This window comes from Neolamprologus brichardi, chromosome 2, assembly GCF_056152115.1.
Source record: "Neolamprologus brichardi isolate AB-2024 chromosome 2, ASM5615211v1, whole genome shotgun sequence".
Classification (NCBI taxonomy): domain Eukaryota; kingdom Metazoa; phylum Chordata; class Actinopteri; order Cichliformes; family Cichlidae; genus Neolamprologus; species Neolamprologus brichardi.
The window spans coordinates 14,625,001-14,685,225 of NC_142105.1; the positions used below are offsets into that span (position 1 = coordinate 14,625,001).

At 45.6% G+C, this 60,225-nt stretch overlaps 6 protein-coding genes across 11 annotated transcripts in view; 3 read left to right on the top strand and 3 right to left on the bottom strand.

Annotated features, from left to right (window-relative positions):
• Window positions 1–1,007, top strand: part of selenot2 (selenoprotein T, 2) — a 19,089-nt gene extending 18,082 nt beyond the window's left edge. Inside the window, exons 5-6 of the mRNA XM_006781920.3 lie at window positions 254–383; window positions 763–1,007. Coding sequence (XP_006781983.2) covers window positions 254–375 — 122 coding nt within the window. The 3' untranslated portion in view covers window positions 376–383; window positions 763–1,007. The remainder of the gene's footprint in view (window positions 1–253; window positions 384–762) is intronic.
• Window positions 1,008–1,671: 664 nt separating this feature from the next.
• rnf4 (ring finger protein 4) lies at window positions 1,672–17,024 on the top strand. Of its 3 annotated transcripts, none has more exons than XM_006781916.3 (9): window positions 1,672–2,659; window positions 4,247–4,339; window positions 4,449–4,590; window positions 4,658–4,732; window positions 5,497–5,585; window positions 5,702–5,714; window positions 5,806–5,917; window positions 6,000–6,051; window positions 16,657–17,024. In XM_006781916.3, exons 2-9 carry the CDS (start codon window positions 4,328–4,330, stop codon window positions 16,804–16,806), a joined length of 645 nt encoding a protein of 214 aa, XP_006781979.2. In that variant the 5' UTR covers window positions 1,672–2,659; window positions 4,247–4,327; the 3' UTR covers window positions 16,807–17,024. The 3 variants fall into 3 exon arrangements, with proteins under 3 accessions (XP_006781979.2, XP_006781981.2, XP_035766035.1); XM_006781918.3 differs by having other exon boundaries at window positions 4,256–4,339; XM_035910142.2 differs by lacking the exon at window positions 4,658–4,732 and having other exon boundaries at window positions 4,256–4,339.
• An 827-nt stretch (window positions 17,025–17,851) lies between these two features.
• Window positions 17,852–20,582, top strand: sqstm1 (sequestosome 1). Its single transcript, XM_006781913.3, has 8 exons — window positions 17,852–18,241; window positions 18,546–18,641; window positions 18,721–19,049; window positions 19,128–19,272; window positions 19,520–19,588; window positions 19,726–19,862; window positions 19,992–20,181; window positions 20,266–20,582. Exons 1-8 carry the CDS (start codon window positions 18,079–18,081, stop codon window positions 20,421–20,423), a joined length of 1,287 nt encoding a protein of 428 aa, XP_006781976.1. The 5' UTR covers window positions 17,852–18,078; the 3' UTR covers window positions 20,424–20,582.
• On the bottom strand, window positions 20,509–24,900 carry mrnip (MRN complex interacting protein). The gene is made up of 6 exons (XM_006781914.2): window positions 24,786–24,900; window positions 22,710–22,769; window positions 22,250–22,356; window positions 21,988–22,164; window positions 21,020–21,074; window positions 20,509–20,907 (listed from the first exon to the last, which is right to left on the bottom strand). Exons 1-6 carry the CDS (start codon window positions 24,843–24,845, stop codon window positions 20,626–20,628), a joined length of 741 nt encoding a protein of 246 aa, XP_006781977.1. The 5' UTR covers window positions 24,846–24,900; the 3' UTR covers window positions 20,509–20,625.
• Window positions 24,901–26,132: 1,232 nt separating this feature from the next.
• On the bottom strand, window positions 26,133–41,214 carry tbc1d9b (TBC1 domain family member 9b). 4 transcript variants are annotated; one of them, XM_087847418.1, is made up of 24 exons: window positions 40,402–41,214; window positions 38,542–38,652; window positions 37,332–37,450; window positions 37,024–37,255; window positions 34,734–34,992; window positions 34,433–34,640; window positions 34,092–34,289; window positions 33,871–34,017; window positions 33,642–33,792; window positions 33,346–33,560; window positions 33,047–33,164; window positions 32,729–32,931; window positions 32,541–32,623; window positions 32,332–32,461; window positions 30,273–30,371; window positions 30,090–30,158; window positions 29,266–29,506; window positions 28,995–29,060; window positions 28,720–28,872; window positions 28,577–28,645; window positions 28,279–28,332; window positions 27,940–27,978; window positions 27,764–27,855; window positions 26,133–27,455 (listed from the first exon to the last, which is right to left on the bottom strand). In XM_087847418.1, exons 1-24 carry the CDS (start codon window positions 40,517–40,519, stop codon window positions 26,850–26,852), a joined length of 3,780 nt encoding a protein of 1,259 aa, XP_087703544.1. In that variant the 5' UTR covers window positions 40,520–41,214; the 3' UTR covers window positions 26,133–26,849. The 4 variants fall into 4 exon arrangements, with proteins under 4 accessions (XP_087703544.1, XP_035766273.1, XP_006781974.1 ...); XM_035910380.2 differs by lacking the exon at window positions 28,720–28,872 and having other exon boundaries at window positions 28,279–28,329; window positions 40,402–41,213; XM_006781911.3 differs by lacking the exon at window positions 28,720–28,872 and having other exon boundaries at window positions 40,402–41,213.
• A 4,259-nt stretch (window positions 41,215–45,473) lies between these two features.
• rnf130 (ring finger protein 130) lies at window positions 45,474–59,873 on the bottom strand. Its single transcript, XM_006781910.3, has 9 exons — window positions 59,335–59,873; window positions 58,903–59,199; window positions 54,162–54,353; window positions 51,161–51,411; window positions 50,275–50,346; window positions 49,511–49,587; window positions 49,254–49,350; window positions 47,163–47,349; window positions 45,474–46,933 (listed from the first exon to the last, which is right to left on the bottom strand). The coding sequence occupies exons 2-9, from the start codon at window positions 59,168–59,170 to the stop codon at window positions 46,821–46,823; spliced, it is 1,257 nt and encodes a 418-aa protein (XP_006781973.1). The 5' UTR covers window positions 59,171–59,199; window positions 59,335–59,873; the 3' UTR covers window positions 45,474–46,820.
• Between the last annotated feature and the right edge of the window lie 352 nt (window positions 59,874–60,225).

The following is a 60,225-nucleotide window of genomic DNA, read 5'->3' on the forward strand; positions in this document are numbered from 1 at the left end:
TCAATGAATCGTGCTGCCTGCCTCTTTAAAACTGTGGATGATGACGAGCTCAGAACACAAGGGGAAGTAAGAGCTGCGGCCTGCCTCTGGATGTTGTAGTTTCACCATACGAGTCTGAGTTACCTTCTCCTAAACAGGAGGTGAGAGGTCATTTTTGAACTGTACAAACACTCCCAGGTTTCCTTGTGGAGATCAGGTAGGGACATTCCTCTGACCTCATTTCCTGGTGTAACGCTTTCTGTTGTCCCCTCAGATGTGCCCCTGTGGTCGAAGCTTCAGTCTGGTTACGTCCCAAACATCCAGGAAATGTTTCAGATCCTCGACAACCACATGAAGATGAACCAGGTGGATCACATGACCTTCACCTCCACTTAGAGCTGCAGGTGAATGCACATCAAGTTAACTGCACACAGTGACGAGACTCACAGGAAGTTTGTGTGAACTCGGCAGGTGCGATCAGATTATCAGCTTAACCTATCTGTTAGATTTTCCTTGTACTGATGCACGGAGAAACACCTGACAGGTACAGACTCACCTGTGACTCCAAAGACTGAATTTAGTCAATTTAAGAGGAAGAAAAATTCGGCCCAGTCAGTCCAGAGATGGGTGTGACACCGAGACAGGTGAGGCAGAGGCGGGGCCAGAGTTTGATTTACAGAAAGAAACATTTCTTTAAGTGCTTCAGGGAGTATGTTTTGTGAGATGGTCTCAGCTGTGCTGTATTCAGGTGTGTCTCTCTCTCATTACCTGTTCTGTGTCCAGTTGCTCCGGCTTGCTAGGCATTCTCCTGATGGCGTTCATGAAGGGCGGGCCTTAAAACATATTCTGAAGGGCCCGGCTGGATGTTCCTCGCCATGAACTGAGCACTCCCTCTGCACCGGCTCACCTTCAGCACTACAATACCAGAAAGCACTGCTGGCAGCCTTGTGCTAATTAGCATGTAGACAGGAAGTAGATGGCTGTTTGTGTGAAGCTTTTATTGTGAAAATAAAATGTTCAGTTCTGTTTCCTGCCTGTTTGTGGTTTTGCAGGTAAATGCACATGTGCATGCAGATCGAGCCTTTTATTCACAGCATGTTTTCAGTGTGGCTCATTTATGACCATAGAAGCAGCCATGACATCCCAGAATTCATAGCAATGCACTTTCACTCCAGGAAAAGAAACCTTGAAGATGGCTGACAAACTCAGGTGATAGATAGGTATGACTGACACAACTGATTCCTGTCAGGACCTCGTCAGAGGCTTGCTGTGATCAGGCAGGATTCACATGGCTTCATTTTTACTTCAGTCACAGAAAGTCTGGGAGGGGGTAGGAACTCCAGGCCTCGAGGGGCTGCAGGTTTTAGATCTTGGTACACCTGAATCAAATGATTACTTCATTAACAGGCCTCTGGAGAACTTCAAGACATGTTGAGGTCATTTAGCCATTTAAATCAGCAGACACGTCTAAAACCTGCAGGACGTTGAGGCCTGGAGTTCCCCACCCCTGCTCTAGATTGCGTCTGCAGCAGGAACGTAGCAGAATGATTTTGGGGTTTTTTCATTTTACAGTTTTTATGTCTAATGAGGACAGTTTCACCTGTTCTCATTTATGTGACCTGCTGGAACATGCCAACATCAGTGAGGTGAAGTGAGTTTAGTTTGTGGATGGGAATATGATCTGTCTCATGGACGCTGTTTCCATCACAGTGTTACTGAGTCCACAGAGCAACAAACTCCACAAATGCTCCTTTTTTTGTCACCTTTTTTATCAGATGACATTAAAAGTGGTGAAATGAGGTCATTTCTGCACTGAATCCAAAGAGGCCACAAAGGTGGAGCAGGCATGTGGTGATGATGTGAGCTGATCATCACTTCCTGTTTGGAGACATGAATCATCTGAAATGTGAAGGTTCATCTCCAGGCTCTTTGTGACGGGTCTGGATTTTCCTACATCTGAGTTTCAATGGTTCAGGTAGACTGAGCGGGTCGGGCTTGACACAGTGGAAAGGTTCCTTGTGTCTCTGAGTTTTAGTATCCTCATCAGTAACTACAAACAAAATAAATACAGTCATGTTTAAAATAAAACAAGATAAATGTCCCAGGTCACGTTCTCCTTTCAGGTGTTACTAATCCAATCCAATGTAACTTTGAGGTGAATATAGTTTGATTTCAGCGACTGACTGAGTTATTTAAACAGTTTCATTTGAATGTCCTGTTTTTTTATAGCCTTTTTCCCTGCAGTAACCACACAGTACTTTTACTGGAGTACTTTGAAGTACATGTCAGGTAGTTCAGTCTGAGTACATAAAATAAACTGTAAACAAAACCATAAAGATATACAAAAAGGTCTTCCCTTCAATCAGTGGACGCTGCGATGCACGCGTGAGGCAGCAGGGGGCGCCATTGAGCCGGCGTTTCTGAACACTTCCGGTACAAAAGAAGCGGCTGTGAGACGAACAGTAGCTAACGGTAGCCTCTGCAGTACGTTTATTCGACTTAATTATTTTTTTTACTCTACTAAAATGTTTGAGGCCGGAAATCTGTCGCTGACACACACGCGAGCTTCACGCTAACGGTAGGAACCACAGTGACGAAGAGAGAGGTGCTAACGACTAAAAGTGAACTGCTAAGAGGAGCAGTGACGGTGACAGCGGAAGCTAACAGTTTATTGCTAACAGTAAGTAAAGTTTAAGCTCAACTGCACACATGTCACGTTTAAAGTATCGGTGCGTCTGAATCTACTGTTTAAATCTTGAAGAGCCAGGCCGTGTTTCTAATTCTTGTAAAGATAAAACTCCATCATCATCGGTGACAGCAGGGTCACTGGGTCACCAGAAGCGTTTCTTTCGGCTCCTGGTGACCTTAGTGTGATCCCTGTAGCTCCACGAGTTTAGCTGGTCCTGGCTTTATGCATCAGGCTCAGATTAGGAACTCTTGACTTTCTGAACAGAGACGAAGCAGCTTCTGGTACGGAGAAAAGGTGCGAGTTTCAAAGGTCCCTCCTGTTTCCTTTTCCTAACCTCTTTTACTTGCCCTCGGTGGAAGGATCATTGAGGTAAAGGAAAGGTGGGTAGGAGACGTACGCTGAGGAAAGGAACGGCCTCACACTCGTTTCTTTTAACAGCGTGACACTGCAGAACATGGACTACAGATTTATTTTCTTTCATCCAGATCTCTTTTATCTAAATTCCATCGCTGTTTTTAGAGAAAAAAAAAGAGTAAAACCTGAGTTTGCGCTGGGTTATTTTGGTTAGCAGCCTTCACGCTTCCTCCTTGGGAGTCACTAATTCAGCTGCTTCTGCTACCTCACAGAGTAAATTTGTCCCATTGCATATAATATCCAGATGCTGCTGTCGCAGCACCTTTTGAGGAGGAATTCTGCGACTGCATTAAATTTCCTCTATCACCACTGATTCCAGCTGACCTGAAGTAAACACAAACCCTACAGTACAACAACAAAGGACATCATTAATGAACACTGATCATACAGAACTTTGAGCATACTTTGTTCATATAGATCAGGGGTAGGCAATGCCAGGCCTCGAGTGCCGGTGTCCTGCAGGTTTTAGATCTCACCCTGGGTCAACACACCTGAATCAAATGATTAGTTCATTACCAGACCCCTGGAGAACTTCAAGACATGTTGAGGAGGTAATTTAGCCATTTGAATCAGCTGTGTTTGATCAAGGACACATCTAAAACCTGCAGGACACCGGCACTCGAGGCCTGGAGTTGCCTACCCCTGATATAGATCATAATTTTAGCTCGTACAGCATTCTTTGTGCAACAGTACCTCAACAGGAAGTAGTTTTTATTCCAGCAGTGTGATGCTCAGCTGTGAGTTTAACCGCTGCTGTTCAAAACTATAAATCTATCAGCGGGGTATGGATGAAATGGAAAATGGAGTCAGAAGGAACATTTACATGATCCACTTTGGTCATGTTTGTTTTCATGCGTAGTCAGATGTTTTTTCCCCTCCCCTTTCATAAAGGATGCTCCAGCATCTCTTATGCTAAAGGAAGCAAGATACCTGTTCCCCTATGAACAAGGATCAGATGGATTCATACACACCTGGCTGAGGTGTGTATGAAACGTGTGGGACTCTGTTCTTCCATGTTTATTTAGTTTTATTTTCTTAAATCTCACAGCATGGATTCATTAAAAGAATTACCGAGGGTTGTTACTGATTGGCTGCAGGGTATCGTCACAGGTGGATCAAAGCAGACTGATTCATGTCTAAAACTGACAATCAATAACACTCCAGCTGTTACAGGTGCAGGTACCTGAGCTGTTTCTCTGGTCTCCATCCTCACCTGTGCCGTGAAGGTGAATCATTAAGTCAGAGATGAGCAGCTCTGTAAGTCATCTTCTTCTTCTGTGGTTTAACCTGTTCAGCTGTCACACTGTCAGCTGGTGTTTACTTGGTCAAGTGTGTTAAGCTCCACCTCCTGCTGTTCTGTTTTCAGGTTCAGAGGAAGAGGCGGAGCACACAAAGTCCTCCGGTTTCTAGACACAATGCCAAGAGCAGGAGAGCTGCGAGTACCAGGAGGACGGCGAACGCCGACAGTGATCCCACCCCCCCAACAGAGACCATTGATGTGATGGACGGTCAGTCCCGATCAGTACACTCAGTTTCCGACTGATCGAACAGTCATTGATAGGCCTGCATCTACAGGTGTTTTCAGACCAGACCTGACTCATCTAGACACACTCAACCTCTTGGCCAATCAGAGAGCTGCTTCTTTTCGAGGTAAAACTGAAGGGAAAAACATGTTCAGACCTCACTGGAACCGATGTAAGTAGCAGGTGAGCTGTTTGCTGAAGGTGACCTCCCACACCTGAAAATACAGTCAGTGGGTTTCCTGGTGTCTCCTGATCACTGACACACCTGCAGCCCAGAGGAAACAAAATCCACCTGACAGTTAGAAATTCATCAGAGGTGTGATTAACACTTAACTTTAACACCTGAAACTCGCGACCACACGTCTGACACACAGGTGACCAAAAACGGGACAGTCACAGCTCTGTGGGGGACCTCTCTGCTCCTTAAAGTCGTTCGTGCTGGGCACCGCCAAATGGAGCCACTTTGGGTATTAAGAACCACAAGCTGGCCACAAGAATCCAGATGTTTGACAGTGTTCATGCCCATTTATCTCGATCTGTTTACCTGATTATTGGTTATCGATAAAATCACCAGACTTGGAGATGAAACACTTTGATCGTAAAGATGGAGCCGCGTTACATCACTGATGTTGGGTAACGTTGAGAATGATGAATGGTTGAATCTTCTCATCTGCTTCGCTTGGACTGCTCGCCTCCTTTTTTTTTTTCTTTTCTTTTTTTTTTAAAATTATCTGACTGATGCAGGCGTACAGTGAATCCATTTCATCGCCACGCTGTGACACCGTTGGATGGAGACGGTGCCGCATGTCAGGCTAACACAGGCTCCTCCCCTCTGTGTAAGTGTGGGCAGAGCATCTACACGAATCTGAGTTTGTGGTTGTGTGTATTCAGGTGAGGAGGAGGTGGTCGTGGATCTCACCTGTGAGAGTGGAGCAGAAGCTGCTGTGGTCGACCTGACTACCAACAATGACTCTGTGCTGGTAACTCTCTCTCTCTCACTCACACACACACACACACACAGAGGAAGTGTGCTAATGTCTAATTCTTCTTCTGTGTTTGTTTTTTTTTGTTTTTCCTGCTGTATCCACAACTTCAGCTGGTGGATGAGGGTAAGTCAGACTTTGTGTTCCAAAGACTAGATTGAGGCCTGAGCTCTCACTAAGGAAGCGGTCTAATGCCTGTGTGACTGTTTTCACTCAGGTTCTCAGAACTGGAGACCACCTGTACAGAGTTATCTTGTTAGCAGCGATGAAGATGAAGACACACCCCCCGTCCTCAGTGCCACCCTCCTGCCACCGACAAACACCTCCAGGTGATACACCAACCCCTACACACTTATGCAGGTGATACACTGACCCTGTCAGTGACCTCACTCAAATGTTTTTGTGTTTCAGGTCAACTCCAGGGACAATCAGCTGTCCTGTGTGTCTGGACGGATACTCAGAGGTCAGTCGTGTGTGTGTGTGTGTGTGTGTGTGTGTGTGTGTGTGTGTGTGTGTGTGTGTGTGGACTGTTCAGCATGAATAAAGCAGAAAAATGAACTTTATTGACACAGAGTGCCAGCAGCGAGGTTCTTTCTTTATCCTGCTGCACATGCTCAGTGTGAGCTCCGAGGACGCTTCCTTCAGGGTGAGCGTGCTCAGAAAGTCTACAAACATAACATCCCTATAGAATATGATGTAACACTATAGATCAACTTACCTCAGAATATATAAAGCGTATAAACAATTACAACAATATGATGCAACAAACACAGCAGTACTACTAATCCAAAATACTCAAAGCTTCATAGAACTGAAACAAACATTTATTTTTAGCTCCATTCTGCTTCTGATACCTACTTTAGGTTTCTGAATATTAAACTTGTTGCTGCCTTTCATAGTGTGTAACTTGAAGGCCCTGAGTACTTTCTCACACACTGAAAACACTGGAATGATAAAATTATTTGAACATTACCTAATAAGACTCATGATTCAGGACAGACAGTTAGTTATGTTAAACTTTTCTAGCAGTCCTTCACAAACAGGGAACAGTCTGTCTATTCTCTCCATCTGTCAGCTGCTGCTGGCTCTTCCTCCTCCTCCTCTTCCTCACACACTGCTGAGTTTGTCCTGGTGGATCATCAGGGGTGCAAAGCCTCACAGATGATGTGCAGCAGTGGGTCCCTCAGTCTGTCCTCACTCTGGACACTTGCAGTTGTCACACATGGAAGCCAAATGTGTGATAAGCTGCAGGATTCAAACTTATAAATACATGTTCATACTTTTATTACACAATCAGAGAGAAAGAAACGGAGAGAGAGTGCAGGACAGACAGACAGGTGACAGTCTCACACTGCTACACAACAGCACAAGAGAAGGAGGATTTAGTGTTTGTGTTATTACGAGTGCTAAACAAGAAGAGTTCCCAGATGGTACAGTGGACACATGTGACTGCTGTGATTAAAGCATCTTTCTTTCAGCTTAATGAGTGAAGTCGGCTCGTTCAAACACACGTTAAAGTCCGTTTGGCTCGACACCACCGAACAGAGGCAGCAATATAACATAGTTAACATTAACAGTGCAGTGAATCCTGCTTGCGCCGTGATATTCAGGACTGCAAACCGAGCAGCATTCACTAGCTGTGTCCCAAAACCTAGGCCGTATCCTCCTGAGGCGGAATTTGAACGACGTGAGGTAGGCTGTCCCAAATTGAAGGCTCCTCCAAATGCGTCCTTCATTTTCCCAGATTTTGAAGGATGGGTTGGGTGTGTCCTTCGTGGCCCACTGTATCCCAGAATTCATATCGCGGCCCAGTCAATTCCAGTTGCCAATAATGGCGGCCGCTACTTAGTTTTAATATTACTCTTATTAATCTTTCTGGGTCACAAAATAAACTTTTAAAATATTTTCAGGCGAGAAAGTAGCTGTGTAAAGTTCAAATATCTGCTTTATCAAGATATCGCATATTTGCAAAAGTGCAACGTTTTTGGAGATGTCTGTTACCCGCTAGCCGGGAGGTTGAGGCTCACTAGAGAATAGCGGACACCCGGCACATCGTTATCAGACCTGCCGCCGTCTTTGGCTTCTCAGGTTAAACATGGTGTGTGCGTGCGTGCGTGTATACACGTGTGCGTGCGTGTATACACGTGTATATGTGTATAATATGAGGGATGGGTACCGGTATCCGGTGCCATGATGGCACTGGTTCTGACATAAACGGTAGTAACCACACCGAAAAGCAGCGCACATTTCGGTGCTTTTTTTTCCTGAGATGTCATACACTTTAGACTCTTTTTCTCCAATTAATCTTTCTGAGTTAACTTCAATAATTACTTCCTCCAAACCATCAACGTGTCTTTTAGACCCCATTCCTACAAAACTGCTCAAAGAAGTCCTGCCATTGATTAATTCTTCGATCTTCTATATGATCAACCTATCTCTAATAATCGGCTATGTACCACAGGCCTTCAAGGTGGCTGCAGTTAAACCTTTACTCAAAAAGCCATCTCTAGACCCAGCAGTCTTAGCTAATTATAGGCCAATCTCCAACCTTCCTTTCATATCAAAAATCCTTGAAAGAGTAGTTGTCAAACAGCTAACAGATCATCTGCAGAGGAATGGTTTATTTGAAGAGTTTCAGTCAGGTTTCAGAGTTCATCACAGCACAGAAACAGCTTTAGTGAAGGTTACAAATGATCTTCTTATGGCCTCTGACAGTGGACTCATCTCTGTGCTTGTCCTTCTTGACCTTAGTGCAGCATTCGATACTGTTGACCATAATATCCTATTAGAGCGATTAGAACATGCTGTAGGTATTACAGGTATTGCACTGCAGTGGTTTGTATCATATCTATCTAATAGACTCCAATTTGTGCATGTAAATGGAGAGTCCTCTTCACACACTGAGGTTAATTATGGAGTTCCACAGGGTTCAGTGCTAGGACCAATTCTGTTTACATTATACATGCTTCCCCTAGGCAGCATCATTAGAAGACATAGCATACATTTTCACTGCTATGCAGATGACACCCAGCTCTATCTGTCCATGAAGCCAGATAACACACACCAATTAGTTAAACTGCAGGAATGTCTTAAAGACATAAAGACTTGGATGGCCACTAACTTTCTGCTTCTTAACTCAGATAAAACTGAGGTCATTGTACTCGGCGCTGAAAAGCTTAGAAATATGGTATCTAACCAGATTCTTACTCTGGATGACATTACCTTGGCCTCCAGTAACACTGTGAGGAACCTTGGAGTCATTTTTGACCAGGATATGTCCTTCAACGCACATATTAAACAAATATGTAAGACTGCGTTCTTCCATTTGCGCAACATCTCTAAAATTAGAAATATCCTGTCTCAGAGTGACGCTGAAAAACTAGTTCATGCATTTATTACTTCCAGGCTGGACTACTGCAATTCATTATTATCAGGATGTCCAAAAAACTCACTGAAAAGCCTTCAGTTAATCCAAAATGCTGCAGCAAGAGTACTGACAGGGACTAGAAAGAGAGAGCATATTTCTCCTGTTTTGGCTTCCCTTCATTGGCTTCCTGTTAAATCCAGAATTGAATTCAAAATCCTGCTCCTCACATACAAGGTCTTAAATAATCAGGCCCCATCTTATCTTAATGACCTTGTAGTACCATATCACCCTATTAGAGCACTTCGCTCCCGCTCTGCAGGCCTACTTGTTGTTCCTAGAGTATTTAAAAGTAGAATGGGAGGGAGAGCCTTCAGTTTTCAGGCCCCTCTTCTGTGGAACCAGCTTCCAGTTTGGATTCGGGAGACAGACACTATCTCTACTTTTAAGATTAGGCTTAAAACTTTACTTTTTGCTAAAGCATATAGTTAGGGCTGGACCAGGTGACCCTGAATCCTCCCTTAGTTATGCTGCAATAGATGTAGGCTGCCGGGGGATTCCCATGATGCATTGAGTTTTTCCTTTCCAGTCACCTTTCTCACTCACTATGTGTTAATAGACCTCTCTGTATTGAATTATATCTGTTATTAATCTCTGTCTCTCTTCCACAGCATGTCTTTTATCCTGTCTTCCTTCTCTCACCCCAACCGGTCGCAGCAGATGGCCGCCCCTCCCTGAGCCTGGTTCTGCCGGAGGTTTCTTCCTGTTAAAAGGGAGTTTTTCCTTCCCACTGTCGCCAAAGTGCTTGCTCATAGGGGGTCATATGATTGTTGGGCTTTTCTCTGTATCTATGAAGCGCCTTGAGGCAACATTTGTTGTGATTTGGCGCTATATAAATAAAATTGAATTGAATTGAATTGAATTCTAGCCAATCATTTTACGTTTCCGAGGATAGTAGGCGGGCCCAGGTTCGTACGTTCTTTTACAGCAGAGCTACAGATTAAAAATGCCCCAGGCGAAGCGGTCAAAAGTCTGGCTGTACTTCACAGCAAAATATGCAAACTCAACAGCCTGCAACAAGTGCTTTAAGCTGATACTGTGATACTGTCAAAGGAGGTAACACCTCAAATCCGATGAAACACCTGGCGACGCATAGCGTGTTTTTTTTTTTTTTGTTTTTTTTTTTTAAAAGCCGAGAAATGCACCGTATTTGATAGCTTGCTGCGAGACCTCACTCCGTGCACATCTACTGCGGGTGTGGTGCCTGTTATCGGACCTGGAGTTAGCAACATCCCCCAAAAACCCGAAGAGTAGAGTCCTGGCCCCTAGCCCTGCCAGTGTAGCAGAAGTGATGATGGCAGCAGCAGCCGTTCTTCTCTGCATGAGTAGCTTAATGTTGTTCGTCTGTAATTTACTTTGAGTAGGCTAACCACATTATTAAATTAATACAGTAAGGTGAACTAGCAAACACCATCATTGCTACATGCGGCTGTCTTCTTGTTTCATGGCAGATACTCCCTTCACCCTGGCCAAAAAGGCTAAAATGACCAAAGAAAAAGTGGAAAACGGTTAAACATGAGAGGTTTTTGGACAAAGTTTGTCTTTTTTCCATTGATTAAGTACTGCTTCCAGCCAAGAGTGATACCATATATGCCCCATAGCTGTAGAAAAGGCTAACATTGTTATCTTTTTACAAAAAAACAGCTGAACATGAGAGGTTTTTGGACCAATTTTGTGTTCTCCATTCTTTAAGCACTGGTTTGAGCACCGTTTAAGCACCGGCACCGTTTCAAAAGTACCGGTTTGGCACCGGTATCGGATAAAACCTAAACGATACCCATCCCTATATATAAGTCACTCAGATAACTTAAATGTTATTGTTTGGCTTTTTCACTGTTTTATTTGTTCCTAAGTAAATCGGTTTAGCTGAGATTAAAGTTATTAGATTAGATAAAATAAAACTTTTATTAATCCATCGGGAGGGTTCCTCTGGGGTTTTCACACAGCTGAATAAACGTCAAACAGAAAACTGATTAAACAAAGTGCAAGATTCAAGATCCAAAGTGTTTATTGTCATGTGTGCAGAAGAAATAGCTTTTCTCTGTGCAATGAAATTCTTCCTTTGCTGTCCATACAGAAGATGGTCGAGATGATTGAGAATTTACTCCAGTGTCCTGTTATATTTTAGATAGCAAGGAGCAGATGGCTAGTTTATTCATGCCCATCGAGATGGCTGGTGACACAAATCTGAAGGCTAGATCGTCTCATTTCACAGCCTCTCACTTCTGGCCTTCTCTATCTTCGGAGGACCCAGCTCACGTAGACCACGAAGCCCGGGTCCCCCAAAGGATGCGGCCTAAGAATTGGGACACAGCTAGTGTGAGCTCTGAGTAACCTTCAAGATCGACTTTACAGCCCTCAGCTCGCTGCTGATTTAATGCAGAGGACGTTTCCTTCAGTGTGAGCGTGCTCAGAACAAATTGGTGTTGGTGACTCGAGTGTGCCTAAAAATAGTCCAATTCAATTTTATTTATATAGCACCAAATCACAACAAATGTCGCCTCAAGGCGCTTCATAGATACAGAGAAAAGCCCAACAATCATATGACCCCCTATGAGCAAGCACTTTGGCGACAGTGGGAAGGAAAAACTCCCTTTTAACAGGAAGAAACCTCCGGCAGAACCAGGCTCAGGGAGGGGCGGCCATCTGCTGCGACCGGTTGGGGTGAGAGAAGGAAGACAGGATAAAAGACATGCTGTGGAAGAGAGACAGAGGTTAATAACAGATATGATTCAATACAGAGAGGTCTATTAACACATAGTGAGTGAGAAAGGTGACTGGAAAGGAAAAACTCAATGCATCATGGGTATCCCCCGGCAGCCTACATCTATTGCAGCATAACTAAGGGAGGATTCAGGGTCACCTGGTCCAGCCCTAACTATATGCTTTAGCAAAAAGTAAAGTTTTAAGCCTAATCTTAAAAGTAGAGATAGTGTCTGTCTCCCGAATCCAAACTGGAAGCTGGTTCCACAGAAGAGGGGCCTGAAAACTGAAGGCTCTCCCTCCCATTCTACTTTTAAATACTCTAGGAACAACAAGTAGGCCTGCAGAGCGGGAGCGAAGTGCTCTAATAGGGTGATATGGTACTACAAGGTCATTAAGATAAGATGGGGCCTGATTATTTAAGACCTTGTATGTGAGGAGCAGGATTTTGAATTCAATTCTGGATTTAACAGGAAGCCAATGAAGGGAAGCCAAAACAGGAGAAATATGCTCTCTCTTTCTAGTCCCTGTCAGTACTCTTGCTGCAGCATTTTGGATTAACTGAAGGCTTTTCAGTGAGTTTTTTGGACATCCTGATAATAATGAATTGCAGTAGTCCAGCCTGGAAGTAATAAATGCATGAACTAGTTTTTCAGCGTCACTCTGAGACAGGATATTTCTAATTTTAGAGATGTTGCGCAAATGGAAGAACGCAGTCTTACATATTTGTTTAATATGTGCGTTGAAGGACATATCCTGGTCAAAAATGACTCCAAGGTTCCTCACAGTGTTACTGGAGGCCAAGGTAATGCCATCCAGAGTAAGAATCTGGTTAGATACCATATTTCTAAGCTTTTCAGCGCCGAGTACAATGACCTCAGTTTTATCTGAGTTAAGAAGCAGAAAGTTAGTGGCCATCCAAGTCTTTATGTCTTTAAGACATTCCTGCAGTTTAACTAATTGGTGTGTGTTATCTGGCTTCATGGACAGATAGAGCTGGGTGTCATCTGCATAGCAGTGAAAATGTATGCTATGTCTTCTAATGATGCTGCCTAGGGGAAGCATGTATAATGTAAACAGAATTGGTCCTAGCACTGAACCCTGTGGAACTCCATAATTAACCTCAGTGTGTGAAGAGGACTCTCCATTTACATGCACAAATTGGAGTCTATTAGATAGATATGATACAAACCACTGCAGTGCAATACCTGTAATACCTACAGCATGTTCTAATCGCTCTAATAGGATATTATGGTCAACAGTATCGAATGCTGCACTAAGGTCAAGAAGGACAAGCACAGAGATGAGTCCACTGTCAGAGGCCATAAGAAGATCATTTGTAACCTTCACTAAAGCTGTTTCTGTGCTGTGATGAACTCTGAAACCTGACTGAAACTCTTCAAATAAACCATTCCTCTGCAGATGATCTGTTAGCTGTTTGACAACTACTCTTTCAAGGATTTTTGATATGAAAGGAAGGTTGGAGATTGGCCTATAATTAGCTAAGACTGCTGGGTCTAGAGATGCTTTTTGAGTAAAGGTTTAACTGCAGCCAGCTTGAAGGCCTGTGGTACATAGCCGATTATTAGAGATAGGTTGATCATATATAAGATCGAAGAATTAATCAATGGCAGGACTTCTTTGAGCAGTTTTGTAGGAATGGGGTCTAAAAGACACGTTGATGGTTTGGAGGAAGTAATTATTGAAGTTAACTCAGAAAGATCGATTGGAGAAAAAGAGTCTAACTTAACATCAATGGTACTAAGAGTAGCTGTAGATAATATTACATCTGTGGGATGATTATTGGTAATTTTTTCTCTAATTATAAAAATTTTATTTGTGAAGAAGTTCATGAAGTCATCACTAGTTAACGTTAAAGGGATGGTTGGCTCAAAAGAGCTCTGACTTTTTGTCAGCCTGGCTACAGTGCTGAAGAGAAACCTGGGGTTGTTCTTATTTTCTTCAATCAGTGATGAGTAGTAAGCTGTTCTGGCTTTGCGGAGGGCTTTCTTATAAAGCAACAAACTATTTCTCCAGGCTAAATGATGATCCTCTAAATTTGTGACATGCCGTTTCCTCTCCAGATTACGAGTCATCTGCTTTAGGGTACGTGTTTGAGAATTATACCACGGGGTCAGGTACTTCTGATTAGAGACCTTAGTTTTCACTGGAGCTACAGTATCCAGAGTCGTACGTAGTGAGGAGGTAAAATTATTAACAAGATAATCGACCTCTGTTGGGGTAGCGTTCAGATAGCTGCTCTGCTCTGTGTTGGTACAGGGCATTGACGATGATAACAGTGGCTGGATTATATTCTTAAACTTAGTTACAGCGCTTTCAGAAAGACATCTACTTTGATAAAGTCCACTCTCCACTGCTGCGTAATCAATTATTGTAAATGTAAATGTTATCAAGAAATGATCAGACAGGAGAGGGTTTTCAGGAAACACTGTTAAATGTTCAGTTTCTATGCCATATGTTAAAACAAGATCTAGAGTGTGATTAAAGTGGTGGGTTCTTTTACATTTTGAGAGAAACCAAATGAGTCTAACAACAGATTAAATGCCATGTTGAGGCTGTCATTTTTAGCATCAACATGGATGTTAAAATCACCCACGATAATTATTTTATCTGAGCTCAGAACTAAATCAGATAAAAAGTCTGAGAAATCAGACAGAAACTCTGTGTTAGGCCCAGGTGGAATAGATGATAGATGATAACAAGTAAGACTGGTTTCTGAGTTTCACAGCTGGGGTGGACAATGCTAAGCATCAGGCTTTCAAATGAATTAAAAGTCTGTCTTGGTCTTTCATTAATTAATAGACTGGTGTGAAAAATTGCTGCCACACCGCCCCCTTGACCTGTGCTTCGAGATTTCTGGTAGTTAGAATGACTCGGGGGTGTTGATTCATTTAAACTAACATAATCATCCTGCTGCAACCAGGTTTCTGTAAGGCAGAGTAAATCAATTTGTTGATCAATTATTAAGTCATGTACTAACAGAGACTTGGAAGAGAGACCTAATATTTAATAATCCACATTTCACTGTTTTACTCTTTGGTTCAGATGTGGATACTGTATTATTCTTTCTTTGTAAATGTTTAAGTTGTTTGTTGCTGGTTTTTAGTTTGTTTTTTGTCTTTTTGGAAGCAGACACAGTCTCTATGGAGATGGATTTTTGGGGGGGTAGCAGGAGGAGAGAAGCTGCAGAGAGGCGTGTAAGACTGCAACTCTGCTTCCTGGTCCCAACTCTGGATAGTCATATTTTGAGGGGTTTAATAAATTTGTCGATATTTCTAGAAATGAGAGCTGCTCCATCCAAAGTGGGATGGATGCCATCTCTCCTAACAAGACCAGGTTTCCTCCAGAAGGTTTGCCAATTATCTATGAAGCCCACATCGTTTCTGAGACACCACTCAGACAGCCAGCAATTTAAGGAGAACATGCGGCTAAACATGTCACTCCTGGTCTGATTGGGGAGGGGACCAGAGAAAACTACAGAGTCCGACATTGTTTTGGCAAAGTTGCACACCGATTCAATATTGATTTTAGTGACCTCCGATTGGCGTAACCGGGTGTCATTACTGCCGACGTGAATTATGATTTTACTAAATTTACGTTTACCCTTAGCCAGCAGTTTTAAATTCAATTCAATTCAATTCAATTTTATTTATATAGCGCCAAATCACAACAAATGTCGCCTCAAGGCGCTTCATAGATACAGAGAAAAGCCCAACAATCATATGACCCCCTATGAGCAAGCACTTTGGCGACAGTGGGAAGGAAAAACTCCCTTTTAACAGGAAGAAACCTCCGGCAGAACCAGGCTCAGGGAGGGGCGGCCATCTGCTGCGACCGGTTGGGGTGAGAGAAGGAAGACAGGATAAAAGACATGCTGTGGAAGAGAGACAGAGATTAATAACAGATAGAAATTTCCTTCAATGTCGCCTGCTCTGGCCCCTGGAAGACAATTGACTATGGTTGCCGGTGTCTCTAGCTTCACATGTCTGAGAACAGAATCACCAATTACCAGAGTTTGACCCCCAGCGGGTGTGTCACCGAGTGGGGAAAAACAGTTAGACAAATGAACGGGTTGGTGGTGTACCTGGGGCTTCTGTTTAGGACTACGCTTCCTCCTCACCGTTACCCAGCCGTCTTTCCCCAGATGCTTGGGATCTGCCGGGGAACAGCTAGCGGGGCCTACGCCATCTTCGGCTGCACCAGCTACAGGGGCCTGGCTAGCTAAGGGTGAGAGAAGGGTGCAAAGCCGAGTCTCCAGTCTCAGTAATCCTGGCCTCCAGAGCTGCAAATATGCTACATTTGTTACAGATATCATTACTGCTAAAGGAGGCCGAGGAGTAACTAAACATCTGACACAATGAGCAAGAAAGTGCAGAAGGGACAGGTGAAGTAGCCATGGTGCTAACGGGTCGGCTACGAGCTAAGCTAGCGAAACAGTACAGAGACAGTGAGTGAATACTATAAATTAGGTAGTGAGTACACAGAAAGTGTGCTTCGGATGAAGCGCGTGAAGATTATACTGTGAAAAAAGAATGTATTTAAAAGTTGTTAATTAAACTGCTAAGCAAATAAGCTACTCAGAAACACCACTGTGTTTGAGCAGGAACAGGAAGCGATACTATACCACAGAGCGAGCGAGCGAACACCAAGTCCAACACAATGCTTGATGAGATGTGTGCTTCCTGAGGCATTGTGGGTAATGAAATACAGGCTTTATTACATTCACATGGCCACTGATCAATGAACCTAATCAATAAACATACATATGCTGACTCTTATTTTGAAAGTTTCAGTCTGGTTTTGTGTTTTACTTTGAAAGTATTACAGTGACGTTTGAGTGCATTGCTCTGATTGGCTGTTTTTGTTTTGTGGTGTTGTTTTTTAATTTCTTTGTTTGCTTCTTTTTTCTTTTTTTCGCAGATCGTTGGGAGCAGCCGATTGGTTGTGTCCACCCGTTGTGGTCACGTGTTCTGCAGTCAGTGTTTGAGAGACTCTCTGACATCATCACACACCTGTCCCACCTGCAGGAAGAGACTTACTCACCGCCAGTACCACCCCCTGTACATCTGACATCACTCTGAGACCACAGCTGAGTCCTGCTGCCATTGGACCACAGGCCATGATGTTGGTGTTATTTGCTGCTGAATTGTATTTTTTTTTCTTTTTTGTGTGTGCGCCTCTTTGGACATTAAAGTGTTCAGTCATAGCTGGTAAACATTATGGATTAATGATTCATGTGTATTGATTTGTTTGTTAAAGCTGAAATAAATTTTGATTTGTTTCACTCATTGATCAGCTGATGGATCTACAAAGTTACGGCAGTAATGTGGAGAATAATACTGTACAATTTCATTCTGTAATCAGAGTACAGGAAGTACTCGTACTCACACACACTGACTCTGTGTGTGGTGTGTGTGTTGGGGGGCGGGGTGCTTGCACTGATGAATTATGGGTAGTGGATCGCAGAGTCACAAGACTAACTTGTGACTCTGCGTCACCGTCTGCTGTTTGCAGTGACTCAGAGTCAGCTGACTGAAGAGTTGCTGCTGATTGGCCTAGGCTGACAGAAAAACAGTTAAGTTTAATAAACATGAAATGTGTCAAAGATCAATAAATCAGTCAGACTTGAGAACTTGGACACTCGTTCTGAAGTTTTAAACTTTATTTAAAATGTCCCTGAGTGTTTACTTGGTGTTTTTAGAGATAAAGGTTGAGTTATCAGTTGAAAGGTTTTGTCCAGATTTCAGGATCAGGTTTAAAACGCCTCAGTCACGTGACCATGAGCATATATTTGGTTTTGATTGGAGAGTAAGCAGCAGAGCCAGAATGATTGATTTATTAATCCAAACCCCGTCAGCTGTGAGCTCTGATCAGTCCGCCTGCTTATTGATAATTAGTTTCATATCGAAAGCCTGCTCTGTGATCAGGTGTTGAAACCGTCTTGTAACGATGACTTTGCGATATTTTATTATGAACTCTAAACAAGTCACATGACTCAGGGAAAGTACCTCATTGGAAAGCCGCTGAGTCATTCCTCGATTGCCATTGGTCCTGTGGGCGGGACTCTGAGAAAAAGCCAATAGAAGGCCAAATCTGTGTTTACTTCCCTGACGTCACAGACGTCGTTTCCCACGTTTGTCGCGGAAGTAAACATAAAGCAGAGCGAGAGATTTCAAAGTGCGTCACAAACTCACCAACTCCCGGACCTGGACACCTCTCAGCGGACATAGACATAAACCCGGCCTCCGGTTGACTATCAGCGAACAACACGCAGACATACACACAGCCTCCGGTTGACGATCAGCGTACAGAGACACAGGTGTACCCGGTGTCAGCGGCAGGATGTCGGTGACTGTTAAGGCCTACCTGCTGGGGAAGGACGAGGCGGTGAAGGAGATCCGCAGGTTCGCGGTGGATCAGGACGTGTCCTGCAGCTTCGAGTACCTGAGCAGGAAAACTGCGGACGTGTTTGGAAACCTGAACAACTTCAACCTGTTTTACCGAGGTGAGCGCGCGGGGGTTCAGATTAGGGAATTACACTCTGATCGCTTCCTGGATTCTTATTGATTGTTTTAAGTTGTGACTGTGAGAGTGGGGACGTAACTGAGTAAGTGCGCAGGCGCACACTCACCTGACCAGACTCACCCGTTTCCCTGTAAACACATGAAACCGTAATCAGCTGTCGAATTAATCTTTATTTATAGTCATGTAAACGGACAAACACCGTCAAAGTTAGTCTGTAATTAGAAAGTCACCTGCAGCCTTTGTAGTTCACCAGTGTGTGACTATTGATGATGATGGTGTTGCAGATGAAGATGGGGACCTGGTGGCCTTCTCCTCTGATGATGAGCTCATGATGGGTCTGGGGTGCATGAAGGACTCCACCTTCCGCCTCTTCATCCGAGGTATGTTTGCGGTTTGTATAAATGTTATTGCTCGCTGTATCCGTCGTCCAGCTGTGCTAATAAAGCTTCATTCTTACAGAGAAGAAGGAGCACAGACGGGACTTCCCTCTCCATGCCTTCCCTCCCTTTGCCTTTGGGCCTCCCCCTCCCCCTGCTGGAGGTCCTCCACCTCCCCATGCTGGAGGTCCTCATGCCCCGCCCCATGGGCCACACATGGGTCCACCTCCTCCTCACGTGGCCCCACCCTACACCATGCACCCCAATGTTACCTGTGATGGCTGTGATGGCCCTGTGATCGGGACCCGCTTCAAGTGTTCAGTGTGTCCGAACTACGACCTCTGCTCCTCCTGCCAGGCTAAGGGGAAGCACACTGAGCACGCTCTTCTGCCCATTTGGCACCCACTGCAGGTGAGTCTAAGCAGGTGCAGGTCTGCAGGTGTCCTGTTCAGGCCCTTCAAAACATGACTGTGAGGCTGTGTTTTTCAGTGGTTTCCTCGGGGGAAGTGGATGAAGAGGATGAGACACTGCGTGTGGAACCTGAACCAGAACCAGGCTCAGAACCAGGACAACGACCCGGACCAGAACGAGTCTAGCCCTTCCAAACCTGCTGCTGATGCCAACACCCCCTCTGGTGAGTTCTGCCATCTTGGTTAAAGTGATACTTGATCAATAAGTCAGATCAGAGCAGATAAGGTCAGGAAGCGATGTACAAGAGGGAAAATGCAGCAACATTTCAAAATAAAAAGACCGTGTGCGGACTGAATGGTCATGACATCAGAGCCGCGTTTGTGTGGCCCTTTAAACATCCTGTCACAGCACTAAAATAATGTTGTGTGACATCTGTGTGATTTTAAAATATCTTTCATTTCTCCCTGCAGGCTCTCAGACCAACGTGGACTTCCTGAAGAACATTGGCGAGGGCGTGGCAGCCATGTTGAGCCCACTAGGTGAGTGTCAGTCTTATTTAAGCAGTTGTTTGATGCTGTAAGGTAAAGACTATGACGTCACTGTGTTTGTGCATGTGAGATGAGTGAACATCTCTAGCTGGCTCTAAAACAGGAAGTTGTGTGTGTGTTTTACACAGGTATCGATGTGGACATCGACGTGGAGCATGAGGGCCAACGGACCAAGGTGACCCCACCTACTCAGAGTGGGGGGGGTGAGGGCGATGAGGAGATGGAGCATACGAGCAGTGAGGGCGGGGCCAGTCTAGGAGCAAAGGTAACTTTTATTTTTATAAAACCTCAAAGTGCTTCATGATGTAAATATCAGAAGAAAGAACAATCAGCTGATCCTGATGGGACAGCAGGGAGGAAGAACTCCCTTTTAACATCTCCTGTGACCTTTTAGCGTGGTGACCCTCAGGTGAGCAAGGACTCTGATGAGGAGTGGACCCACCTGAGCTCCAAAGAGGTCGACCCCTCCACAGGTGAACTGCAGTCCCTGCGGCCCGACAACCAGGAGCAGGGGCCCCTGTCTGAGGGGCAGGCGGGCCCCAGCGGGCTGAGGGAGGCGGCACTGTACCCACACCTGCCTCAAGGTAAGCTGGCGTCCACACTCTGTGACTTTAGTTCTGTTAGTACTGACCTCTAAACCCTGCTGACCTCTGACCTTTTGCCCTCAGAGGCTGACCCCCGCCTGGTTGAGTCGCTTGCCTCGATGCTCTCGATGGGCTTCACTGACGAAGGCGGCTGGCTCACCCGCCTCCTTCAGGCCAAGAACTTTGACATCGGCGCTGCGCTGGACGCCATCCAGTATGCCAAGCAGCCCCGCCCACACTAGCACTGATGATATCATCACGATGTCACAACATCCATCTGATTATTTCTGCTCTGTTGTCTGAATGTTAATCAATACTGTCCATTAATCAGTGTTTCTGTTCTCTTTATTGATCATCATGTAAACGTTTCTGTGTGAGCAATAAAAGCATGAAGAAAAGCACAGTCTGTCAGAGTCTCCTTTTTAGAAACAAACAAATGCACAATCACTCCGGGAGACGTTTAACAAGGAAGTCGTCGTCAAAGTTAAAGTTCTCGCCGCTGTCGAACATGGAGGTAACAGGAAGAAGAGGGCGGGGCCTGCTGATTATTCCAGAGCAGGAGGGAGCAGCGACACCACTTAAAGACTGACTCCACTCACCAACTGCAGGCTTCTCCCCCTCCTGCACCTTTGAGTCAGGGCTGAGGAAATTAGCCCACCTGGTGGTGAAGAGGGTGGGGCTACAGGTGTTTATGGTTGAAGGTGTTTGGAGTTTCATACAGTTTAGCTGCAGAGAAGAGCAAAGGTTAAAGGTCAAGTACATGACGAGGAGGCATTCTGCTCTTCTCACAGTCTGAAGGTCATGGGTCTGAGCGCTGAAGGTGAGCAGCTCTGTTTACCTGTTCAGATGTGTGGACATCCTCTGGTCCTGCCTCCTCAGCTCGCTTCCTCTTCCTGTCACAGGTCAAAGCGATGATTTCAGTGTGATTAGTGATGCTGAACTCTAAGTACTCTTTGTGAGCCACTCATCATGAATGAGTAATGAACTGCTGTTCCTTCAAATGTCTTTAAAAACAAGTCTGAATTTATGTGGGATTTTCTCAGATCCACACAGGCTCAAATATGTACGCAAACCTCCACTGATATTTGGTTTAATGCTCCTTAGCAAGTTCCACATCGACCCCATGCTTCAACAAGCCTCTTTTCTAACAACATTCACACATTCACGCTCTGATGGATGCATCGGAGAGCAACTTGGGGTTAGTATCTTGCCCAAGGATACTTGGCATGCAGACTGGAGGAGCCAAGGATCAAACCACCAACCTTCCGATCAGTAGACGACCTGCTCTACCTCCTGAGCTACAGCCACCCCACAGATAAAGATGAAGGCGTTAACCCCAGCGGAGATGGTTTCCTTGAATCTTATTGAATTGAAACAACTAGAAGCTCAGTGTTCCAACATTCACATGTTAGGGTACAACACACATGCTACGGTAAGGTTGAGCCAGGACAACAAGCTGAAATTGGGTACCAAGCCCCAAGTGGGATGGAAGAAGGATAGCTGTGAGAGGACCTGAATGACAGGATCATGGCGAGGCTTGAAACCTGGATCCTCCGAAGATCTACCAGATGACTATCCAGCTGATGCTTGTACAGGTGTTCCTGTAGTTCTTCTTTTATCGTCACTCTGTTCTGGCCAAAACTTTTAAACATGCTGTACAAACAAAGCTGACTTGACTTAAATCTTTCAGTAACTAAGTTGAGCCGGAGGATCAGAGACGATCCTAAATTAATTCAACAGTTCCTTACCCTAACATTCATGCCTGTGATGATGATGATGCCTCCAACAACACCTGTCAACATTCACCTGTCAGTCATCTTGATGCCATGGAGCTGCCTTCGATTTCCTAAATCCTTCTCCTCAGGCTCTGCCTCATCGTCTTGCTCCACCTCCTCAGGTGTGTCCAAATATTTGCTCCAGCGGCTCACCGGTTCGTCTGTCTGCTCCTCGTCCTCCTGCTGCTTCTCCTGCTGCTCCTGCTTCCTGTAAACGGGAAAGACCTGTGAACACCTGGTGATGTTAAAAGAGGGCGGGGCTACAACACACAGTGGAACTGAAACCTGGTTACCATAGTGACCAAGAACGGCGCTCTTGCTCCTCCATCATGGCTCCTCTCATGGCGTTTAGTTTCTGAACGTGACGTCTGCAGTCTGCCGCATTGCCCCGCCCAAACTCCTACCGTTCAATCAGATGAGATCGATCAGTCAGAGGATAAACTAAGAGCAGGCTGGTGAATGCAATGACATCCTCACACTGAGCTGTTTATGTGACCTCTGATTGATAAGAAACACAGTTTATACATTAATGATACCCATGAACCATCCTGCGTGACACCCACGAAGACTAGCCAGAGAACAGAAAGTACAGCAATAAAGGTTATTCAAAGCAGTAGGGTATGAGTGAACAGAGTCGACAGGTGTTTTCTTTCTGTTTGTTAATGATTACAGATCAATATAAGGTTTAGAACTTAAAAATAAAAGCATGAATTGATGACATTGTTATTGATAAAGCGACAGATAGATTCTGACCTTCAGCAATGACTGTTTCTCTCCACACAGTTTACAGCTCCACTTTCTCGCCTTCTTCACCTGTCAGACAAAACATAGGGCAAAGAAATAAATGGACCTCATATTGATCTTCTGATTGTTATCCGTGATTGTTATTGTGATCTGTAGAATTATTGATAAACGATCAGCTGTTAATATCAGTGCCCTAGCCTATGTGCCTATGTAAAGTGTTGGAGTGTTTACACTGTAAGGGTGGCGCTGTCACTTGGTGTTCGCTCTCTCTGGGGTAGAGTATCACTTCCTGTTCCTGTTCTAACACACAGTGGTGTTTTTGTGTAGCTTATCTGCGTCCCCAATTTAATTCAAACTTCTAGATAACTTATTTCATAGTGTAATCTTCATGTGCTTTGTGCAAGTGACAACACTATGTGTTGATTCACCCGCTAATGGTTTTCACAGTATTCACTCACTAGCTGTGTCCCAAAACGTAGACTGCATCCTTCGGAGGACCCGGCCTTCGCGGTCTACTTGGGCCGGGTCCTAATCAATAATATAAATCAAATTAATTTCAATTACATTTGGAGAAACAAGCAACATTATATTAGGAAGAATGATATAGTGAAGTCATTTGAAGAAGGAGGTTTGAATGCGACTGATTTTGAAGCAATTGATGGTTCAATGGATGTTAACATATAACAAATTCATAGATAAATGTGCCATATCATGTACTCAAAGTAAATTAATTAAAGTTGTGAAAGCCATTCCCCCTGCAATGATTTAGATGGCTGGCCAGTTTAACCTATTCTTCCTCTATAATTTGTGTCCTTAATAATCGTTGATCGCCAATTTAAAGGAAAGGCACGCAATAATAGATTTTTAAGGACAATTCTCACCAAACAACTTTTCCCTTCTCAACTAAAAAAAATATTTAGAGATTATAATTCATAAGTTTTTGACTATCTTTCCAATTCCACCTAAAGCAAAAGAAAATCATTTTAAAATTTTAAATGCCATATATCTGTCCAATGACTATCTTCAGAAGAAATTCAATATAGATACAAACACGCACTTTCTGCAATACTGATATTGAGACTACAGAGCATCTTTTTTTATTCATGTGAAAGTTCCAGATCTTTTTGGGATGGTTTTCAGTACTGGTTAACCTCTAAAAATATTGACTGCCCTTCTCTAACCTTTCAAGTAATTATTATTATTTGGCCGACAAACAAAAAATTAAAAAAAAAATAGAATTTGGGATTAACAACTTATTTACAGTCGCAAATTTTTTCATTCACAAATGTCGCTTCTTGGAAATTACTCCGATTTTTGCTGGCTTTAAATATGAAATCCTGCTGTGGAAGGCTTCATTAGACAAGTGTAACCTAAATAAAGCTCACACCTTACTTGAATTTTTGATGCAGCTTTTTAATTGATGTAGCTAGATTGTATGTGCGTACTTTTGTTTTTTACTTTTATATGACAGGTCACCTTACCTATGCAAGCCCGTTTCCGCCACTAAAAAAGAAAGAAAGAAAGAAAAAGGATACTTAACTCGAAATTTCGAGTTATCTTTCTCGAAATTTCGACTTATTTTCTTGAAATTTCGACTTCGAAATTTCGAGTTATGGATCCTTTTTTTATTATTATTTTTATTGGCTGCTTTATGGTATTTCTGGCCTATAATGTTCTTTAAATGTTCTTTGTTCGACGACTGCTTTGTCCTTAACCACTTATACCTGTATGTAACTTTTTGTTGACATGTAAATTAAGAGCTTTAATTGTTATTTTGTTTGAAAATAAAAAAATAAATTGAAAAAACTGCTGGGATATCGTCATGTGTCAGCGCCACAGGAGCATCTCAGGTGACTTTGATTTTCTGGCATCACACAGGTGAGCGTGGATACGGGTGCCTAATGTTTTGTCCACAATCACTGATGATGACTTCATGTTATAAACAGCGCGCGTTCACTGTGACATCAGTGTGAGCCGTCTGAGAACGGCTCCGTTACTAATAAATACGCTGATTACCCAGGGTTCTCCAGCCTGAGAAAAGCACCTGCATGCTAACCTTGTTAGCCTCACGCTGTCCGCTCTCACCTGTTGCACCTGGAAGCTCTGACAGCGGAAACACCTGACGACGTGAAACTCCTGACCCATGGCCCCACGGTCCCGTTGCTTCCGGTGTCCGTCCGGACTGTTCAGTTTTCGCGGGTCTGTTTCAACCCGGGTTCCACGTCACAGCTTGCGTGACAGCAGTAGCGGGCGGCCACAGTAAGCGCGCCCCCTGCAGGCCGGAGGATCTGCAGATTATACAGTACAAATAAAATGTTCACGTTTCTCCAACGCTGTCTTCCCAGCAGTTTCACCGGATGGCCAGGAAGCGTTCACGATGTCTTCTCCGGCGCTGATAACCGGCGTCTGTCTTGTGTCAGTGACGTAAAAGACGGATTAAATGCGACTTGACCGTTCACACAGCAGTCACTTTCTAAAACATCGGATATGTATCAGATTCAGTACCACATACGAAAGTGCCCCAGATCGGATTTGAAAATATCGGATTTGTGCCGTTCACACTGTCATAGCATGATCGGATATGGATCGCATAGGGTCAAAAAAAAATCGGATTTGATGCGCTTTCGCCTGCAGTGTGAACGTAGTTTGAGGTGTCTAGGAATAATCTCAATAATATACACAGGTTTTATAGTGGACCCTTTAAATTCAGCTCAGTTTAATTTATACAGCATCAAATCACAACAGCAGTCACCTCAAAGTCCCCAAAGACCCTACATTAATACTGATCATGCGAAAAAACGTCTTTTTAAGAGGAAGAAACCACCGACAGGCTCAGCCTCTGTAGAGGCCTACAGAACACGAAATGACTAATTAAGGGAATTGGAACAAGAACACCAAACCAGAAATCAGAATCAGGATTAAGAAAACAAAAATAAATGACAAAAAAGTTTAAAACAGGGTTTTTCCAAGCCAAGGATCCTAGAGTGACACTAGCAGCAATATTGCATGCCTTCGACTGAGAGTCAAATCCATCCAATCATGAGTCTAGTAGAACAAAATATCAGCATGTGACCTTACCTGGTGCACAGGTGAGTCTGACATCTCGTTTTACTTTATCAGGTGAAGTTTGGCTGAGTGGATTATCACCAAAACTGCAGGTAACGATTTTCCCATGCTCTGAAAAAGTGTGTCACTTCCTGCATCAGTGCTGAGGTCAGAGGTCACATGAACCTACAAACACCTGCTCACCAGTTTATCAAAACTAATCTACTTTAAATGTCTTTTCTGAAAGTGTAACTGTGTCATTAATAAAAATCTTATAAACCTGAAGTAAGACGATGAAGCACGAGACGACCTCTGACCTTTGAGCCTGTCATATGTTGCACCGACCCTTTAAATGATGACATATTTCTCAAAGATGACACAGCAGCGTAAGAACTTCCTCCAGTATTTATTAGAACAACAGATGAATAACAGATCAACACAGTGAGTTTAAAATCAGGTCAAACACATAAAAACACGATGACATCATCACCAACAGAGTGATGTCATCATACAGGCAGTGGGGAGAACAAACAAGGCTTCAAAGTAAGAGTCCAGGTGTAAACACACCTGGTGAAATATGGTGTCTTTATCGTTATTGATTATAAACCATTAGTACTGATCATAAATCTTTATTTCACAATAAAAGTCTGATGCGACTCACATGTGTTTGAGTCTTCTACAGGTGAGCTCGCCAATCATTTATCTGTTTCTGTTTCCTGTTCACCGATTGGTCCTGCAGAGACCCAGGAGCTGATCAATGAATAATTCAAAAGATGAATAAAGATGAATCTATACAGCAGTGTGGAACACTTCCTCCAGCTCCTTCACAGTAAAACACCTCAGTCACAATATAAAGGCTTTTATTGTGAAACATCTAAAGGAAATGTAGATCTTTAACAGATCAATGCGCTTATTGATTGATCAGATTGTCTCTAATCGATAAGATCTGAAACACATGGACACTGAAACAGGAAGTTTAGTCTGCAGGACCCGCCAGCCAATCAGAGTCACTGTAACATCATCAGAGAGGCTCCAGTCCCATGATCCACTTAGCTGATTACATTGGTTACTTGTATGGTGCACATGGACAGGTGAGGGAGGTGCTCAGGTAGAATGCCGCGTGAGTTCATGGTCAGAGGCGGAGCTTATCTGGCGCTCCACTGCCCGCTGAGCCTTGCAGGTGGCCATTTTGGCCTGGATGTCCCTCTTCCTCTCAAAGTAGTCGACAAGCGGCGGCTCTGTCAGCATCGAAGCCAACACCTGCTCAAAGGTGATTGACCAATCCGTATCCAGAACGCTACCCTGCCTTTGCTCGCCACCCCTAATCAGCACCGTGTCCTCAGCGATATCCTCGCACTGCAGCGAGCCGGCACTCACCACCGAATACGAAGACACCGACGCATCATCTTTTGTTTCCTCGTCAGACATCTGAGGCGCCACCACCTCCAGCTGGGCGTCGGCCAGAGCTCGGCACACCTCTGACTCACCAGACGCCCCGTGACCGGGCCCCTCCTCCTCCCCCTGAGGGCTGTGGGGCGACGTCTGTGGCATGGTCTCGCGCTTTTTGGTGCCGTTGTTGAACTTCTTGCCCACTTCGCCGATGCGCAGCAGCAAACTGGCAACCGTGGCGATGGCGTGATAGAGCTGCTGCTCAAGAGCCTCCTCGCTGAACATGTTGTACAGAGTTTTACACAACTCAATGAACTGCTCCTGCGCGCACACACACACACACACACACACACACACACACACACACATATAAATATATACAATAACAGACACACAGCTGTACAGGATGTTTTACTTGTATGCTTGTTTGTGGCTTCCTCTCCCCACCAGGACTAAGAAATAAAACACTAATTACTTAATTTTATTAAAATTAATCAGTCTCTCTGTGGCGACCTGTCCAGGTGCACGCTCCCTTTAACACCCCCTTAGATACCTGGTTTGAACCCTCCTTGCTACCTGCGTGTCACACTTGTGTCTGTAAAAAACGGTGTGACACCTCACATTCTCACCTGGTTCATCCTCGGCAGGTCTTTGATGGTCTCTCTCTTGGTCTCCTTCTCCTTGGCCCACATCCTCAGGTAGTACCTGTAGTCCTTCACCTCTAAAACAGACCAAAGGTCAGGGGTCAAACGATTGGGCCAAGCCTCAGAGTGATTCCTCCTCCATGTCAGGGAGGTCAAGTTACCTTTTTTCTCCTCACTGTCTCCATCTTTTGGCTCCTCACCTGTTCAGATAGAGATCATCATCATCCTCATTATCAAACTTTGGGGTTAAATGTGAGAATGGAACAGACGGTCTAAAGATGGATGAGGTCACCACGACCTCATTTTCCAGGTTAAATTCAATCCTGAGGTGACGGTCTTCTAAGTTTAGCTAACACTGGGGAATTCACCTGATAGCTTAGCCAGAAATTTTCAAATTATCTGCTAATGTTATGATCATCATCACAAAAACACGAGAAAAACATTAGAATAACTTGGCAGCAGAGTAACATCCCTAACCCTCAAACCAAGCAGACACAAACCTGGTGTCACTTCCTGCTGCCGCAATGCATTCTGATCAGAGAAGAAGGAAGCTTCTGGAAGGAAACATCACACGAAGAGGAAGAAGGAAAAGAGAAAGGAGAAGCAGAGTGAAATGTTCAGGTGTGTTAATCCAAGGTTTGTTCATGCAGATTGATCAGTTTGAGTTAAGCTTCACGCAGCCTCAGCGATTACCGACAACCACAGGATCCTCTCTGAACAGCAGGGAGGAAGAACTCAATTTTAACAGGAAGTGACAACAGATCCAGGATCAAGGAGTGTGTGTGTGTGTGTGTTCACCTCGAGGTTCCTCCTCGGTGAAGAACTGTGTGGCCTCTAGAGCAGACTCCGCCTCCTCCGGACACAGAGCTATAACAAACAAGCAGCAGGTGAGTCGCAGGTTCTCCACCTGTGGTTCAGTCTTTGATCCATTCAGTTCTCACCAGCTCTCAATTTACCAGCCTTCAAAACCAGGAGACCCCACAGAGACCCAAAACCCGATCCTGACACCCAAAACCTGACTTCGACCCCATTCACACCTGGTCCACCACGCTGGGTTTGGCTCCAAAAATCTGGCAGTGTAAAGGCTGGAACCTCTGACGTCACGGCCAGCGGGTTACAGAATTCATCAGGACCAAAACCGGATCAGTGCAGAATAAGGAAGAGCTGAATCTCATGATTCAGGGTTACACTCACCTGTACAGGTGAGCTGTGTTACCTGGAGGTAGGTGGAGCTTGTACAATAGCTTCAGTTTTTCCGTCATGTCCCCGTGATACATCCCACCTGCAAAACAAACACACACTAAGACCTGTGGAGCTCTGCAACCTGAAGCTCTAATCTTGACCTGTAATATATAATATGTACTTTGGATTGTCGATCTGTAATCTATTTTCTGAAGTGCTAATCTAGATCTGTAATCTGTCATTTGGATCACTAATCTATGATCTGGATATGTAATATGTAATCTGAGGCTGTGATCTGGGCTCACTCAGTCCGGTGATGAACTCTTTAAAGTTGACTAGCCCATCCTGGTTCTGGTCCAGCAGCCTGAAGAGGCGGGCCGACAGGGTTGGGTTGTGCCCTCCGCAGACCCAGGGAGCGAGCGAGACGAAGAGCTGACGGAACTGAAGCGGGTCGATGCGGTACTGCTCCAAGTACGGCAGGCTGGGATCGTGACGCTCAGCGGCAGAGCTGCTGGAACCCCAGTAACAGCTGGTCATGTGTTTGGACTGGATCGGCAGGGTGGACAAAAAAGGAGGCGGGGTTAGAGGCAGTAACATGCTTGAACATACAGGTAGAGCAATGTTTACGTCACAGAACAGATTTGAAAAAGGAAAAAATGAAGTTCTGACTCTTGCAGGGTCACACAAAAACAAGGTCACTTCCTGTCTGATAAACAGGCGCGGGTTACACCTACATCTCTTCATAAGTAATCAGACGTGATGGAAGCTACTGTTAGACAGGAACAACGAGAACACCGGGAAAGGACACATCAACACTTTGGTCCAAAAGCAGAAACAAGAACATCAAAAGGCCGTGGGAAGGGGTGCTTTCCTTCATCACAGCATACAGCCAAGTGAGGAAGACCCTCCGAGAAGGCTTGCTGTCTCACAGAGCAAACTCAGAGCACCCAGGAGCAGAAAGACTAGAGTGTAAAGGGCTGAGCAGCTCTGGATCAGCCTGCAAGACGATGAGGAGGTTTCGTCCTGTTTGCTGAAACACTTTCTAACAGAATTGGTGAAAATGTTTTTGGTTTATTTGACACCTGAACATCAGGTCAGCACAGGAACCGTGTAACAAACATGAACTCACCTTGAACAGACAGTAGAGCTCCTCCAGCTCTTCAATACTGAAGGCTGACTCCGTCATCATCGCTCTCACCTGCGCACACACACACACACACACACACACACACACACACACACACACACACACACACACCTGTGAGCTCAATGTCTTCATTAACGCGCTGTATAAGCTCGTGAAAACACCCACCACACTTCTCTTGGCAGTGTCCTCCAGGGACTGGATGACCTTTAGCCTCTGCTTGAACCTCATCTGCTCAATGACATCAGAGCGCAGACTGCCAAACTTCTGCACAGAGAAGAAGAAGCTGCAGTTACCTCAGAGAGAAGGGGACGCCTTTCATCACAAACATCCTTCCTGCACCACCAAACCTGCTCATCAACCTGCCGAGGAAGATCCATCAGCTCGTGTGGGGAACGAGAAAGACTCAGTCAGTTTGGCGCCGCTCTCAGCAGGTAGTGTGGACTGTTAGACCACCCACAAAGCTTTACAGTCCACTCTGGGTGCATTAACCCCAACAATAGTTCATGTTCAGTACAAAAACCCAACAGTGGTGTTTGAGGGTCTCTGCCTAGGTGCAGACCATCATCTATTCAACTCTACTTTTGATTCAGGTTTTTTCACACAGTGCCAAATCACAATAACAGTGGCCTTAAGATGCTTCATATTGAAAGGTCACAACCACAGCCCTTAATGTGACAGCTGACTTTCAGCCAGTTAAGTTAATGGTGAATATTTTATTTGTGCTCTTGGAATGAAAAAGTCCTGGAGAATCGCTTCGCTCGAGCAGCACTAAAGCTTGAGTGTGGAGGTGGACCCCACGGGGCTAACCGTCCTAATGTGTTGGCCGCTAGAGCTGTTCGATATAACGATATGCATCGGATGACGATATAAAAACGTCTATCGTTTCATTTTACGCTATTGTTTGTTTCGTGGTGTCGCAAAATAAACTGTTTACGGCAATATTTGTTCATTATTTTGATGGTCACTGTAGTGGCTATATTAATTTCTTAAAGCTCTCTCTTTCTTTAAAGTTCTCTTATATTTAATATACAGTGTTGGAGAGTAACGGAATACATGTACCGCCGTTACGTATTTAAAATACAAAATATGAGTAACTGTATTCCGTTACAGTTACCGTTTAAAAAGGTGGTATTTAGAATACAGTTACTTTGTTGAAATAAATGGATTACACGGCGGTACTTCCCTGTTTTATATGGTGGGGGTCAGGACTGTTTGGGTTTTGTTTGACAGCTACGTTCTGTTGTCCAGGCGGCAGCGTTACGGTTGCCATGGTTACAGGGTGACGCTCTCTATCTCTGCGTGTTTCCTGGGTGAGAGAGGCCTTTTTGTTGTTGTTATGCTAAGCTAATAGGCAGAATGCTACAGGCACAGCCCTAAAGAATGTAGCATCATAGGCAGTGTAGTCCGGGCTGCAGGGAGAATGGACTGCCATACCTGTTATGTGTCTGTGAGCGAGGGAGGGAGAAAAAGGAAAAGTACGAGCTGTCATCGAGCAAAAACGGGAGCTGGAAGCATGTAAATATAATAATAACCACTGCAGCCAAGAAGAGAGCCTGACGAGCCCAGCTGTAAGTACGCTATTAAGACTCGACTGTACACCGTGTTCGTGTTTTCCTCCGAAACAGTAAGTTCTGTTGGAGCAGCCTTTCAACGCCTCTCTCTGTCTCTGCTAGCAAAGTTGACCCAGACAACAAAGTAAAGCTAGTTTTCGGCTACGAGCCCGACACGAACCCCACGTATTAGCCAGAGGTCCCTTTACTACGGTTCGGAGCCGCGGACCTTCAGTAACAGTAATAAATCACAGCAATAGTACATTCATGTAGTTGTAAACAGCATGATAATATATTAAGTAATCCAGAGTATTCAGAATACGTTACTCTCATTGAGTAACGTAACGGAATACATTTTGGGGCATGTATTCTGTATTCTGTAATGGAATACAATTTAAAAGTAACCTTCCCAACACTGTTAATATAACCACACTACAGACAGAGAAGTGCTTGTTTTTATGCGGCATGTTCTTAAGGCGGAATAATTCCTTAAATGTTAGAAAACATTTACGTTTCCAACATCAGTCACAATGTAGAGCTCTGATCGTTTTATTGGCTGTCTACATAAAGTAGTCTGTTTTTCTAGGTTCTGACCTTCACGTCATCCGTCTGGATTTATCCCAGTGAGAAAGCTTAGTGACCCCCCCCCACCACCACCACCACTCTGGCATCACCTCGTACGATGACTTTATGAGGTCAAAGACATCGATTTCAGGCGACGGCTCGTCTCCACTTGTCAGCTGGGCGTGCGGGTGAGGGATGGGCGGAGCCACCGTCAGTTTATTGACCACATTATCCAGGTACCTGCAACACAAGTTGGATTTATTCCTCAGGTGTACACAGAACAGTTCGGAGTGAGCCGATTCTGGCTCTGGACTCGTACCTGCCCAGGATGGTCATGGCCTCTCCCTCGTCGCTACAGGAGAGCAGGGCATCCATGTTGTAATGGAGGACAGCCAGCGCCACCTGCGGGTACATTTAGAGACTGTGCTATAGCTGAATGACTTCCAATCTCATTCACATCCAAAATAATGGATCTGTGGGTGTCCCTGGGTCCAGCAGCACACCTACCTGAAAGATGACCTTGATGCCCTCATAGAAGAAGCAGTCGACCAACAGGACGGCGCTGTCGAAGGGCATCACAGACAGGAAGAGGGTGAGGAACCAGGACAGGCTGATGGTGGAGATGACCCCCAGCTCCTGCATGTGTTCATAGAGCAGGGGGAGGAAGGACCGGGTCAGCTCCTCAAACACCCCCTGATCCACCAGCGCTCCTGCAGGACATACAGCAACCACGTCACTAACCCCAAGCCTAAGGAGGACTCCTCAGACCCGTCCTCCACCAGAGGATGGATCTACTCTGGTGCTGTGACCCTGCCTCCTACTGACCTACGACTCGGGTGTTGTAGTAGTCAGGCAGCATACGCTCACACAGCGCCACCAGCAGCCAGAAGGCCTCTTCCTCGGTGCAGTAGAGCAGCAAGACAGAGGTGACGATGTTCATTGCCTGGTGGAGGAGACAGAAGGTCAGAAACAACAAACCGACACCACCTCAGGACGCCTTACACATTCTTAAGCATCATGTTAGTGCAGACGTCTTCAGCTGTGTCAGGGGGTCGTTTCAGGCACCCGGCTGAGCATGATGGGGAAACACAACGCTTCTGTTTCATTTTGCTTTATGGGAGTACCTGGCAATATCCGATGCCCGGGTTGCGGTGGGCGTATGCGGTGAGGACGCGGCGCAGGGCAGCAATGCCCATCTCATTCTGGAAGGCTCGGTGTTCAGGCATCGAGCGGTGAAGGTCGCGCTCAATCTCCTCAGTAGCTAATGAGCATAGCCCCATGGCCTGTTCCACCAGTTCACCATAGTAACCAGGGTGGGTCGCCATCTCGTTTTGCGCTCCTGGATGGACGGGAGGACAGATGAGTATGCGAAAATGAGCATAAACAGAAATTCATGGATGGATGACGAGTGAACACGAACCAGAGAACAGCAGCCACAGCTCCCCTCTCAGGCGCTCTGGGATCCCATTGAGGACCAGTTCTCTGGTTCTGGAAGTCCGGTACATGCAGACGCCTCGACCAAACTCTAAGAAATGGATGTTCCATGACTCCTCCTTCATCTTCTCCCTCATCTGCAGGAGGGAGGAAATGAGATCAGTACCAGGACTGCCTGGACAGTACTGCTGAGTACTGAGCGGATCTGTACTCACGGCTTTGGGTCCCAGGTCCTCTGGGTCGTCTCGGTGGTAGAGCTGCAGGAGACCCTGGATGGCTGTGGGTAGGCCAGGGTGGTAATGGCGGGCCTTCTGAAGGGACTCAGAACCTGGAGAAGAAGATGGGGGTACGGAGGAGGACGCCTGAGGACAAGAACAAAAACCATGAGGACTCTGTGAAAGCAGCTGAACCATGGTACGAGCTGTGATGGACATACCGAGTGACTAATCTGAGACAGCAGGTTGGTGTCACCCCACGAGCTGTCCGGGGTTCGCTGCAGGAAGTCAGAAATACGTTGGACCAGGAAGTCCCTGTCTTTGAGGTTGGCAAACAGGAAGTTCATCTTGTTCTTGGTGCTGATGGAGACAGGGCAGGGCAGGACACTGCTACTGTCCGCCTTCTCCACAATGGAGACCTGCAGAGGACGATGGGTAAAGTGACCACAGTATGAAAGTATTTGTGTTCATCTGCGTCACTGTAATATGTGATGTTGTAGCTATCATGTGACCTCTGACCACAGCTCATCTACTTCCTGCAGCACCAGCTGACCCAGCTCACCTCTCGGAGGGGTATGATGAGCTGACACAGGTCTTCCTCTTTGCTGCTGAAGCAGATGTAGTTGTTGGAGATGAAGAGCTGTCCGACAACGTGCATCTTTGCGAACGGCGTCCACAGGGTGCAGTCCGTGTGTCCGTCAAGTCGCTCTTCCTGCGTCAGCCGAAACATCGCCCGGTATCGCTCGTTCTTCGCCCGGGCGTCCAGATCCCTGCAGACAAGAAACAGATGTTGATGGTAACCAAGAGTGCGCTGAAAACAGACTTAAGGAAAAGAAACCCGTCTGGTGCAAACAGAGGGACACCTCTTCAGCGCAGAGACGTTCTTCAACGTTTTGCTGGGTTTGGGCAGCGACAGGTCGGCAGCAAATGCCTCGTTGTCGAGCAGCTGGCGCATGGCAATGTTAGCGAGTTGCTCCATCAACTTGAAGGTGTCGTTGATGTTGAGAAACATTGAGAAGAAATGTTCGGTGTCGCGAGTGCTCACGCGGACACTCTCTGGAAACAGCAGGGTGGCGTTCTTCTCCAGCCGCGTCACCTCGGTCCATGGCACCACCAGAGTCACTGAGGTCAGAGGTCACAGGATGACATCAACAAAGAACTTCTGAATGCTTCTAAACCCCACCTCTCACACATAAAGACAGCTGGGAGAAGCTCCAGCACACAGAGCTGGTTAAGACAATGCACGGGTTTCTACAGTAGAGACCAAAAGTAGAGAAAAATCTAGGTTTTCTGACATTTTCAACATACTACTAGTTCTGATTCAAGGTTCTCCTAAATCTGAACACAAAAGACCCTGAAGGACACTGAGTTTTTGTTACCTGGTCAAGAATAGAATAGAATAGAATAATCCTTTAATTGTCCCACAAGGGGAAATTTGGATGTAACAGAAGCCAGAAAGACACATATACAAACAAACACAAGAACAGAAACATATTTACATTACATCAAGGACAATGGTTACCAAAAACAGAGTACTGTACCGTTATTAAATTAAATAAAATTAAATACAGATAAGAGGCAAACCAGGTTTAGTGTGAATTGCTTGATAAAATAGTGCAGTTACAGCACTGATGTAAACATCTATGTTTGTTGGGAGCAGCTCTGATTTTACAGTCTGACAGCTGCAGGGAGGAAGGATCTGCAGCTTCATGCATCGAGGACGCAGCAGTCTGTCACTGAAGGAGCTCTGGAAAGGAGAAATCAAAAGTTCCCCTGCTAGGCACAGGGTTGGGAGTTTTCACAAGAAGGGGGACATCAGGTTCAGGGGCCTCACACTCCTCAGCCTCCACTGGATGTTTTGTGCCAGGATGCTTGAGAGGACAGCCCGACCATCAAATGTAGTACCTGTCCAGGTTGTGGAACACTGGACCAGCTCTTTATCCTCTGGAGGATATTTTAGGGTGCCTGGGAGTTTGGCGATCTAGTCCATGTGTTTTGTGCACTTGGAGAAGGCATTCGACTGCGTTTTCTAAATTCTTTCACACACATTACGCAAAAAATGAGCGCGAGGGCCCTCGGCGCGCCTGCTGCTGCTGCACTGAAGTCCACACCAAACAGGCCAGGACCACCCCTGCCTGGGAACATCTCGGTGTCCCCCTGGATAAGAGAAAGGAAGTGGCCAGGGAGAGGCAGGACTGGAAAACGTTGCTCAGGCTGCTGCCACCGTGACTCAAACTCGCACAAGCATAAAAAAAAGATAGGAAATTAATGGATGCGTGTATGTTCTGCACTGACCCGTTCTACGATCAAGAGAACGACCGGAAAGGCTGGGGAACATATGATGTGAGGAGAACCTTCAGTGAGGGCAGAATGTTTGAGTTGGTTCAGATAGATCATAAAAACGACTGCACCCACAGGAAGTGCTGAGGTTTGTGTCTTATGTGGCTTCAGGTCTTACTCTGAAGCAGGGTCCGTTCCTTCACACAGTCATTTTACAACACAATCCTCACAGCTGACCCAGAGTCCTGATCCAAACCCAAGAGAACCTGGAAGACCTCTGGGGACAATGCCATTTGCTGGCCCCAATTTCGGCAGACAAGTGCCCTCAATCTCAGGTTGGAGGCTGTCTTGGTCCCACAGCACGCGTGCACGCGCACACACACACACACACACAAAAGCACTGACTTCAGCAAACAAAAGCTACAGCTGATAAAATCAAAGAAACCAGGTCCAGGTATCAAAGTGTGGGCGAGATGGAGGCAAGAATGAGCTCAAACCAACCACACACAAAGAAAGAATGTGCAAGAACCTTGATTTTGAGTAAGACCTGAAGCCACACAAGACACAAACCTCAGCACTTCCTGTGGGTGCAGTCGTTTTTATGATCTATCTGAACCAACTCAAACATTCTGCCCTGGTTGTTTTATATCAAATCTTGGTAAAACACGCCCACAGAATCGATTCCTTCACATCATAATCATATACAAGAGAAGAAAAAAATAATACTTTATCCTCTAACTTTGGTCTCTGCTGTTCAGTCAGGTGTATATGATCCAGCTGTTTTATGTCTGAGCTCTCTCTTTGAGCTTTAAGCAACAAAGCATTCAGTGTAAAAACAAGACTAAATGCTGGCCTGTGATTGGCTGCTCGTACCTTCCTTTCCAAGCAGGAAGGAATAGAAGCACAGGTGGTTGACGGACAGGTAGAGCCAGCCCTGTCGTGGCACTCGGCCCTTCCAGTAGCTGCAGGAGTAATAATTCACCAGCTTCTCCTCCTCAGGCATGCCAAACAGCTTCCTCATCTTCAACTCTGCCTCCCGAAACTTCCCGCTATCCTCCTCGTGCTCCTCTCCGGGCTTTAACCGGTTCTCCTCCGCGATGATACCCTGCAGGAAGTGACATCACTCAGCAGCAGCACACAGCAAAAAAACAGACAGCCTGAACAAATAGGAGGTGACATACAGAGATCTTTCCTTTGACGAAGGTGGTGATGTCTTCGTCGTTGTCAAAGATGGAGATGGTCTGGAGGAGATTGGCTTCCAGCCAATCCCAGTGCTCAGTGATCTCTTTCCTAGATGAACCTGCAAGACACGGCTGAGGGTTTAACCAGGTGGCTCCTCTCACACGACACAATCAGATGTTACACACCTGACACAATCAGCCAATCAGTGCCTGTGATGTCATTACGCAAAAACAAAGAACGCAAACTACAAATGAAAGCCGACGACCTTTTCTTCAGTGAAATTCATATTAACTTCTTAGATTAGCGCCGTCCACTAGGAAAGCTGCAGGTGAGCTAACCAGGTAACTACAAATCTGTGAAATGATTTAGATCTTAGCCCAAGTTGTTAAAGTGGAGCTGGACCACAGAGTCACAGTTACGTTAACTGAAATTAACCAACATGCTTACAGCCACTATGATATCATCTAGTTAAGGATAATCTGGGCAATCTTTGGACAGGAGACATCCTCAGCCCATGGTGTCGACCTCAGTGACGATGAACTTGTGAGTTTCTGTCAGACGTCACATCCTCCCCCTCACCAGTCAGAGGTCTTTCGAGCGACGGCAGCAGATATTTTGTGCAGACTGAGGACAAAATGTTCTCCATCTGTTTGAGGTCACAGTGGAGGTCATTACAAGAGGTTCATGCATCAGAACTCTTTGGAGGCTCTCAGAGGCAGTGATCACTGAGCTCAGCGTTCATGTGACAGTGTGATGGCAGCACTGACACCACAAACAAACATGCTTTTGAAGCCAACATGGGAACAGACCAGCCAACAGGAGCTTTGGGGAAAATACACCTGTTAATCGTCGAGCTATTGTAGAGTTCTTACCTCACAATATGAAGCTTTTTCCAGGCAGCTGTTACTGAGATTTCACACTTCTTAAATAAAACTGGACTGAAAAAGCTCTGCAGCAGGTGAGCTGGCTCAGCAAGTCTCCTCACCTCGGGGATGGAGACTGTCACACCAAAACAACGAGCAACTTCTTATGTTAGAGATCTTTAACAGCAGCGGTCGAACTGCTGGAAGCAATAACCCGAGCGCATCGCATCAGAGCGCCGCTCTGCGTTATGACTCCCGCCTTTGTGTTTCTACACGTTTACCTGTAAACATGACCAGAAATGACATTTTCTGCATTCACGGTTGTAGCTCGGCGAGGCCCACTCACCACAAGCGATGTTCCAGTAGATCTGAGAGTCCGCAGTCTGCAGCAGGATCCTGTATGGTGCTACCCGGGCACTGGAGTCCAGAACCACATCCAGAGTCCCAACCAGGAGACCTGCACAGAGACAGACAGGTGAAGCAACATGGGCAGTTATCTGGATCTGATCAGTGTTTGGATTGAAGGTGTTCTGGACTTGGACCATATCAGAGAGCATTTCTTGTTCTAGACTTTCATGGTTCTGGTTTTGGGAGACAGTTATTTGTTCTGTTCTGACTGAACAGCTGTTGAAGGCAGAGCTCGGACACGTCAGAGCTGAGTCGGTCCGAGTTTCAGAGACGGTCACAGAGCTGAAAGACATCTCTAAGTCTAACGTCATGGTTCCCTCTGCGATTTAACTACAAGTGCAAGTCACACCTGATTGGTCCTCTGTCAAACTGTTATGGTGCTGCAATCGCTGGCCCTGATTGCTCTGGTTCCCCAGGTGGACTCGCACCTGAAAACCTATTAAATAATTCATTTAATAACTTAAACCAACTCCCAGCAGCATCCAGGTCATTACTCTGACACATCGTTTCATCATTTCAGTGGTGACCACGTCCACCAGCTGAACGCAATTTTAAAAAACTCAAAATTTTTAATTAGTAATACCGTGCATATGAATTCATCGTTCTATGAGAGCATTGTCTCCCATTGAGCCAGCTACACATACAGTGTAGGGCGACACACCTGTTCTCCCTGATCACCTGCCCCCGGTCGTCTTGGGCCTTACTGCAGCCTTGTCAAACCAGCGCCCCCCCACCACAGATTCTTTTCATTTACAAATTGAACCAATTGCAACATTAAGATCATCATGGAGGATCCTCTCCACACTGAGCACACACGCACCTCAGCTCAGGGTGGGTCTCTGCTGCTGTGTGGTCTTCACCTCTGATTGTTCCTCCATGGTCTGGCTCCATGTGAAGCTTTGCTGCACCTCCCTGTGCCAGCATCAGTGAGACCTCCTCCTCCTCGTCCTGCAGGCTGAACCACAGCTGCTCAGCCCTTTTAAACTCTAACCTTTCTGTTCCTGAAGCTGACGGATTCTTCTCTTTACCCTTCACTTGGACAGTGGGCCTTCTTCCTCACGTTGCTGCAATGATGAAACGACCCGCCACCCCAGCCCTGTATATGTTCTTCTTTCGCTGCATCTCTGCTCATCTTCCCATTTCATCGCCATGCTTTCAGCCACTTATGAACAATTCATGAGACACCTGTGATATGCTGAACAGGCCTCCCACCTGTCCACCCCCACTCCTTTAAAAACACTGTGACCTTTCAACCCAACAAACTCGATTACCGGGACAGTAAACACTCCTGTCAGCTGACCCCTGAGGACCTTTCTTGCATCCTGCGGTCAGACCATGAATCATACTTCCTGTCAGCTGGTTTTCGAACTGCAAGTCACTTTTTGCACACCACGAATGAACACAATCTGCAGGAGCTCCACCTCAGACACATCCACGCAGTTAAATCTAACAGACAGCAGCATGTGGGCTGAGTGTGCAGGTCACTCAGCAGCCATGTTGGTACGACAGACGGGCAGTTATTTTACAGCACTGTGTGAGCTAACGGTGATCTCCGGGTTAGGGTTAGCTGCACAGCATCACGTTCAATCACGTGGAAATTTGCTGATGTGTGCTAAAGTTCAAACCGCATTTTTACCCTGTAGACAAACTTTGCCTCCATCTTTGCTCGTGCCTGATTAACCCGCAGATCACCCACTCACAAAACAGCAAACACCCCCGGATCTTCAAGTTTCAGCTTATCGAGCACTAATCGATTATTCCATCTGCCGCAGAGCTAATGTTTGAAATACCAGCTCACCGGAGAGCCCCCCTCCGCGGCCGTGCCCCCTCCTCCTCTGCAGGACGAAGAACGGGTTCGCCCGCTCGGACACCCAGAGTGCCCCGGCCAGCAGCACCTCCTCCGGGTGGATCCACATTTCTGCCCGCTGCGGAAGGCCCTCCTCCGGGGACTCAGGGGAACACAGGCCGGGGAGTCAGCGGGACAGAGGCCGGAGTGTCGGCGTGCGAGGGCTGTCTCTCCCCCGGGGAAACGGCAGGAAAAAGGTGCTGAAGCCTCCGCGAGAGTCACGCAAACATCGAGCTGATGTTGTTGTTTTCACTCAGTCTGATGACTGCACTTTACTACCGGGTGTTAGGCCACTCCCCCTGCGCACGCTGCGTCATGACGTTTACATATCTGCAGTTTATAAAACGTTAAAGCAAAAAAAACCAGCAGGGGGCGCTGTTGTCAGCGTTAGGGGCTGTGAAATGTATTTTACAAAAACACCGCTTAAAGTTTACATTTCAGCAGAATAAAAAAATGTAATTTAGAAAAACCCGAACAAAGCCACGTTCAAGCTTTCCCCACAGTCATGTGATAGGTTACATGATCCCACACGTGAACTTAGGAGCTCCAGTATTTAGGGACCGTGTCAGAGGCGTTGTGTCAGATAAATACATGCACTTCTGCCTAAAGATCAGATCAGATCAGATCAGTTCCCAGCATGTTAACAGCGGCGGGCCTACCCGAACGGTGTTCACATAATTGCAGGTGACTTTTATAAGGCCGACGTAAAGACTGTGCTTCCAAAGTTCTATCAGCATGTCGAATGTCCCACCAGAGGAGAGAACACTCTAGAGTCTAGACCATGTTTACTCCAACATCAAGCATGCATATAGAGCCATACCCCTCCCCCACCTCGGTCAGTCCAACTACCTCTCCCTCCTGCTCTCCCCAGCCTACACCCCCTCAGACGCAGTGCCAGGCCCACCACCCAAGACAGACTGGGCCATATTTGAACACCAGGATCTAGAAAGTTTCACTTCTCCATTTGTACAATCCCAATAGAGCACTAAGATCGTCCAATCAGATGCTCCTAGTACATCCAAGGTCTTGACTGAAGTCGAGAGGCACCTAGACTCTGGAATAACCTCCCTGTTCATATTCAATTCAATTCAATTCAATTCAATTCAATTTTATTTATATAGCGCCAAATCACAACAAAAGTCGCCTCAAGGCGCTTCATAGATACAGAGAAAAACCCAACAATTTTAATATTCGTACCGCCGAGTCTATCTAGTCTTTTAAATCCCATTATAAAACCTCTTTTTACTTTGGCTTTTGATTCTAACTAGTTGGCTGTTATCTGGCTTGTTGTGTTGTCACCTATTGTTTCCTGCTATGTTTTCTTATTGTTTTGTTTTAATTGTCTCATGCTTTTACTGACTGGGAAGCACTATGGTCAACTTTGTTGTTTTTAATATGTGCTATATAAATAAATTTAGATTTGATTTGATCCCATCCTGTCTAAAATCAGCCACAATCATCCCAGTGCCAAAAAAGTCTCCCATCACCAGCCTGAACAATTAGCACCCTGTGGCCCTCATGCAGCTAAATACTTTTACAATTTATTTTTCTAAACCACGGAGCCGCAGTATAAAGACTAAAGAGCCGCATGTGGCTCCGGAGCCAAAAGTTGCCAACCCCTGGACTAGTCCTTCAGCACATCAAGGATTTCCTCCCCCCAGAATTCGACCCCCACCAGTTTGCATACCATAGGTGACCATATTTTGATTTCCAAAGAAGAGGACACCTGGCCCAGTACTGAAGAACTTTAATAATGTTTACTTAAAGAAAATTTTAACATATTTAAACAAGGCCTTCTCTGTGCGGTTAATGAGTGGTGATATAAAAAATGTCATATAGGCTTTTACAAGTCAACAAGGGCAAAAAAAACCCCAACTTAAAAACCTCTGGAATTAAATAAGGGTACCGAAATAAGGCCTCATCTGTATGAGAAAAATTACCAGTACCGGGACGGTACGAGGGAAATTTCTTTTGCAGTTCGTCTGAAAAGCTGCAGTTGCACTTTGGCATCTTTTAAACATCACCAGGCGCTTTGCTGCGCGCTGTCTGTCCCGTCTGCGAGTGCAGAAAGTGTCTCGGAAAGCAGCAGCTTGGAGATGACGTCATACATATGTAGGCCTATAGGAAAACCCGGACATTTTCATCAGTCTCGAAAATCCCCCCGAACGCCCTGGACAGAACATGAAAAGTGGACATGTCTGGGAAAAAGAGGACGGTTGGTCACCCAAGCATACCGCACAAACAGATCCACAGAAGACGCCATCGCCACAGCCCTCCACTCTGTGCTGAGTCACCTAGAGAGGTGGCAGAGCTACGTCCGAATGCTTTTTGTGGACTACAGCTCAGCCTTCAATACAATCATCCTGGACATCTTCATCACCAAACTGGTCACTCTTGGCCTCCTTCCTCTCACATGTGCCTGGATAAAGGACTTTCTCACAAACCGGCTCCAGACTGTAAGCCTCGGCCCTCATCTCTCCTCCACTCGCACACTGAGCACCGGCTCCCCACAGGGCTGTGTGCTGAGCCCCCTCCTGTATTGTCTCTACACCCATGACTGCAGTTCGACCCACAACAACATTCTCATCATCAAGTTTGCTGATGACACCACGGTAGTCGGACTCATCTGAAAGGGAGACGAGGCAGCCTACAGAGAGGAAGTCCTGAAGTTGGCATCCTGGTGTTCGGAGAACAACCTGACACTGAACAGTAAGAAAACCATTGCTGACTTCAGGAGGTACAGCACTGACTTAGCCCCCCTTTACATCAACGGGGAGTGTGTGGAGAGGGTCCACACCTTCCGGTTCCTTGGTGTCCTCATCTCTGCTGACATCTCCTGGACAGACAACATCTCAGCGGTCGTCAAGAAGGCCCAACAGCAGCTGCACTTCCTGATGGTCCTCAGGAAGTACAAGCTGAATTCCAACCTGCTGCTGACCTTCTACCCCTCGTCCATTGAGAGCCTGCTAACCTACTGCAGCACAGTATGGTACGGCAGCGGCACTAAGGAGGACAGAGCGAGGCTTCAGAGTGTAGTTAAGGCAGCACAAAAGATCCATTTCTCTCATCACCCGTTAACTGAATGGTGATATAAAAAAGTGCATGATATTTTAGGTGACTGAAACTATCAGGCCTATAGTCCATAGATAAATCTTTCATGGTTGATTGTTCATATGCTTCTAAATACACATTGAAGCCTTTTTATTCTGTGTATCACAGTGCATTATGATTCCTGACAGCTGACTCTATTTCCAGGCTCAGCTGCACAGACTGCCTGCTTTGACTGTTTTGAAAGCAGAATACTTACAATCAGGTTACAGGACACTTGAACATTAGCTTGTTTTGCACACTGAACTGGGAAAAGCTTTCCTGCCTATAAATTGAAGGAGCTACAAAACAACATTAAGCTGTTTTCCATGTTTCACTGGAACATCTTAAAGGGTTATATTTGTCTGCAACTACTCTTGCATGTCTTTCTTTGAGTCTGCAGAGGGTACCAGTGATGTGGAAGACATCATGCCTCGTCCCTATTCCAAAGATGCCACGTCCCAGTGGCCCCCAGGATTACAGGCCCGTGGCACTGACCTGCGAGCCCTGTGAGGGTCATGTTTTTTGACTTTTCTAGTGCTTTCAACACCATCAGGCCGACCCTCCTGGGTGATAAGTTAACAGCGATGCAGGTGGATGCTTCCCTGGTGTCCTGGATCGTTGATTACCTAACAGGAAGACCACAATATGTACGTCTCCCACAGTGTGTGTCTGACAAGGTAATCAGCAGCATAGGGGTACCACAGGGGACTGTCCTCTCCCCCTTCGTCTTCACCCTCTACACCACAGACTTCAGCCACTGCACAGAGACCTCCATCTTCAGAAGTTTTATGATGACACCACTCGCGGTGGTTGGATGCATCAGCAGGGATGATGAGACAGAGTACCGGGCTGTGGTCGACTCCTTTGTCACGTGAGCAGAATCATCTGCAGCTCAATCCAGGGGGTCAGTGTGGACATTGTGGAGGACTATAAATACCTTGGAGTACACATTGACAATAAACTGGACTGGGCTACAAACACCACAGCACTTTACAGGAAGGGCCAGAGTCGTCTCTATTTTTTGAGGCGACTGAGGTCCTTCAACATCTGCCAGAAAATGCTGAGGATTTTCGACGAGTCTGTTGTGGCCAGTGCGATCCTCTATGCTGTTGCATGCTGGGGGAGCAGGCTGAGGGTCGCAGATGCCAACAGACTCGATAAACTGATCCGTAAGGCCAGTAATGTTGTGGGGATGGAGCTGGACTCCCTCAAGGTGGTGTCGGAGAGGCGGATGTTGTCCAAGATAAAGACAATGTTGGATAACACCTCCCACCCACTCCATGACATGCTGGTCAGTCACAGGAGCACGCTCAGTGAGAGACTGAGATTACCCATAATGCACCACTGAACAACACAGGAAATCATTCCTGCCTGTGGCTCCCTGTACAACTCCTCCACCTAACACACTGTTTAGTGCAACAGCTACACCCTTCTTGCACTTGTTCTTTTTCAGCTATTTATTAATAAGTGACTTTTATGTATATATATATATGCCTGTATATATAGTGCTATTCTTAGTTAGTGTATTGTCTGTCTTTGTTAATGTTTGTTTATAATGGAGCACTGTAACAAAAAATAATTTCCCCCAGGGATCAATAAAGTATTGATTCTGATTAACATGCGATCATGTCCTTTCATTATTTAGCTGTCTGCGTACATTTTCGTATGTTTTTAGAACTCACCTGTTTAAATTGTAATAAGGCAATATTAGGGGCGTGGCCTCATTGAGTGACAGGTGGATGGTTAAACTCTGCTAATTTTAGGCCCCAAACCGGACATCTGGACCGTGTTTGTGCTGTTGGAGCATTTTTAATGACATTATCTGACCAGTAGCACGGCTCTTTTTATATACACCCCGTCTCTGATGTAGATTATTCTCTTTGGCAGGTTCTTCAGGTTGGCTCAGTTGGCCACAAAGAAACAGAAACTTTGCATGTTGAAGACACTTTGATGACATTTAATGCTGAGGCAGTACAGACACAGTGAACTAAAAGCGCCACGTCCTTCTTCATCACCACCACCATGAAACAAAGAGACAAAGACAGAGAGACAGTTAGCAGCTGAGCGTCCTGCAGGACTTCAGGTCACTTCAGAGATAATACTGATTGATCAGTCAGGTTACAGATTGTATTATGCTGTTTATATACTGATTATTATTATTGTTAGAATAACAGAATGAGTAATTCAGAAGCTGTTTAATACACATTAACGGAGCAGTCCCTCACTTCAGGACCCCCAGTCTTTACTGCACAGACATGTTAGCAACGATCAGCATCTGTTAGTATTAGTTAGCAGCTCAGCAGCCTGCTTACTGTTTATCAGGATGACTGATGTACCCGTATTAATAGTGACTAAACAGTATGTGCATCACATTATAGTTGAAAATAATGAAAACCTCCTAATCTAACTTCTTAGAGGTGTTCGGTGTCCACGTTAGATTTAGTCTGTCGCGGTCTACAGCAGGCTAACAGTTTCCCCTCGGCTTCAGCCTCTGTGCTAAACTATGCTAACATCATAGGTTGGATTGAATTAAATTCCTCGTCTTTACCCATCTCTGAGACGGGAACGTGAGGTTTCTGAAAATGCTGCGTTGTTCTTTAAATCTGAGGACAGAAGACCCAGAACGGTTTCCTGAGGAACGCCACACCCACTGGGAGGTTTCCTGAAGTGGTGGATCGGTCCTTTAATATTTTTTGCTACAGGGAGTTAATAGTTAACACTATTAAAGTCCACATGATTGTTTAGGGTCCAGGTCTAGTGTTCAGGTCCAGATCCGGGTCCAGAATTTCATCTGGCTCTTGTTCTGTCCAGGGACACAGAGGACTACAGATCTCATTCAGCAGTTACAAACAAGAAAAAGTTGTGGTCCAGGTCTTTACAGGGTTCAGGAGCCTGTTAATGATGTCACCATCAGTCAGCCAGAGCTATGCCTGAACACAGAGACGTGGACAGGAAGTCTGGATTCAGGTGCTCTGGTTCAGTTCAGGCTGATTTGTTTGCTTCCACGTCTTCTAGTTTCCCTCTACTAGGAAAAAACAAACAAACACGAGAATCTCTAATTCAAGAGTGGGATCCAGACCAGGATCGAGACCCAGATTCAGACCCGGATGTGTTCAGTTTGTAGAAAATCTGGTAGAATAAATGATGGTTAAAGATCAGATTCACTCCCCTCCGAAACAGGAAACACTATATGAAGACTTCCTGTGTCCATAAAAGGTCCTACATCTCTCAGCAACTGGAATGGTGCTGTTGCTGGAGGGCAGTAACCGTGACAACCAGCCTCAGGACTTGTTGTCATCGTAGAGGTCGAGCGAAGCCTGTATATCCGGAAGCTCCATCTCACAGATGACGCTGCGAGGAGACATGGAGTTCCTGCTGAAGAAGCGACCGCCGCCTGGAAGGACAGAAGAACGTCCATCAGAGTTAATTCACTCAGCAGCAGATGCAGACGCATAACTCTTTACTTTTCAGTTTTACTTTGGTTGCTGGATAACGTTGCTCAGTTGCACTGTAAACTTGTTGCTCTACATCCACATGAAGTTGTCTTTTACTTGCCTAGAACATTTATTTGCAGTGACAGTGAATTACAGATGTTGTCTTTACTCTGTTGTCGTGTCACTTACTGGTCACGGCGATAGTGATATCGGCAGGTGTTCTGGGCGTGGCCTCAGAGTGGGTGGGGCTGAGTGGCTCGAGGCTGATGGATGGCTGGTTGTTGTCACTAAGGGGCGCCCTCTGGCTGCCAGGTGCCTGACTGGCACCGAGACGATCCACATCCAACACAACGCTGTCCACACAGGGAACACTGGTCTGAGGACAGACAGAGGCAGTCACTCCCAGGTATAATTCAGACACACCTGATGTCTTATAGATGGAAATTTTCTTCTTCAGAAACACTGCGTTGCATCATTGATGCAGCCTGCACTTTTATTTCCAGGGCTTAACAAAGGGAAAAGTTCTGTGTCTAAATACATATTTAAGCAAGAATATTTCCTATAATTGATCAAACTAAAACAGACAAATGCACGAATTCCAGTGTTCTACCATCCATCCATCATCCATGCATCCATCCATCCATCGTCTCCTTCTTTACACTTCAGATACTTAACAAGTCTGAGTTATAATTGACAGTGCAAACCAAAGTCTTGGGACTGAGTGGCCTGTAATAACAAGCCAGATACCCCAAATTCCTGAAACAACATCACAGAGCGTCGCAAGAGATGCTGTCAAACACATTCTCAAAGCCCACAAAGCACACATGGAAAAGCTATTGTACACTCTCAAATATCCCTAAAAGGATAAAAAAACAAAAAAAACAAACCACGTTGCTCTTCTTCAATCCAAATGTCATTTCGACTCTCCTGACTTCCTGTTGTAGCTGATGAGTGGGATAAATAAACGTGCACATATGCAGTTTGTCCCATTTCAGTTAGAGAAAGGCTTACTGGTTTTTTGCAGTTTTATTGGACAAAGCATCACAACTTTGATGCTTTTAAAAGCAATGTGCTTTTTACAATAAAAATATTTACGTTTGCTCATGAATACAGCTTTACTGTAAATGCAAATGATATTTGTCAGCCTACAAAGATGAATTTTGAGTTTTTGATTAGACAGTAGGTATTCAGTGAAGTAACGCTGTGTGCAGACAGCAGATTGCTACAGTCTGAATATTGGTTCAACGCAGTGAATCACAAGAACTTAATCGATGCAAAGCAGGAATGGAAAACTGAACCTTTGCTAGCAAAGCTGCAGCTTCACATGGAGCAGTCTGGACCAGCTTTATCTTTTCTTAAAAGAACAACAGGTTGTTCTCAGAGTTTGTCAAAGAGCGTTTGGTGGACTCTGTCATGCTAAAAAGAAACATTTTAGATAGTGCCTCTTCAGGTGGACTGATGACACTGCAGGAGATCTGGAGCTCCAGCTGAAAAATAAAGCGGACGCTAGCTCTGGACGAGAGCTGCGATGTCTGTGACGCCGCCCAGGTGAAGGATAACCAAAGAGCTCAAGACTGTGAGGAGCTGGCAGCAATGCACTCAGTGAAAGGACTGCAGGGAGGAACGTGATCATGCAGGTGTGTTTGTAGAGTCGGGGGCTGGAACGGAATAAACTGGCAGGTGTTCAAAATGTCAAATCTAAAAATCAGCAATGCTGAAGACTGGTGCTGTTTTTATTTTTTTGTCCCAGAGAGGAGAACTGTCCACACGTCAGGAGACATTAACTCTCTTTGGAGAAAAACTTTCTCAGTGATGAAACAGTGACAATCACACATCTGCTATCCTTCACATTTCCACCTCAGACATTGACCTTAATGTTCAAGCCCAGAACTGATGAGATTTTTCTCCCTGAACAAGACAAAGAGCTCAGAAATGCAGACAAAGTCATTCAACTACAAGCAAAACGTGGATAAAGTTAAAAGTCTTTAACATTTAGTAGAAAAATGCACATAAATGCAAACAGTGAGGAAATGTTGGTCTCTTTACCTACCTCACATTTCTGTTACCTCACTGTAAAATCTACCCTATCAGCAGAAAGACATCGAAATAATACCGAGTTCAGCTGCAACCATCCGCAACAGACCCAGTTTCTCACGTTAGCCAAGCTTGGTGTACGGTGAGGGCACGTCAGCCTGGTGTGAACGCTGGTTTGGATTACAACACATCTGGGTGTCTCTGTCTTTGTGTGTCAAACATGCCCATGTGTCAGCGAGGACTCACCGTGATGCCGAGAGCTTTGAGGATGTTCAGTTTGCACATGGGGCAGGTGCAGTGCTCCTTCAGCCAGGGGTCCACGCATGCTTTATGAAAGACGTGTCTGCAAAGACACAGGCGTGTTATCAAAAAACATCACGCTACGTGTTATCAGCACGACATTAGACATAGTAGACAGAACGAGGAAGAGTTCATAAAACACTTAATTACAGAGCCAGACTGGTTTGAGACTGGAGAGCCTGCAGTAACAAGGTCAGACTCACTTGCAGGGCAGAATTCGAACCACATCGTTCAGCTGGTACACTTCGATGCACACCGCACAGTGGTTTGACTCTGTGTCCTACACACACACACACACACACACACACAGAGGAAACAGGTCAGAGCTTTGCAGTGATGTTGTCTCTGCTGGTTCTGATAGTGGAGGGGTGGGGAACTCCAGGCCTCGAGGGCTGTATCCTGCAGGTTTTAGATGTGTCATTGATCCAACACAGCTGGCTTAAATGGCTAAATGACCTCCTCAAAATGTGTTGAAGTTCTCCAGAGGCCTGGTAATGAACTAATCATGTGATTCAGGTGTGCTGACCCAGGGTGAGATCTAAAACCTGCAGGACACCCACTCTCGAGGACTAACGTTCCCTACCCCTGTGATAGTGGCTTGCAGTCTTTCTGATTTATGTTTCTCCTCTGAACAACATCATTGCTGTTTCATCTGAACGTCAGCGACACGTTAACCAAACGGCTGTGAGGAAACCAGATGTTCACATGCTGCATTCAAAGAACGAGGATGTGAAGGATCCGGACGCTGAGCTCATTGTCTATGAACGAGTGAGGTGGAAACTTCATCGAGCAAAAACCTTTCTCAGACAGTTCTGCTCCAGCAGCTCTCTTTCCACGTGTTACAGCTCTGCAGAGGCCATCACACGCTGCCTGAAAGCTCACGTAAATTTAACCTTCTGGGTTTCGGAGCCTCATTCACGGGTCCTACATCACATGTGAAGGAGAAACAGCCAACACATGTGCTCACCTTGTCTCCTTTTTTCACCGTCCTCGTCTTCAGCTTTCCGATGGCTTTCTTCGCTGCATCTCCAAGACGATGCTGACAGAGTGAGAGGACAGAGTGTTAGAGTCACAAACATTTCCAGGATTTCAGTTTTGATTCTTTGTGAAATGTGTTCTGATCCGAGTCACACGACTAAACAAACTTCATCTTTACCAAGTCAGTCAGTGAACCTCTGAGCTAATGTGTTCTTCTGAAGCTACCTGGACTCAGAGTCTGCTCTTCTACAGAAAGACTGACTTTCATTGGCCCTTTGAAGAAGCTGCTTAAAGATCAGGCAGGAAACACCAAAAAAAGAGGAACATCTAAGTAACAGCTGTAAATGTGTGTCAAATGAAGAATGCTTTCATGAAGCGCACCGTGAAGGAAACTGCTGGTTTCCAAACAAACACGGCTCGGGTTTGGAAACACCAACACGGCAGGCAGGGCCATGTTGGAGGTGGAAAACGAATCAAACTATATGAACAAAAGTCCCAGAAGAACATCGGGGGAGCAGAACATGAGAAGAGGGGCGGTCAGCTGGTACAGAAATAGAGTAAAGAAGAAAGTTAACCCTTCAGAGGGCTGATTGATCAGTCCTCGCAGGAAATACTGATGAGGTGAAGGAAGGATCTCAAAGTGACAACAGGAAGTGTCTGAAGGAGGTTTCTCCAGCTGGACTGAGTGAGATCAGGGCGATCGATCGCTGAAGAGCCCGACAGACTGTTTATCAGACCGTGTTTCTCTCTCCGCTCAGGAGCAGAAATCCTGGAAGCTCAGAGTCTTCACAGGAGGAGGAGGACAACACTCACATCAGCGGATATCACAGACTCGGGTACCTGAATGCAGCATCAGCCCGCGGCTAACGTGTTACCTGGCTGCGGTCGCGAGTGCTCGTGTAGCGGATCTTCTGGATGAAGTGAAAGATGAGCCAAGCTGACGAAATGATCATGAGGATGATGAAGGAGATGGAGACGAAGACCAGCGAGCCTCGGTTGATGTTCTTGGTGGGCCCGCGCTGACCAACGACCACGGAGACCAGAACCGTCATGTTCCGCTCAAGGTGGGCCAGGATCTCTTTACCGTACGCCTCTGTGATCATCACCGCCACGATGTCACCCGTGCCTGCAAACAGAATCAGAAACAGGGTGGCAGCAGGGACGGGGACGCCGTGTTAACAGTCATACAGTAAAGTGTACTGGGTGTACTGGCTTTAATGGGTTGACCACACGGTACAAGTTTAAAAGTGTTTGCAAAAACAAAAGCGTGTGTATCATGAGCGCTTAAACACAGCAGTTACTCTGGTGACGGTCTCTGCTCAGACGCTTCAGATCATTTAAACACTGCGTCGCAGTTCTTCTGTTAAAAACTGCTCGATGTTCGTTAAACCCAGACTCCAGGTCAGATTATCGAATCAGCCCAACATAACACTGTGAACCCTGATCTCAGACCAGCTGAAATCTGAGTGTTGGATTTGTATTGTTTATCATTTATGCTTAGAAATATCTACTTATATATGCTTAGAGTTTTATAATTAGTTTTAGATTGGTAGAGGTTTGATCCTTAACAGTCTGCAGAGACATTGTGTGCATTCCAGAGTGTTCTGGCTTTCACACCCACATTCTGGGAGCATGGGTGAAGGCATACCTTCTCTTATTGTTTTATGGTAGGATAAACGTAGCTATATCTGTTTTAGTCTAAGTGCCTTTTGTTTAGATGAACTGCTGGACTTCCAGACCAGCAGGGTTAGGGAAGTCTTTATGGGGTCACACTCTGACCACACACACACACACACACTTACACAACGCATAGGCAAGGTACTCTTTGTTTGTATGTAGACGTCATATGTTAATGAACCTATGTATATTCATGTAACCTCAATAAAAGAGCAGTGTTACGGGGGAGCAGATGAGAGCAACTGGGGTCAAGCGAAGGAACGGCGTTTGTCCAGTTCTCTCCCGTGCACGAGAAACATGAAGAACTTCGCCTACTCGTGTCTTGCTTTGCTGTGTAATTAAATTGTCCTTAACATTCCAGCAAATAGGTTTATGCTACAAACCTATCACTGAGCTCATACAAAAGACCAGGATGTTCAGAAGGCAGCACGCGTCACGCCGATCAACTCGGTGCACACGTGACCAGCACGGTTGGCTCTAATTTATTTTTACACCACCCAACAATCGAGATAAATAATCTGATCTTAACATGGAGTACTTCCTGTTTGTGTTTCTAAAACTCTAATTGGACGTCAGCTTTGTAATTTGTTTCTTTGTCTGTTGATCTCTTCATGCTGATGTTGTTCCCCATCATCACCTCGCTCTGTCCCACACACAGAGTGTGAGGTCACAGTGACCTCAGCCTCGAATGACACGTTGATCTATATTTAGACTGAACATCGACTCCACCCCCCGCCCGGCAGTCGTCACTTACCTGAACATCTCTGAGGGACAATGCTGCAGCACAAACCAGCGTCAGACTTTAATGAACAGAAACACTCTGATGTGAGTCCATCCTGCGATCAATAAATCAATACGCTAGGATCAGTGACCCCAGCATGCCATCACATTGTGGCGCACGAGCTTGAGCTATGAACTCAAACAGCAGAAATTTTGTTTTGCTGATATCACTGTAGGCGCCCTGACACCTGGACACCAGCGTCCTTGTTGCCGCCATGGCGTCTTTTTTTACACGCAGACATGGCTGTGCTCTGATGAGGGGGCGGAGGGCTACGCCAACACCAACCAGCTCCAGATAAGTGAAGCCATCACTGCAGCACCAAAGCCTGCAGTTCCTCTAACGTCCACCAGAGGGACCACAGTGAGTCGTTAAAGCTTTGCCGCTCTTTGGTCTCTGTAGCCAAAAGTACGGCGATTCTGTACTGAAGTACAAGTACTGATACTGGCGTTACAAAATACTCTGATAAAAGTTGAAGTCAAAGTGAAAGTGTACGAGCTCTGTACTCAACTACTTTGCCTCCACGCCTGGCTCAATAATCATGTCCAGGCTGTGACCAGCTGAGCTGACCTGCTGCTGCAGCTCTTTGTGGATGTACACAACTGAACAGGATGTAACCCAATGCTTCCAGTCCCCACACCAACAGTACACAGTTTATACAAAGTTAGCATGAAGGTGGGATTTAATGACTGAATCTAAGCATCATCAGCTTAGCTTCATCTCTGCTAAAACTCATGTAAGCTAACTCTGATCACCACAGCCACTGTGTGCTGTCCAACACGGAGCTTTACTGTAAATTCACCAACTAAGCCGTTTATCATTCACCAAACTGCAGAAAAGTTTCATGCAGCCTCTGACTCACACGTCAGCTCAGTTTGTTTTGCAGGACATAAGACAGAAATATAACATCCCATCACACAGAGCTGTAAGTGAGCATCCTTCCCTTTAACTCTAAGCTCTCTTCTTCCTCTCCTGTCTTTCTTCCCTGAGTGAAGTTAGCTCTCCCTGTGAAATCTGCAGCTGCAACACATTATGAGTCAAACTGCACACAAACAGTTTGTGTGCTGATGTTTGTTGATGTGATAGAAACATTTAGTTTGAAGTCAAAAGTTATCTGAAAAATAAATACTCAAGTAAAGCACAGATATGCAGAAGTACAGTGAGGAAGTACGAATACTTTGATACTTCCCTGCTCTGTCTGCAGCTACTCCAGTTTAGCAAAGCTAGCTAGCTTTAGCTCATAGCTCTGCACACACTCGTCTAAATGTGGAGGTGCTTCACATACCAGAGGGTGGAGAATACGTCCATCTTTGCAGTGTGTAGCTAACTCTCAGGTAAACGTTTCACCTGTTCAGATGAGTAATATGCTTGTGTGTGTGAACCGCTCGTCTCTGATTGGCTCGTGCGGCGAGCGCTCTGACCTTCGTGTCCCATCTTGACGGTGTCCACTGGGGAGTTGTTGTAGATGAGGACGGCCGTGGCGTTGTACGCAGCTGCCTTCAAGATCTTCTCCTTAAAGGTGCAGTTACCTCTCTGCATCAACGCCACCCAGTGGACGCTGCGGGGCGGGACCTGGAAGTGAGTGTTTGGGTCGCATCCCTGCCGGTCGACCACTGAGGAGAGGAAACCAAAGTCAGTTTAATGAAGTGTAACTAAAACGACTCAAAGGTGAGCTGCTCAACATTCGATCAATAACTCGTCTTTAATCGAGTGAATTTTCCCAGATCAAACAACGATGATCAATAAAAACACTGAGACTTCAGATTAATCAATACATAAACAATAATAACAAGAACAAAGCTGGCTGCTGATCCGCGTGTCATCAGTTAAAACACATTAAACCCCCAAACAGGCATGTCGACACATTACGGGTCAATCACTTCAGATGTTCATGTGAAGCTGATGAAAACAACAAAAATCAGCTGATCTGTGGGCTCAGACCCACGTGTGGTCCCCCCCTGCTGGGTCAACTTCAGACTTTTTGAGGTTTTCCCAGGTTTTCAGTTAATTTGATTTTCTGGGAGTTGATTACGTGAGTCGAATGTCATGAAACTCCTCAAAGGAGTGAATCTGAAAGTCGGCCTGCTGCAGAGGATCATGGGAGTTAGCTGACAGCCCACCTGTGTGAGTCCAGTCCTCGTGGGACAGAGCACGCTATAGGCTGGTTTAAATCAGCTGACCAGACTTTACACACATGGGCAGACAAGAAGATGACATTTTGTAACACTTATAGTACCTCATTGATTTTAACAGAACCAAGGAGATGTGCAGCAGCTGTACCGTGAACTTTGAACTCAGCTCAGGTTTCACTAGCAGGTGCTCCAACAAGCTTTTCTTTGTGTTATAGAGCAGTACGATATGACCAAAAATATTTATCATGATATACATTCAAAAATTTGCGATAACGATATAACTGACAATATAACTGACAATATAATTGACACGAGACAAAATACTTTACAACTCCTCAACTTTATTAGTGCAACCCCCCCCCCCCCCCAAAAAAAAATCAATATTAATTGATTAACAAAATTAACAAAATATATTTTCACTTACACAAGCAGCTTTTTTAAGTGCATTAAAGTTATATAAAAATTTAACAGTGCAAATGCAAATTCCTTGCTGACAGTTTAACCAAAAGGCATTTCCAGTGGAAACCGCCCGACATATCCTCAGCATAACCATGTAGAATATCCACAAAACTTAAAAAGAGGTTATACACACACAATACGGTAATATTATGTTGAAGCACAGTACGTATCACTCCGCCAGGCTCCTGCCTTTGATAGCCGTAATGCTCCGACAATCCATCAAGCGGTGTGACAGATTTTTGAGCGCCGTGTACATAAAATCGTTTCGAGGTCAGTAAACACAACCAGAATTCATACATAAGGCACACGGGATTATAAGGGACACTAGATTTTCAGAGAAATCAAAGGATTGATTTTAAGTGTGCCGAAGGCCCGCTAGCATGCGCAACCAAAAATAGTGCTTTGTTGTGTATCTGAGGGATGAAAGCTAAACCAGTTCCACACCACTGAAGTTGCAGCATTTTTACAAACCAGTTCTGCTTCATCCGTTTCATTCAACGCTAGAACTTTCGCTCTTCTCATTCTGCGTCACTGTCATGTGCGTATGTAAACAAAGGGACTGCGCACGCGCGTTTTACCCATATTCTATCGCGATATTTCATTTTCTTATCGTTGCCTAACATTACACCGGTGTTACCGTGAACGGTATGATATAGCCCAGCCCTACTGTGTTATTGTCTTTATTGTGGAACGGCTGCATTCAGCTGCTGCTGTGGTTTGAGCTGGAAAAACACTGAACTCAGTTATTTTACTTTGTTACACGTCTGATTCATCACAGTTATAGTGACATGAAGGTCTGTGTGTGTGAGTCTGTGTGTGTGTTGGCGCTCCATCCAGCAGCTGCAGTGTCCTTGGACCATCTGACTGTAATCTGACACTTCGGAGCAGACTCTCCGACCTTCAGCAGCCAGAAAACCTCTGCAGTGTCTCACACACACGTGCACATACACACGCATGCATGCACACGCACGCACACACGCACAATCCACTTCATCAGCTGCTTCCTAGTGTTCATGGGAGCAGCTGATGGAGTGGATGGTGTGTGTGTGTTTTTGTTGACAGTGAATGTTGGTGTGTGTCACTGAATTTGGCTGATTACTCTGACGGCAAAGAAAACCACAAATCAGCTTCTCTTAAACTCACACCTTTTTCTGAAACAAAGAGATAATCAGAGTAACTTCCAGGATCCTCCATCAGTGGGTTAGGCCACATCCACCTTTTCTCTTTTTCTCCTGAACAGCTTTGATGCGTTGCTCATACCGAGGCTCTGAGCTAGCTTTACATTTGGCCTCTTTTCCTGTGTTCACCTGAATGAGGGTGTTTTTAATTGCTTCCTGTCAGTGTGGACAAGCAGCACCTGAAAACTCCTCACCTGTCTTCAGCGCACACAGCCTTCAGAGGAAGCTGTTGTACCTCTGATATCTGCATTTTGGTCGCTACTCATGCCTGGTGGTGACAGGTGGGGGTAGGGACAAACACTGTTGGGCTGGGCCATATCATACCATTCACGGTAATACCGGTGTAATGTTAGGCAATGATAAGAAAATGAAATATCGCGATATTTCATTTTCATGGGTAAAACGCGCATGCACATGGCGGATAAAGCATGGCGGAGAATGAGAAGAGCGAAAGTGGATCGTTGAATGAAACAGATGAACCATAATTTGTTTGTAAAAATGCTGCAACCTCCGTGGTTTGGAACAGGTTTAGCTTTCGTCCGTCACACACATACACAGCAAAGCACTATTTTTGGTAGAGCATGCTAGCGGGCCGTCGTTATTACCGAACTGATTTTATGTACACGGCGCTCAAAAATGTTTTAGTACGACTTTGCTAAGCTACGTAGCCGCATCGCTCGGCTTGTCGGAGCATTACGGCTATCGTAGGCAGGAGCCTCGCGGAGTGATATGTACTGTGCTTCAACATAATATTACCGTATTGTGTGTGTATAACCTCTTCTTACGTTTTGTGGATATTATACATGGTTATGCTGAGGATATGTCGGCCCGTTTCCACTGGAAGTGCCTTTTGGTTAATCTGTCAGCAAGGAATTTGTATTTGCACTGTTACATTTCTATATAACATTAATGCACATAAAAACAGCTGCTTGTTCAAGTAAAATACATGGATGGGGTTTTTTGCACTAATAAAGTTGCAGAGTTGTAAAGTATTCTGTCTCGCGTCGATTATACCGTCAGTTATATCGTTATCGCAAATTTTCACATATATATTGGGATAAACATTTTTAGCCATATCACCCTGCCCTAATACACTGGCAGGTAACTAAACAGCTACACCTTCACACCCAGCTCAGTCTGCACCACCTTAGACCAGTACAGCATCCACATCACACCACATTACTCCTTCTGTCAATCTCCTGTTCCCCTGTAGTGACCGAACTCCTTGAGCCAGGAACCCTTGCCAAACTCTGCCTTCCACCTTTGTGGCTGAGAACCAAGTGCACTTACACTCCCCCTTAAGAAGCTGAATGTTAGCCTTCTTTATCCAAACGTGTGCCTGGGATCATCGTCCTATTGGAACACCCAACTGTGTCCAAGCTTCGACCGAGTAGCTGTTGATGAGAATATTGAGGTGTTCCTCCTGTACCTGAACCACTGACAGCCCAGACCATGAAGCTACCACCACCATGCCTCAGTCGTACAGAGTCCTTACGCTTGAAAGCCTCCAAAATCCAAAATGTGTGCTGTACAATTATTCCACCATGGAGGCAGAACACCCACAGACTCATGTCCACAATGAATGGATGAACTTCTGATAACAGCCAGCTACAAAACACGGCTTGTGTTTGATCAGCTGGTCCTCCCATTTGATCAAAGAACCTGATTTAAATTATATCTTTAGTCTATAAAAAAATAACAGAAAGCTCAGAGATGATCTGGACCTTCAGCCAATCGTCTACTGTTCACTGAAGCCTCATCAGAAATGTCTCCGTGATGGACGGCTGTTAGGAAGACGTTCTTAATGAAGGGAAATGGGAAAATGACGAGAACTGGACTGAAGACCAGAGGAACAGGTCTGCTGGACAGATGGATCCACATCATGGTCAGTGTGTACGAGGAGGTCAGGAGGTGGTCCGACTGTCTGCAGCTATCTGTGAGGCACGGTGGAGGTCATGGTTTCAGCTGCAGGTCAGTCAGTGGTGTTGGAGATTTTTGATAAACTCATGAATTATGAAAAGTGCCATGAACAGTATCGGTCATGGATGGACCTCCCCAGAGCCTGGAGCTCAGCATCACTGAAGCATTGTGGGGTCATCCTGACAGAGGACACAACAAGGCAGAAACATCCAGACAGCTTTGAATGTCCTTGAAGAACCTCTCCTGAAGATCCTGCTCAGAGAGCTGAAGGATGAAGCTGCTCACACCAAATATTCACTTTATTCACTCGTTACAAAAGTAAATTCAGTTTTTGCCTCGTTTACTGTGTTTCCATGTATTTTCCTACAAAACATAACCAAATGAGGGCTGACTCTGACCAGAAATATGTGGAAACGTCCACTCAGCATTCATTTTACTGACACTGCAGGTGACAGGTGTGTGTGCTCAGATACCTCCGTGATGCGGTGCAGGTGCGACGATCACACCCCTGGTGTCGACCTTGGGGGAGTTCTGTCCATACTTCCCGTCATCGCTGCTAATCACATGGATGGCGTTTCCTCGCCCGTCCAGCACCGTCGCATTCACTGTAGCGCTCACCGACTCCTCCACCACCATGTTTGTGTCAGAGCGCCCTGCTGACACAGAGCGAGCCTGCACCGGGACCAGGACCAGGACCGGGACCAGGACCAGGACCGGCGGGAGGGGTAGACGGGTCCGCATCCTCACAGCGTCTCCTGGTCACATCCAAACTGTGAGAAAGAGAAACAAAGTTTATGAGCAGGGCAGCAGCAACGGCTCGGGAGCTTCCTCTGCTTTAGGAAACAGGAAGTCCTCAGCACTGTGGATTTATCATTTATCACCGTGAACGAGACGCGGGCTCTCACCTGTCACTGAGAGTCTGTCCTCCAGATGTTGGTCTCTTTGTTTACATTAATCCTCCGGATGCTGTTTCCCGGTTGGCTCTCCAGAAGATGATGTGTTATTCCTCTTTTGTCCTCCAGATGATCCTTTGTCTCCAGATGTGAGCTCGTGTTCGTTAATCTCTGGGTTCAGGCTGGAAGGTGCAGCTCGGACATCTGGAAGGTCGGAGCATCAGCAGCAGGCCAACATCTGGTGTTTGCATCCCGGAGCCTCGCGCTGGTTGGAGCCCGGATGGTAGCTCGGAGGTCGGGGCAGAATAGCTCGTTTTCAGCGGACTGCAGCCGCCTGCGGTTCCGTTAACAGTGACTGAGCCTCCGCCGTCTGCCGCCAGTTGCAGGCAGACACACCGGCAGGCTCCCGCTCACCGCGCTCCCCCGGAGGTTCGGTGAAATGCTCGTGAGAGGATTTGGCTCGTGCTCGGTGTTTTTTCCGGTTTGCCGCCGGTGAAAGCTGCGCTCTGCGGAGGATCGAGCCCCGTCTCCGTCTCTCCGATCAGCGAGAACTGCGCAGGCGCACACTGAGGGGCCCGGGCTTCATGTTTTGTAGCTGAGATTTGGATCAGCTGTCGCGATACCTGCAGAGAGGCGGAGCTAATAGTAACAACGACGACGATATCGGCTGTATCCCAATTCAGGGTCTGCAGCCTTTTTTTTTTTTTTTTAAAAATATAAAACTTTATTAAGAATACAATCAGAACAAAATTAACATATGCCAGGGGGTGTAATACAAAGAATTACAAACATTCAAATAATTTGTAATTACTACAAATAGTAATAGTTTTCATAGCCTTTTTGTTAAGTGACCCACTAATCAATTGTATGTAACATAAAACATCATTATAGTAATGTTTAAAA

Coding starts and splice junctions, on each gene's coding strand:
- tbc1d9b (XM_087847418.1), bottom strand. CDS start 40,519: ATGTGGATCCACCCGGAGGAGGTGCTGCTGGCCGGGGCACTCTGGGTG. Junction 29,507..30,089: donor AGCTCTACTGTCTGTTCAAG/GTGAGTTCATGT, acceptor CTGCCGATCCAG/TCCAAACACATGACCAGCTG. Junction 27,979..28,278: donor GCAGCAGGAAGTGACACCAG/GTTTGTGTCTGC, acceptor CTATCTGAACAG/GTGAGGAGCCAAAAGATGGA.
- rnf4 (XM_006781916.3), top strand. Junction 4,591..4,657: donor GACCATTGATGTGATGGACG/GTCAGTCCCGAT, acceptor CTGCATCTACAG/GTGTTTTCAGACCAGACCTG. Junction 5,918..5,999: donor CCACCGACAAACACCTCCAG/GTGATACACCAA, acceptor TTTGTGTTTCAG/GTCAACTCCAGGGACAATCA.
- mrnip (XM_006781914.2), bottom strand. CDS start 24,845: ATGGGTCAGGAGTTTCACGTCGTCAGGTGTTTCCGCTGTCAGAGCTTC. Junction 22,165..22,249: donor CGCCGTTCTTGGTCACTATG/GTAACCAGGTTT, acceptor TCCCGTTTACAG/GAAGCAGGAGCAGCAGGAGA. Junction 20,908..21,019: donor ATGTCCACACATCTGAACAG/GTAAACAGAGCT, acceptor TCTTCTCTGCAG/CTAAACTGTATGAAACTCCA.
- sqstm1 (XM_006781913.3), top strand. CDS start 18,079: ATGTCGGTGACTGTTAAGGCCTACCTGCTGGGGAAGGACGAGGCGGTG. Junction 18,642..18,720: donor CTTCCGCCTCTTCATCCGAG/GTATGTTTGCGG, acceptor TCATTCTTACAG/AGAAGAAGGAGCACAGACGG. Junction 19,050..19,127: donor CCATTTGGCACCCACTGCAG/GTGAGTCTAAGC, acceptor TGTGTTTTTCAG/TGGTTTCCTCGGGGGAAGTG.
- rnf130 (XM_006781910.3), bottom strand. CDS start 59,170: ATGCGGACCCGTCTACCCCTCCCGCCGGTCCTGGTCCTGGTCCCGGTC. Junction 51,412..54,161: donor CGTCAAGATGGGACACGAAG/GTCAGAGCGCTC, acceptor TTCTGTTTGCAG/GCACGGGTGACATCGTGGCG. Junction 46,934..47,162: donor TATCACTATCGCCGTGACCA/GTAAGTGACACG, acceptor CTGTCCTTCCAG/GCGGCGGTCGCTTCTTCAGC.